The following is a 71,250-nucleotide window of genomic DNA, read 5'->3' on the forward strand; positions in this document are numbered from 1 at the left end:
GCGAGGCGTGAAGAAGTAAATGGCCTTCGCCATGCCAGGGCTGTGAGATTCAGAGTCATTTAATATAAGATTTCACACACACACTTACTGCTTGGGTTTGTTGACTTTTTCTTATATATATATGTTTACCTAATGTAGGGTCTGTTATTTTCTTTATTTTGGTAGGAATGAGTTGTTATCATAGTTTTGGATCTCCTCTGAGTCGACTCCAAACTCGCCCACCACAATTCAATTCGATTTTATGGTGACTTGGGCCACAAATTTGATGGAACCAACTACCAAGTCAAATAGGAAAATCGACAAAGTCATCGATTTTCAAAATCAGCCAAGTTAGCTCAACGTTGGGTCAGAACTTGACCGGGTTATTTAGTTATATATAATATTTTAAGGATGATTTGTTTTTTAAATATTTTATTTATTTTAAAATATTTATAAAATTAATATAGTTTTTTGACTCGAACAAATCTACTCATTAGTTTTCAAGTGGACTAGATTCAATGGACGTTTATCATACATGATAGTATTTATGTAAAATGATAAGAGAACTTGGAAATTCGATCATGCCCAATGTGAAATAATAATTGAAGAGATCAAATATGTTTGTTATAGAAAATAATATTTGCTTTAATTGGTCAAATCCTAACTTAATTACCTGTTTTGGTAACATTTAAGTGAGACCAACTTTAGTATAGAACTTAGTATCAAAAGTTTGATACGAGCCCTTAAATTTTCTATTTGATAGAGAACCTACGAACCAAAATTCATCCAAAATCAACCTGATGGATGATTTCTAGCCGTTAGTTGGACTCGAGCATTTCTCATTATAATTTTTTTTATTATTATATAAAATTGCTGGTAAAAGCTTTAAGCCCATGAATTGAATTGTTGAAATCCAAAGGCTAGAAATCATTCAAGCAATGGGATAAATTTTTTGTGGGGTCAGTGGTCCTAAAAGAATTCAGTAGGCGGTGTTTTAGGGTTCAAAGTCTTTTATTCTTTTGTTAAGTACTCGTTACTAATAAATACATTGGATATGGAACCATAATTAATTGGTACAGCCATTTTCCTCTCTGTATGAATTGTAATTTTTCTATTTTAAGCTGTATTTTCATGTGTAGAATTTGACTAAATGCACTAGAAGATTCAATAATTTGTCTAGCCTAATGAGGTTATGATATTTGATTTGAGTATCTTGAGGTGATACTTCACCGTGGAATGTGGATATGTGGCATTATAAAAAATTGTGATAATTTACATTCAAATATATTTTACAAAGAGAAAGTTGACTTAGAAAGTGTGGATATGCTCAATGAAGATTAATTATAGTCTTAATTAGAAGAAATATTCAAGTTACAGATTTAAAAAAAAAAACTAAAGAAAGATCCAGAAGAACACAAATTGAAATAACGAAAGTGAATATGAACATGAGTTTAATAACATAAAACATGTTTCTAGACAAATTAAAATGGATCGAGGAGAGGGATTCGTTCATCCCACTCCAAATCTTTGGCAAAAAAGGATAAGACATTCATGATGATGATAATAATAATGATTGTATAGCTTGCCTGCTAGCAAAAATAATCCATTAATCTATAGGTGAATTGTATTGTTGAATCACAACATGAAAAAAGATCATATTTTATGGCCCAAAACCATCAAATTTTATAAAATTCAATGGAGCAAGGCGTCAAAATTTTCATTGTCGTTTTTTTTTTCGATGGGTTGAAACTATCAAATTAATAGAAGATGGGGGAAATTCGATGGTTCTAAGCTGTCGAAACAAGATCTAAAAATGAATGGAGAAACAAGATTCACTCAACCAATCCCAAATTTTAGAGACAATTCTTTCATGAGGATGATGATGATGATACTTACGTCTAGCCAACCGTTCAAAATATCCCATTAATTAATCAATGATTACATATAATCATTAATCAATGGGCGAACAGTAAGGCTGATCATAATTCATGTGATTTTGTAATGATTTTCTCACCCCGACAAACTTGGGACTAATTTCACATATTGCCAACGATACAAATTTGTTAGGTATAACACACTGATACAAATTTGCTTTTGTTCGAGTAAAAGCAAATACAGAAGAACATGGCTTTGATAGAAAGGATGGAAGAAGAAAGATTCATTTAATTGACCCCAAAATTTTGAGATAAGGCTTTCGTGATGATGATTAGTAGTTATTACATTAGAGCATTTTATCTTGGGCTTCCTGATCAGACCTGTTATCATCTTCCAAGCCCAACGAAAATAAAAGATGTTCAAATGACAGACAAAATCATCAATCAACCTGATTTTTCATCCACTAGGAAGGTGGACCCAACGATCATTAATCAATTGGTCCGAAAAAGTGTGCCAAGTGGAGTTGTGGGGATGTCTGTTTCAATCAATATATTTATCTTAGGGCACCGTTTGAAAAAAGGATAATACAAAATTACAATTACAATTACAATTACAAATAAATAAAAGAAAAAAAATCGTAAGGGATTTAATTAAAGAGTATGATGGAAAATAAAAGGAAAATTCTAGCCTGTAACGATGTTTGACGTATTGTATCAAACGTATGGCTCAGATGGGAATTTCTTCCTAGTTATTCCCTGGAGAGTGTATCTCTAGAAAAATTGAATAGATCTCTAGGGAAATTGTGAAGTTTGGTAGCAGTCGTTGGTTTCACCATTAGGTTCTCTCTCTCTCCTCTCTCTCTACATAAATGCCATTGCACCATCTATACGCTCTGCAATTACTCCTTGCTGCCACATCTTCTCCATCTGTTCCCCTTTCTCCTTCTCTCTTCTTCTTCTTCTTCTTCTTTCTTCTTTCTTTTCTCTTTCATCACCATCTTTCTTTTGAAGGTTTTTTCATAGCTTCTTTCTCTCTCTCTCTCTCTCTTTCTCTCACAAACCCACTCAACCAGAAATGGTATTTTCCACGGATCCAGTAGTCTAAAAAATCAGATCTAAGCCATTTCTCGTCTGGTTTTTTCTAAACAGATTTGAAGGGTTGTCTTGCTTTTGATCAAAACAGCCTTACAAGTAAGGATAATACCAAGACATCATCTCTCTCTCTCTTTCTCTCTCTTTCACAGTAGTTTGAGAAGATAGGTAGTTTTGCAAAACTACAGTCTCAGATATCTCTCAGTATAAGATGCTATTCTATTTTATTTCATATGAGCATGTCTCTCATGTCTTCCATTTTCATTATATTTATTGATATATTCCCCCCCCCCCCCCCCCTCTCTCTCTCTCTCTTTTATTTTTTACTTTTTTTTTTTTACAGAAAAAACAGGTGGGAGAAAGAGAGGAAGAAGAGGTGAAGTGTTTGATTCTCCGAAATATTCATAGGTGTTGCCCTTTTTTTTTTTTTTTTTAAGGTTCAGAAAAAAATGATTTCAAATCGTCAACACTTACCCTACTATTTCTCTCTGTATCCTTCTCGTGCGTTGGCACGTGAGAACAGATAGGTTTCAAACAAACCCCCTTTGAGATTAGTCATCTCTGACTGTTTATTACTTTTGATAATCACTCTTAGGAATTTTGCTCTGACAACAGCTCAGAATCTATTAAACACAACCCCTCAGTCAGAGGCCTATATTAGAGGCCAAAGTGAAGTCCTTGAGAAAAATATAGAACATAGAGACAGAAAAATACTTTGTTGTTGAGTGAGACAGAGAGAAAGAGAGCTTTTAGGGTTTGTGTGGAGTGAACTATGCCTGCTGGAATAGCGATCCCAGCAAGAAGAGAGCCACTGATGATGGGAAAGATTGCTGGATTTGGATCATCTTCTGCTCTAACGATTGGTCAGGTCAGCGCTTCATAATCCCTCTCTCTCTCTCTCTCTCTCTCATTCTTCCTTGTTTCCTTTGCAGTTTCTAAGTTTCTATTTCTCACTTGTGTGAATTTTTTTTTTTTTTTGGTTTATTTGATCTCTCACCTTTGTTTTTTTCGTTTCTCCCATTTGTTCTTCAGTTAGAATCATTTTAATGGATCGGATTTTTAAAGACTTTATTGTTTTATTATTTTTACAGGTTTATGGTTTGTTTGTCCTCTCTTTTACTCTTTATATGCTTACTTCTACTTAGTATTATTTTTTTTTCCTTCTTTTAAATAATATTGTTAGATATTAGAGGGATTTAAGTGAGATTAGCTCAAACCAAACGAATTAAGCTCTTTCAAGAAAGATCTGTCTCAATATCCGAGAAAAAGGTCTTCTCTTGCAGATGAGAGAGAGAGAGAGAGAGAGATCCCTATAAATATGTGTCTACTGCATGTCACTAACAGATCTTTCAACATTGACCTTCAATGAAATTGAAGGAGGGATCCATTGCCTTGCAAAATCTGGTTTATCGCTTTTCAGTAGATAGATCTAAGCATGGATTTTGATATCTTTTTTGTACTTGTTTTCTCTTCCATATCGTCCTTTTGTTTCTTCCACTCCAAATTTCACTCTTTAAGTTGGTTTTACAGTCTTCTTTCTTTTTTAGTGGTTAACAAGCATTCTGTTGATAGATTGAAAAACAATAGCTTCGGAATCTTAAAGATCTGTAGAATATGTTCCAGCGAAACCACTTTGAAGGTCATCACAACCCGCTCGATATGACCCAAAACACCTCCGAAGGCGAAATGGGGAAGATCAGAGATGATGAGTTCGAAAGTAAATCAGGCAGCGAAAACCTAGAAGGTGCTTCAGGCGACGATCAAGACCTCAACCAGCGTCCCCGAAAGAAGCGCTTTCATCGCCACACCCAACATCAAATTCAAGAAATGGAAGCGTAAGTCCTCATAAATCTTATACTGAAGATGATAATAATAATAAAGGATCTGATATGATGCTTTTTAATAAAGTGTACTTCCATACAAAAGATCATCATCTTCATGAAATTAGAAGAACAATGACAGCCATTTTGAGTGCCCTTCTAACATCTTTGATTCTAAGAGCCCTTGAGATTGTTTTTTTAATTTATTTCTGTTTGTTTTGTTTTTGTTACTCAGTTTCTTCAAGGAGTGCCCTCACCCGGATGACAAGCAAAGGAAGGAGCTGAGCCGTGAATTAGGGTTGGAGCCTTTGCAAGTAAAGTTTTGGTTCCAAAACAAGCGTACGCAAATGAAGGTAAATGGCTTCTTCATAGACTCGATTACAGGCGCTGACTACGTTCTCTTACATAACTGATATTGGATTTGATCAATATATTATCTTAGACAACTTCTATGGCCACACAGACGTTTACTTAAGATACACAAATCTTCCAAATCAAATAGTCTACCGAGATATAGATAACTATTTATTTTTGACAATGGCATTCTCATGTTTCCTTCAGAAAATAAAAATTGAACCTCAATGCTTCTTCTTCTCTCAGAAATCCCTTCTTCTCCAAAGAGCTTGTCATTGAGAAGTTTTCCCTAAAAAAATAAAATCCTAGGAAAAAGATATTTTGTGTAGAAGAGTTCTCTTATTTTGCGTAGGGTTGTCAAGAACCTAAATAAAATTTCGGTTTAGGTTCTTATCGGTTTCAATTCTGGGTATGAGATCCTTGGAATCAAAACCGCCTTACAAATAACCGACACATATCGGGATCTGTTGGGTACCTATTAAGATAGATAATGTTTTTTTTAATGAGAAAAAAAGTTAAGTATCGGATAAAATTGACAATTATTTATAAATGTAATAATTTAACTCGTAACTACTCCATCGAAAGTTAAGATCGTAAAAAGTTATGGTACATACCATTTATTTGTGGTTGAAATTGTATTATATGTGAAAAATGAATGAAGTTTCAAATTCTCTTTATATTTTAGTTTTAGTTCAAGTACATTTACTTCAAGATATCTCTTTGTAGGGCTTAGACCCATAGCTTCATTGGTTTGACACTTTGCAAAGCAACTTTGAGGTCGTGGGTTCCAGTCCAACTTAACCATCTAAAAAATAAAAAAGAAGAATAATGCTAAAGTGACCTCAAGATTGTACCTCACATAGCACATCATGACGTGAAAGTGTATAAGAACCATAAATGCTTTTCATTGAGATACGAGTGAAAAAGCATCTATGGTACATATACACTTTCACGTCAAGATGTGTGATATGAGGTACAATCTTGAGGTCACTCCAGCACGACTCAAAAAAGAAAGATATCTCTTTGTAAGTATATAATTAGACTACTAATTTTATTATAAATAAAATAAATTTACTAATTTGGTACTAATCGAATACCCAAATGAGACCCAATTTTTATCGATTCTTTAAGATAGCTACCCGACCAAAAATGATCATATCCATGATGGTAAATCCAAAATTGACTAATCTGTTTCAACTACACCAGGTAATTGGGTATCCATTGACATCCCTAATCTTGTGTTTGTCATTTCATTTAGTCTTCTTGTTGAAAAATTATGGTTTCAAGGTTTGCTAATTTTAGTTGTTCTTCTCCATAGACCCAACACGAGCGCCATGAGAACTCACAACTAAGGACCGAGAACGAAAAGCTCAGAGCAGAGAACATGAGGTATAAAGAAGCTCTTAGCAACACCTCATGTCCCAACTGTGGAGGTCCAACTTCCATTGGTGAGATGTCCTTCGACGAGCAACATTTGAGGATCGAGAATGCTAGGCTAAGAGAAGAGGTAGTAGCGGAAGAAAGAATTCTCTTGCTTAATTTCTTTTTGAGAGGTTTTGGATGATGATTTTAATTAAACTGTTTTGTTTGGTCACAGATTGATAGGATTTCGGCTATAGCTGCAAAGTATGTTGGGAAGCCTATGCTCTCATACCCTCTTCTTTCCCCTCCGATTCCTCCTCGCTCACTCGATCTTGGAGTCGGGAACTACGGTGTGTCACCAGTGATTGGAGGGGAATTGTATGGACCAGGTGACCTCCTGAGATCACTCTCCGGGCCTACTGAGGCAGACAAACCATTGATCATCGAGCTTGCAGTTTCAGCAATGGAAGAGCTGATCCGAATGGCCCAACTTGGAGAACCTTTATGGATGCGTGGCCTTGACGATACTTATGAGATTCTAAATGAAGAAGAGTACATGGGAACTTTTCCTAGGGGAATTGGGCTGAAACCTTTTGGATTGAAAACGGAAGCTTCACGAGAAAGTGCTATTGTAATCATGAATCATATTAACCTTGTTGAGATCCTTATGGATGTGGTAGGTTAATTTATTCACAAACAATTTGAGGTCTTATTGACGTTCATATTAAGTTCGTTATACTAAATATTTTCCTTTTTTAACGATCAGAATCAGTGGTCTACTGTGTTTTCTAGCATTGTTTCAAGAGCAATGACTCTCGAGGTCTTATCAACAGGCGTAGCAGGAAACTACAATGGAGCCCTTCAAGTGGTATTGTACAATTATTCATACCTTTAATGTTTTAAGAAGAGAGTTCATAATTTGGTTGGGCAAAAAATTATAGTTAGGCAAAAACAACTTCCAAAATATGTATTTTAATCTCAACCAATCTTTGCTTCTTATAAATGACCCAATTTATGATTTTGTTAGATGACAGCAGAATTTCAAGTCCCTTCACCTCTTGTTCCGACTCGAGAGAGTTTCTTTGTAAGGTATTGTAAACAACACTCCGAGGGAATTTGGGTGGTTGTTGATGTGTCCTTGGACCATTTACGTCCCAGTCCGATATTGAGATGTCGAAGAAGGCCATCTGGATGTGTAATCCAAGAAATGCCGAATGGTTATTCCAAGGTGATTATGCATTTGCAATTAAATAAAAATCCCAACCAATTACATTCAATTTATTTGACTAAGAACATATATTTTTTCCTACCTAATTGGTGTGATGGTTGTAAACTTTTTCAGGTTGTATGGATTGAACATGTTGAAGTAGATGATAAAGCAGTTCACACTATATATAAATTGTTGGTTAACTCTGGCCTTGGATTTGGAGCAAAACGTTGGGTTGCTACCTTAGATCGACAGTGCGAACGCCTTGCAAGTGTTATGGCTAGTAACATGCCGGCTGGAGATATCGGTGGTAATGATTTATTTCTTAACATAGTAGACCCTAAGTATAAAAAAAAATTGTTCATTGAAAATCTTATATCTCATCACCAACATTGTTCAATACTTTCATTATCTGAACTATCATTAATTGGCTGATGTTTATTAATTATATTGTTCACAGTGATAACAAATCAAGAAGGGCGAAAGAGTATGTTGAAGCTAGCTGAGAGAATGGTGATGAGTTTTTGTTCTGGTGTGAGTGCTTCTACCGCTCACACATGGACCACATTATCAGGAAGTGGAGCTGAAGATGTGAGGGTCATGACCAGAAAGAGCATAGACGACCCAGGCCGACCTCCTGGTATTGTGCTAAGTGCAGCCACTTCCTTCTGGCTTCCTGTTCCACCAAAGAGAGTCTTTGATTTACTCCGAAATGAGAATTCTCGTGATGAGGTAGAGTATTTGTTAAACAATTAGTCACTCTTTCAATACAAGATTATTGGGAAAAATGAATCAAGCTAACAATATCTCAATTTCAAATGAAAATGTTAATGTGCTATCAGTGAAAATCTAACTTTAAATATTATCTAGTAGTGAGTAAATATTGATAAGATATACTAAAATTTGGGTAAATTTTTTGGCATTCATCTATTTAATCACCTTAACTAATATTCAACTTGTACCCAATATTCATGTCATATAGTTATTGTCCTTAGTCAAAATACACTTATATTCTTAATAATTAGGCATTTGATCTTTATATTCATGAGCTAACAAATGCACCTGTGCACATCAACGTACTTGGTTGGTATATATATATATATAGGCAACAGAGCATTCATGGACTTGCATTGAAGTACATATAGGCACTTAATGTTCAACTTTGGAGTCCAACAAAAGCATATGCTTGTTTTGCATTCAGACATACACATGGATGTGAGCATACAAAATATAGATGTATACATAATATCTGACTTCAACAACTTAAACTTCTCTTTCTTTAAGTTAACCATGAGTGAGGCTTGTTGATTAATCACACTTTTCAATTCTCACCTTAGATTCTTTGAATGATTACTAATTTAAAAAAATCTTTACGTAGTTTAAATTCATCGAATTTCATATATATTTTTGACAAAAAGTTGGTTCTTTATGTGTTTTTCCATCGTTATACAGTGGGATATCCTTTCTAATGGTGGTGTTGTTCAAGAAATGACACATATTGCCAATGGCCAAGATCCTGGTAACTGCGTATCTCTATTGCGAGTAAATGTAAGTTATGTTTATATTCTTTGTTTATCAAATTATATAACCAAACCTAACCAATTAACCAACCAACTTGATTATCAATAAAATGCAGACTCCAAATTCCAATCAGAACAATATGTTGATATTGCAAGAGAGTAGCACCGATACAACAGGCTCCTTCGTAGTTTATGCTCCTGTTGATGTTGTTGCGATGAATGTGGTTCTAAATGGGGGTGACCCAGACTATGTAGCCCTCCTACCTTCAGGTTTCGCTATACTTCCTGATGGGCCAACAATTCAGAGAGGTGGAATTACTGAGGTTGGGTCTGGGGGATCTCTCCTAACTGTTGCATTTCAGATCTTAGTTGATTCAACTCCAACAGCAAAACTCTCTCTTGGATCTGTGGCAACTGTTAACAACCTTATCGCTTGCACTGTTGAAAGGATCAAAGGAGCCATTACAAGGGACAATGTATGAATTAGGAGGATTAACTTATGGGTGAGTGAAGGTTACAAGTTTGTGTAGTTGGGTTTTAAGGTTTGACTTTTGAATTTGTTTTAATTTCGATAATTGCAATCTTCTATTTAAGATTCTTTTTGAGTGGGAATTGAGAGCTATTTATATTTTCTATTGGATTATGAATTTAGAGTTTAGGATTTGATTATGCTTCTTGGAGGCTACAAGTTTATACTTTATATAGGATTGGGTTTTAAAGGTCATGTTATTAGGATTAGTGGAGGTTTAGGTTTTATGGGGAATGCACGATTGGGGTTTAAAGAATATTTATTGCACTTCTATTTTAGTTTTTTTTTTCTTCTGATATAAGTTTGTGAGTTCATGGCTTGGGTTTTAACACATCTTATAATTCTGCCAAAGGGGTTAGAGGCTCGAGGTTTACGTACATCAGTTTCCTTTTTTAGTTTAGGGTTTTCCCTAGGTTTAGAAGTTCATTGTTGGGATTGAGTCTTTAGGGTTTAGATTTTCATTAGGTTTCGTAAACGAATCTTAAGTTTTTCTTTTTATATGGGTATGTTTGAGCTTCTTCAGATTTTAGGTTTTCATGATTAAAGAGAATCGATTCATAGAAACAACTCCTTAATTGATTTATTAATTAAATTCCTTGTTAGTGTTCTTGCTTTGGTATAAAATTTTAAGTGGTTCTCATGACTATTCTTTGTTTATTATGGATGCAGTAAAAATAAAGTAATATCAACAAAAGAAGATAGTGAAGAGTGAATTTTATGTTGGAAAAGAAGAAAGAAAAGAAGTCAAGAACGCACCTTACATCATCCTTGCCTTGTGGTGTTTTTTGTCTGAGAAAAGACGGCTTGGGGAGCATTTCACTACCTTGCAAGGGTATTGGTTCGGGTATTGACTTCCAAAGATATGTTAAGGAAACTATGAGTTGACACCATCTCTCTATTAATTAGGGCTTTTGCATGTGTGTTTGGTTATTCTCTCTCTAGGATTTATACTTTTTGTTTTAGTGGTTGGTTATTTCGTATGGGTTTGGTTGAAAAAGGAAACCCTCTTCTAGGGTAAGGGATTTTGCATGACTCATGTCTGTGCGTGGTTTTGAAGTTTTAGTGGTTGGAACTCACACCTGCCTACTCACAACTATTGGTTTTTTTTATTCCCCCTAAACATTTTAAGAACGTTTGAAAGGATTAGCTATTTTTTCCCTTTTATTTTGGCTTTCTCTTATAATTTAATTTTATGTGTGTTTTTATCCCCACTTAAGATGTTTATTTATTGTAGAAGCTAATCTTATCATTATCAGTGTATGTTATTGGTTGGTTATGTGGTGCCTATCAAATGTTGGGTCTTGTTTGTAGGGCTGTCGATGGGTGGGTTTACTGCAAGGTTTGGTTGAGTCCTAATTTATACCAGATTACGCCTATACTTAGGTCATGCCTAATTTGGTTATGCCCAAACTTGGCCCCTAAAAGGCTCAAGTTGAGCTTGGGTTCTATCAAGAATTAAAATCATGCATATTTTGAAATTATTTGGAGTCATTAGATATTTTTTCATTAGTATTCAAACTATATTCTCATTAAAAAAAATGATTAAAAATGAGAGAAAACTTTTTATTTATAATATATTTTATAATAAAATTATACTAGTGGGCCAAGCTGAGTTGGGCATTGTTAGGTGATGGCCCAACTTGGATTTCAGGGGTAAAAAACATTTTGAACCCAACCCTATCTTTGCACTCTCAAGATAAAGAAACATTTTGCTCACAATAAAGTCAATATAGGATTTCACAAAATCCTGGACTGTCCAATCACATAAACCCATATGTATTGAGGGTATCCTCAATTTACAAAACTTCCCCTCTTTCAATTCGGTGCCATTGGTCATTCGGGATTCTGTGAAAACTCATAGACTTTTTTGTATGAAAAAACTCTTAGACACTAACCCAATTGAATAATTGTGATCAACCATTGAGTAATTATAAGCTATTACACTAAAAATTGACTTGATTGAACGTGCCGCCTTTGTCGTATAATTGGTTTATGATAGTACCATGGACATGGGATCAGAACCCCATCTTCACGCTAAATTGTAAATGGCTCGAGGCTACGGGTATTTGAAAATCCAAAGCTAAGCTTAACCTGTCAAATGGAAAGGATGGGCCGGGGCAAGGCTCACAAATATTATGGCATATTTCGGGCTAGGAATGGGCCCATTTTAATTCATAATTTATTATATTTAATATTTAATTATATAAATATAGTTACATATATTTTTTAAATAAAATTATAATATAAGGTATCGGGATAGGCCACCTGAATGGCTTAGCTCCCAAGTCAGAGCTTGTCCTTAACTTAAATTCAGCCTAATCGGCTAGACCTGACTATCAAATGTGCCTAATAACACAACCCAACCCAACCCAACCCAGCCCATGGTGGGCTGGCCTAGACCAAAGCCTGGCCCATTTTGACAGTCACTACAAGAAATAAGGTGTTTTCGGGTGTTTAAAGACCGCTGGAAATACTACATAAAATAAAATGCTGATAAATGTAATTGCGACGTTCTCTGTAAACGCCAGTAACTCCTGTGTCGCTAATTCCTACATTGGCGTTTCAAAAATCACCGCTATTTTCATCATTTATCAGCGTTTTATAGCGAGTTAGAGGCGTCAAAAAATCGCTGCTAATTGTATTATAAATTCATTAATAATATATGAATACTATTACCAGCATTTATAGAAACGCCGCTAAATGATGAACATTTTTTTAAAAAAAATTGTAGTTTTAATAGCGTTTCTAAAACCGTCGGTAATTATGTTTAATTTAAAAAAAAAAAATAGAATCAGATCTACTCCAATATTTGCAATCAGATTGGCACTAATATTTATTTAATTTAAAATGACATTGAATATTGTTGAACACTAACAAGGGTTAGTTCTTATAATAACAAACCAAGTACTAATTGAAACATTAATATTGTAAATAAAGAAAATAAAATTAAGAAATAAAAAATCAACTATTCAAATGTGGTCCTTTGACATTGTTGTACTCCCATACTTAATTATAAACATCATAATGCACTACCTGCAATTAGTAAAAATTTATAGGAACATAATTAACATTTAAACAAATACTATAAAAATCATGTAAGAGATCTGATATGTGAGCATAAAGTTATAATGCAAATCGATTCCTACTAGAGTATTAATTTTCAATAGAGAAACATATATACAAATCAAATAAAGAGTTAGGGTAGACTCATTAAGTCATGAGTACACATTTATCCAAAATGCATCTGAAATTTTTGTAAGATAAAATAGACAAAAAAAAAAAAAAAAGTGAAAGCACATACACAGAGAAAAGAAAGAGATCCAAACACATTAAGGAAATCAAGATATTCTCAATTAAAATAAGAAAATTGTCTTCTTTTGATTCATAAACAGAATTGAAGATTAAATATAACCACTGAACTCAATCAATCAAACTCCGTTATGATGGTATCGTATTGTGTAGATTTGAGTTCCACGTACACACATACAAAACTTGATTAGTTTCTACTTGTAAGGCAAGTGATAATCCTAATAGACCTAACAAGTTAACTTAATTGTGCTTGTGTGAGTCATAAAATTGGAAAAGGATAAATAAAAAACCTACATCAATCAATGGCATTAGTACCAATTTGTGTTCTCAAACAGTATCAGAGGTATCAAGATGTTTGGAATTCAAGTTGCATTAATTACGGATAAGAAATAGAGGTCGTAGAAAGTGAACAATAGGAAATAATGGAAACTAAATCCGATAATCGAGCAGAAGCGCATTAATTTGAAATATTAAAATTTACAATTTACAAACTTTTATTGTGTTTCGATACCCATAATACATACCAAAATTCGATTCAAAACATGCATATCATAGGTACATATTGATAGATTATATTCAATGATTCTATTTTTTTTTTTTAATGCTTAGAAACTTAGAGACTCAAATAGACCTGTTTTGATCTTCCTCAAATCCTTATTTAGGGACATTCTTTTCTTTCTCATACCATGGAGAATACTGTTTTGATGGATTCCCGAGCCTATCCCTGACGACATGAGAAAAATACAAATAAATATCTATTACAATACTAATTTCAAAAAGTGAGTAACCACTTGCATAAGCATTTCTTTGATTCTTACTATGATAAAATGGAAGAACTGTAAGGACGAAATAAACCTTTTACATACCCAATAGACAAAAATATATTGGTGTGATTTGAACTACATACAAGGTGGGCATGCCAATCCAAGGTTCTATTTAGTATAACAAGATGCCTAAAAGGTTACTTTGAAGGAGTTCTACTCACAGGCAATCATGTCTATATTGTTAAGCACAAATGCACAAACACATAAGTCTCCTCATCTTCTCTATTCCTTGCCATCATCCCAGCTGTATATATAACACTCATCCTCCCTAGTGCATCTTCATGGTACCCAATTGGTGCATCAACCATGATCAAATCCCACTTTGTCTCATGCACCTCATTAGGTACACTCTCTTCAATGCAAGTGAACACTAGAAAAATCTAGGATCACTCACAACCCTACCATCCTCTCTCTTGCCAATCTTCATCAGATCTTTTGCCTGGTTTACCTTGCTATCATACACCACATGGTAAGATAATAACGTGGGGAACCTCTCATTGATTTGATCTATCCATGATTTGTCTTCCTCTAGAAAAATTGTAAGGCCACCATGATTTAGAGTACTCCATGAGGCTATCATGACCAAGTCCAAAGACTAGGAAGTTGCATGGGTACTTGTTTTCTAGGACTCGGGTTGTTACTGAGATTTCTTTGAGTGTTTGTTGTGGTGTGATATCTGAAGTTGTGTAGTGGATGGTGGCTTGTGTGATGGAAGGTGGGACCTTGGTGCAAGTTGGTGTGGAGAGGGGAAGAGGTGGGCACCATTACCACATCTTCAATTACCTCTAACATGATTCAACTCCATCATTTGCCTCTAAGAAAAGCATGTGCACTTGTTGCAGCTCCATCTTTGTCAACTATCAAAGTTACCACTGAATCAAGCAATTTCCCTTCCAAAGTTGAGTTGACTGCATACGAATCACCCTTTAAATCTAAGATAACCATCACATTACAATGTATCCGTAACAAGTTAAACTTGTACAATCCACAACCTACAAATCAAATAGAAGTCTATCTTTGGTTCGTGAAATAGCCTTTGCAAATAGTCCATCTTAGTTTTGAATAAAATAAACTTGTGATCACTCCTTCTTTATCATTTTGTAAACTTAATACAACCACACAACGGAATAAAATACTCTAATGATAAGGAATCTTATAATGTGCACACTAATATTATCTTGAGCTTCTAGACTAGGGGATACGGACGCTCCTCAAGAATTTGTTTATGATGTTGTGGGGAAGCAGTCGAGAGCATCATGTCGCCCCATGCCTTCTCTTAGGAGTTGAGCCAGATGATCCTTCGCCACCATCATGCAGTGCGAACTACCTTGACTCGAGTCCGACTTTGAATCGGCCGGCCGGCTTCAAATTTCGAAGGAACCCTCTTTTAGTACAACACAAATGTCATTTTTATCTGTTTCATGACCCTACATTTCCACCAAAATTTTAAATACCTGACATGTGGAATCCAATGAAGAGGGCTCCTCCAAACTTTTGAAGCGGGCTGCCCGCTTCAAAGTTTTTTTCCCTCGACTCTGTGATGGATCCATCTACATAGATTATGAGTGTTAGAACCAAATAAATGACATTAAAAATTAATTTACATATTAAAAATATGACTATAAAATATATAGTTAAGAACGATTTTTTTTTTTTATCTTTTTCAAATTTCAATAAGTAAATTTATATTAATATTCATAATTTTACCTTAATATATATATATATATATATATATATATATATATATATTATTTAGGCATATTCCAAGGTTTTTAGATAATTATAACTTCAGTAATGGTTTCCATGAGAATTCATCCATTCTTCTACTTCATCCACAAACTTCAAAAATAGAAAAAAAGAAAATTAACAATAGTAATCGAAGAAAATCTATACACTAAACCAAACTAAGAAATTTGATGAATGATGCATCACTTGTGTATCTTTACATAAACATGTATCATATCATTTTAAACAAAAATCTGTTATGAAAGCCTAAATAGTTCATCAAGAAATAAAATTCCCCACCCAAAAATATTTATTCTTTTTACTCAATAAAACCCTAGAAACATATCATTTTTAGTACAAATGGAGACTCATAGATGCTCTAAAAGAATATCTGATGAAGTTAATGGATAGAACCAATCAGATCTAATTTGCAAAATGGAGAAATCAACCAATGTTCAAGATGTCAGTAAATTTGGACAGAAAGAGATCCATCAAAACATTTTGGAGGTTAGGTGGTGTTGATGAGGACTCTTGCATGGCCTCAATAATTGGTGCCCCTCTATCAAAATCAAACTTAATATGGTCTTATGCTTCGAGACCATCTCGTGAGGCCAAGATGGTCTGCCTAAACCTATTTTTTTTTTAACATAGCTTGTTGCGGTCTGCTATCTGCCTAAACCTAATCTTTTCCCTCAAAGAAAAAAAAAAGGCAAAACAGATGATCAACAAAAAATTAAAATTAAAAGGGATAACAAGCAACCCATTACAACTATTGGCATAATGGAATGAAACAAACAAATGAATCCAGATGGATAGTCATAAATTATGAACAAGAAATTGTTAAAGTAACCTGACTAATAATGAGTCAATTAAGCTAGATTGGTTTAAAGTATGAAATTTAAAATACCAACAAGGAAAGAAGAGAAACCCAACAACTCCATGCATGGGCCCACTTCAAGGGGTCAAGATTTAAAAATCAAAATAATGGATTCTAACTAAAACAAAGATTGGGTTGATCCAAAAATCAAAGTAGTGAATTCTAACTAAAGTCAAGGTTTGGTTTTTTCTTTTAACAATAGCTACAACATTACCATTTCCAATCAAATCAGGCTCATAATATAGGATAACCCAATGCGAAATTAAAACAGAAATCAAGAATAGAAATAGAAGGAAGAAACAAAATTCAATAACCTCCTCAATTGTTCCACAATCTTAAAAAAGATCAAGTATATGAATTAGGGATATTATATTGTGTTGATTGATTTTGTTTCCATATTCATGGATACTTTGAATGTATATAAATCCTATGAGATATATAATCACCATCTAAGAATTCTCAATAAAATTTATATTTCTCCACTCCAATGCTCAATTTAGATTCTATCTCTTCCCTCCAAATCTTGCATTTTGTATATAAAGTTAAAGATAGACACTATGGTTTGTTTTCGTTTCTCCTTTCTTCTCACTTATTGACTTTCGTCATGGTCTTTGATCATTGATTATTAGATTGTCTTCGGATCTCCACTTTTATTTGACAAATTTTAAATGACATCAGGTCATTGGAGCTGTCAATAGATTGGGTTTGGATCAGATCGAGGTTGATTTGGGACCAATGAAATAAGAATCACTTGAGAACTGAAACATATTTGATACGAATCAATTCATTCCCTTATCGGATCTCAAAATTAGGATCCAAATCCCATTTGATAACAAAATGACGGAATCAAATTCGATTTGATATAAAAATATAGAAAACGTTCATATCTTTAAACAAAATGTATAATATGATTAATGAACCGTCTCACATTTTGTTGAATTGGGATATGGTAGATCCAGAACCAATCTGATAGGTAACTAAATCAGATATTCATCTGATGTCCATGAATGGTTTAACACAAGGTATTCCAATTTTCTGGGGTTATAACCTATCAGATTTGGTCAGCATTCATATGATATGTATGCAAATCAGATTTGGTCCAAATTTATGATCCAGATTAAAAATCCAATCTAATAAAAGACCCAATCCAATAAATATTGAATCGGTCCAAGATCCTATCCGATTATTTTTGGACACCCAATTCATTGACAGTGATACCCAACACGGCGTGTAAGCGGTAGGACAAATGTTCATGTGATCAGTGGGCCCAAAGTAATTGCTACCAAACATTTTCTTCCTGTGAAATTTAGGCTTATGATCACGTACGTTTGTATTGATAGCGTCCAGATTATACGGTCCAGGCAACATAAAATACCTGTCACCCCATCTTTTGGTAGGACAACACAAAGGGGTGGTGCTAGGATTTTCTGTCAGTGGAGACTAAATGCTACCGATAGTTAATCGATAATCTTGGATTCCTTTTATGTCAATTTTAGATTTGTCATCGTCTAGTCACAAAATAATGGATTTTTAATAAGTTGAACCTTAAAATATAAGAAACAATAGTCGTTCGAAGACCATTCAATAGTGAGGTATATTGGCTAAAAACATGAGTATTTAATACTAATTGTTGTAGTTTATTTTCTATTTATTTTTTTAAATATTATTTTTATATCTCCGTCTCTATAGAATTTATGATTTTTTCTAATAGTTAAGGTATATGGTGGCGGTAATATTCCCCTCCATAATCCTATTTTGATTTTCAAATAAAAAAATTAATATCGAATAAACCGCATCAGTTTGTGATGCCTGAAAACATGATTTGATGCCACTGGTTTCTAGGGGAAAAAATTCTAGGAACTTTGAAAAAAAAATCAAAAATAAAATAAAAATTGATTGTTAGGATTGCCATCTATTTTTAACACCATGGGATCAAACTCAAAAGAGATTTTTTCTTGAATTTTGTTTCCTAGAATCTCAATTTTTTCATGAAATCCAAGGCTGTGGTGTTGGATTGTCAATGTGGTAATCCATGTGGGCTCAAAGAGTCAAAGTATAAAAAAATTTTAGCTAGTCAGGCCATGGTTTTTAAACTCGTCCGAGACCGAGACGTTTCGCCCGAGTTAACTTGGTACCAGAGTTGAATGAGATCAACTCACAAAGTCAGTTTTTATCGAGATTTACGAGTCACAATTCAATTTATTGATTTGTTTCACGAGACGTCTGAAACGTATAGGAAAACTCGTCCGAGATGAGTCGATATCAGAGGTGAACGATACGAGATGAAATACCAAGTTTAAAAACCATGAGTTAGACTACTATGATTCAAGAAGAAAGGTTCCTTAAGTAAGAAACTTGAAAAAGCAAAGAAGTTTTTGTAATAACAGTACAATAGGATCAATAAAAAAATAATAACAGTACAACAGGTATGTCTGCTCGGTAAATCCCTCTTTAAAGAAATAAGGGTATTATATTTATTTATATTTTAATGATGTAGGCTCTATTATAAGGCTTGCTGGGTATCAAATTGGATAAATTAAGGGTTTCCTTGGAATTATAAAATCTCTAAGGGAGTTTATTTTAATAAAAATGCAACAATGGGCCTGCTAGTTAAATGCTATTCATTTTTCCAACTTGAGTACGTGGGGCCTAAAGCGCCCACTGTGAAAGAGCATTAGTTAGAGAGAGAAAATTGAGAAATATTCACCAAAACTTAAAAGAGTTGAAAAGAGTTTGAAGCACTTGATCTTCAATAAGTTGAAGAGGAATTTCGGTACATCTGCCAAATTTGGCAATGCCCACTTTCTCATAATTTACCAAAATTAGTCTTGAAAATTTAAAAAAAAACAAAACATCAATATTTTTTCAAGAATCAGGTCGCACTCACTCGGCTAATTACGCCAACATTACACGTTTAAACTTTAAAGTAATGTTGTTGGGTTTATTCACCAAACAAGCGCACGATTTCAATGCCAAAACGAGTACACGCCACCGTCAATAGTTTAATTATGATTCCCATCCACTTTCACGTGGTTTGTGCGATGTGAGGTCCACCTTGAGTCACACCAGCGTGACTCTTTAATTAAAGTAGTTACGTATCCGTCCACGTTACGTTGATGGATATTTGGGGAGTCTGATTTTGAAGCAGCCAGTCCACTTGAAATTTGAAGGAACCCTCTTCATCGTAAAAACGTTACATTTTCTATTTATTTCACGCCCCTATATTTTTGTTAAAATTTTAAGATTAATTTATTAAAATGGTACAGTTTTCAAAATTAATTATCAAAATGATAAACTATAGTAATTAATTCTGAAAAGATAATTTTACCATTTTTGAAATTAATATTTTTTACCAAAACAATAAAAACAGTAAAATATAAAAAAAAATTTACTGAAAATATCCTTTTTTGTTTTACATATGCATTTATCATTTTAACCTTAGAAATAAATTAAAATCCAACTAAATCTTTCTCTTCTTTTTAATCTTCCCAACACTAAATAGAAATATGAAAGAAAAGAGGATTTTTTTCGTAATTTTAGTAAAAAAAATAAAGAAGGGTATTTTCGATAAAAAAAATTTACATTTTACTTTTTTTACCATTTTGATAAAAAATATTAATTCCGAAAATGATAAAATTACCGTTTTCTTAATTAATTACTACAGTTTACCGTTTTGGTGAATAGTCGAAATGTGGTGCATGTTTTGATAAATTTGCCAAATTTTAAATACCTCCTTCCGAAATGCCATGTGGAATCTAATGAGAGGGTTCCTTCAAAATTTTGAAGCGGATTGATTGCTTCAAAGATTTTTTCACGTTTGGGACACTCCTTTGTGACCTCAGTCTATTATGCTGGACTAAAGACTTAAATTACCTCATCTTAAATCCTTATTCAACTAACTCTTGATTTTTCTATAAAAATTTCATATCTTTTAAGTTACTAAATTTCTATAGTTTTGATCTAAAGTTGATATGAACTCCCACATGTTAATACAATAAAAAGTACTGAGATGTTAATGATGTGAAAGGTTAACTCATATTTTTTTTTGGGATTGTAACATACCACCACATTCCATAGTTGATGTATTTGATAAGGCACCATGTCACTTTGACACACTCTAATCAGAACAGAGATTTGCTGTTAAGAAATTTATGTGCTGTACTGATGAACCAATAGGATGTTGTCATGTATATCAAGAAAACAAGTAAGATCCAAACTCTTTACTACTAGAAATTTTCTTCTTAAATATTTTCTCCACCAACCAATTTCTTTCAATACATGTGGCCTTATTCCATTAGTTCATCAGCTTAGCACATAAATTCCTTAACAGCAAATATTTGTTCCTCTTTACATATCTCTTGGATGTCCCTTTCACAAATGAGCCAGTGCCCACTTTGTGGTGACTTTCACACCTTAATACCCTCATTTTGAAATGAGTTGTGAAGAATGCACGTGGTCTTATTACGTGGTTGGATACACAGATGACATGGCAAAGGCATATAATCATAGATCATTTTCATCGAGATACACAGGAAAAAGATATACAATTCTATGCCCTTGCCACATCAGCTAAATACCAATCATGTACTAAGACCACGTGCATTCATCATTATTCTTTAGAAATACCCCCAAGCAAATTTTCCCAACTCGTTCCATTTGAGGCTTGAATCCCAAACACGTTGCTGGCTTTGATATTAAATGAAGTTAGCCTAACCACTAAACCAAAATATGTAAGTGTTAAGGGTAGGAAGAATCAACTCACCCCTCGTTAGTCATGGAGATAGAAGTTGAAGGTTGACGGGGGTTTTAAAGAGAGCTCAATTTTTATGTTTTGTGTGCGTGCGTATTAAAGATGATGGTAAGGGCTATCTTGAATTAGTCTTTTGAGAAGATAACACTCACACCTGTCACTTCCCCTACTAATAAGTAACACTCCCAATTTTTATTGACAACATGAGAAAAATATTTTCCTTAAAAAGGAGAGAGAGAGAGAGAGTTTTTTTTTCTAACCGAGTTTCCAGGCTAGCTTGCGTGCACCACGACTTCCTTTCATGTACATGCATGTGAAGTGTTTGTAAGAAGTTATCATGGTTATTAGTTTGAGACGTTCCTTGTGAGGGTAGAGGTCGTGTTATTGATTTAATTTGGGAGTGTTACTTATTAGAATGGGATGTGATAGGTGTTATGTGTATTTAACATGTCTTTTGTTTGATCCAAAATAAAATGTTTTTTTCCTTTTGTTTAATCTAAAATAATAATATTTTTCGTCGGACGATCTATTGGAGAAGGGGAGAACTGTAAATATAAGAGGGTCACAAGGTATAATTGGTGTATGACTTACTTGAGAGTGGAGAAAAATATACACTCAACACTCTCCCTCACCCATAAGGGTGGAAAGATTCAAACCCGTGACCTATATGAACTAACGCTCTAATACCATGTTAACCAATCAACTACTCCAAAATATCAATTTATTGAAAAAGGGGAGAACTATAACTATAAGTATAAGAGAGGGTCATGAGGCTTAACTAGGGTATGACTCTCCCGAGAGTGGAGGGAAATGTACACTCAATAATTAATTCTTTCAAAATTACAAAATGAACGATATCATGTAATATTTGTTAACTAACCAACTACTCCAAAAGATTGATTTATTGGAGAGGGGGAGAACTATGAATATAAGAGGGTCACAGGGCTTAATTGGAGTATGATTCACTAGAGTGGAGGAAAATATACACTCAACACTCTCCCTTACTCATAAGGATGTAAAGAATCGATCATGTGACCTATACGAACCTATTGCTTTGATACCATGTTAACCAACCAACTGCTCCGAGAGATCGATTTGTTGGAGAGGGAGAGAACTATGAATATAAGAGAGTCATGAGACTTGATGAGGTTATGACTTATCCGACAATGGAGGAAAATATACACTCAAAAATATTGCTATTAGAGTTGATGGTCTTACAATTGCTAATGCGATTAAACCCCAAACTTGATGAAATGACAGGATTACAAAAGAAAATGCTTAAAACAGTACTAACAAAAATTTGAACATCTCTATTCTAGCAAATGATTTACACGTAAAACATACGTAACGTTGATTATGTTATAACTGTTATAGATACGTGAGATTCAAATGGGTTTGACCTCATCTATGTGGATTTATAAGTTGCCACCATTCAAATAGTTAAGGTGTGAAATGAATACTATAAAAAAGAGTTTTGAAATTTTATTTTTCAAAAAAATAATGTCTCAAATTTGGTTTTCACCTAGAGGTAAAGGGTAAGGATGATCAGTAATCTCTTCGAAGATTGCATTATTTCTAGTAATCCAATCATGTTTTTGATGTATGCAAATTGGGAAGAGTTGGATCTCGGCTCCAATGAGTCACAACATTTCGATTTATGCACACAAGTTAGGGCCTTAGGGCCATTTGCACTGAGTTTTGGACTATTTTCAAAATTGATTGTTGATTTTTTTTTTCTTTATAATAATTCATTCTTGATTTGTGGTTGGTCAGAGTGTTCCCACTCAATTCAATGTCTGATTTACGATGAAACAGGCAGACTTTAGGTCATATTTATTTTTATATATTCTTTTACAATCATTTATGAGAGAGTAATAAAATATTGCTTTGGTCCTATGTGCTATTAGTTAAGATAATGTTATCTTTACAAAAATAAGTTCTGTTTTTTGGTTATTCTCCAGTCATTATTATCTATTAGGGGTTCGTGATGTGTCAGTTTTGGTTTAATTCTTGAGGTATATACCTAGAATCAGAATTAGAATCATCATATTATTTCTACCCCGAGCACGTGAAGTGTGGGTTAGGCGCACGTCACGGGTTCGATTCCCCTCTTGGGTTTTTTCTCATGATTTAACTGGGGGACCATGGCGGTGGGTTGCTGTGGTAGTCCTCCCCGAGATCAGTTGTGGTGCGCGCAAGCTGGCCCGGACACTCGGTTAACAAAAAAAAAAAAAAAAGTTCTGTTTTTTGGTTATTCTCCAGTCATTATTATCTATTAGGGGTTCGTGATGCGTCAGTTTTGGTTTAATTCTTAAGGTATATACCTAGAATTAGAATTAGAATTAGAATTAGAATCATCATATTATTTCTACCCCGACTCTTATTGGTTTCGAATAAAGTTCTAAAATAAGTTAAAATGAAACACGAACGATCCAGAAGCATGTGTACTTGTCAATTCTGATTTTTCAGAATTAGATGAGATAAAAAAATATATATATATATATATATATCTATATATATATATATAGGGAAATGTTCAGCAACAAACATTTTTCAAAACATGGGTTGGAGGTTTTGGAATGGGCTGATTTTTGGTGATGATGATCTCTACGGTGAGGAGATCATCATCACCAAAAATCAGCCTATTCCAAAACTTTTAACCCCATCAAAAATGATTTACAAAAAATGGATGGTCTACGATTTTTCAACATGTAAACTGGGGCTAGAAGTTTTGGAATTGGCTGATTTTTGGTGAGGATGATCTCCTCACCGTAAAGATCATCCTCACCAAAAATCAGTAGAGATCATCCTCACCAAAAATCAGCCCATTCCAAAACCTCTAACCCATGTTTTGAAAAATGTTTTGCCAAAATGTTTGTTACTGAATGGGACCCATATATATATGAGCCAGTTCAAGGGTCATATGTAAAACATATGAAAAAACAATGATTTTTCAAAATATGGGTTAGAGGTTTTGGATTGAGTTGATTTTTTGCAAGGATGGTCACTATGATGAGAAGATCATCCTCACAAAAAATCAGCTCAATCAGAAACTTCAAAATTCATCAAAAGTAATTTACAATTTATTGATAAAAATTAACAAAAAGTCGACGGTTCACATTCTAAATCACTTTTAATGGGGTTAGAAGTTTTAGATTGGACTAATTTTTTTTTTTCGGATGATCTTCCCATCATAAAGATCATCCTCACGAAAAATTAACTCAATCCAAAATTTCTAACCCTTATTTTGAAAATTTATTAATGTTACATTGTTTTTACATATGTTTTCTCATATGGCCCTTGAACCTGACCCTATATATCTATATATATATATATATATAGGGAAATGTTCAGCACCCTAAGTTTTACCACACACTTTAACAAACGTTTTTTGTCCTACATGGGTTAGAAGTTTTGGAATGAGCTGATTTTTGGTGAGGATGATCTCTATGATTAGAAGATCATCCTCCCCAAAAATCAGCCCATTCCGAAATGTTTAGCCCCATGTTTACACGTTGAAAAATCGTGGACCGTCCATTTTTTGTAAATCAATTTTGATGGGGTTAGAAGTTTTGGAATGAGCTGATTTTTGGTGAGGATGATCTCCTCACCATAGAGATCATCCTCACCAAAAATCAGCTCATTCCGAAACTTCTAACCCATGTAAGACAAAACGCATTTGTTAAAGTGTGTGGTAAAACTTAGGGTGCCGAACGGGACCCATATATATATATATATAGATAGATATCAAGTTCAAGGGCCATATGAGAAAACATATGTAAAAACTTTTATTTTTAATAAAATTTTAAAATATGGGTTATAAATTTTGGATTGAGCTGATTTTTTGTGAGGATGATCTCTATGATGGGAAGATCATCCAAAAATAAAATCAGCCCAATCTGAAACTTCTAACCCCATTAAAAGTGATTTAGAATGTGGACCGTCGATTTTTTATCAATTTTTAGCACTAATTTGTAAATCACTTTTGATGGATTTAGAAGTTTCTGATTGAGCTGATTTTTTGTGAGGATGATCTTTTCATCATAGTGACCATCCTTGTAAAAAATCAGCTCAATCCAAAACCTCTAACTCTTATTTTGAAAAACGAAAGTTTTTTCATATGTTTTCTCATATGGCCCTTGAACCGCTGTATGGGGGCGGTTCAAGGGCCATATGAGAAAACATATGAAAAAACAATGTAACATTAATAAAATTTTAAAATATGGGTTAGAAATTTTGGATTGAGCTGATTTTTTGTGAAGGTGATCTCTATTATGTGAAGATCATCCCCAAAAAAAATCAGTCCAATCTGAAACTTCTAACCCCATTAAAAGTGATTTAGAATGTAGACCGTCGATTTTTTGTCAATTTTTGTCACTAATTTGTAAATCACTTTTGATGGATTTAGAAGTTTCTGATTGAGCTGATTTTTTGTGAGGATGATCTTTTCATCATAGTGACCATCCTTGCAAAAAATCAGCTCAATCCAAAACCTCTAACCCTTATTTTGAAAAACCATTGTTTTTTCATATGTTTTTACATATGACCCTTGAACCGCCGCCATATATATATTTATTTGCATGCAAGTCTTTTTTCATCACAAAATATGAGAAGAATTTTTTTCTTATCTACAACAGTATCAACATAATTACAATTTAATAGATATGAGATATTAATGTGTTTTTCTAAAATTAAATTCATCTTCTCAAATAATAAACATTTAAGAGAAATGACCTGTCATAAGCTCAAATACATGGTTTATATGAAAACTTTAAGAACTTTACATACAATCTATAAATTGATGGCTATCGGATAGAACCAAATTGTTGGGGGAGAAAGCTAACCGAGATTTTTACTCCTAATACGAGTATAATTCTTTTGTTATATATATTTTTCACTAGAATGAACCCAGTTCATATGGCCTGGCAGTTCGCTTAAGTGTGCGAGTTACAAGTACAATTGTAATGGCCAACATCCCACTTTTGCTGTTCGTGTAAAGTAAGGGTTACGTGGCTGATATACTTGTAAAATTTGCCCTTTTAATCTAAATATGTGCTTGTTTAGGAAACTGATTTTTTTTATTTGTTATATATATATATATATAGAAAATAATGACATACTAATATATACACGAAGATAGTTGAAGAAGAGGAATAATTGAATCTCATAAAAAAATAAAGGGTCTTGTTAACAGGTGCCTTAAGGGCACACGTTAAACTGCAATAAACACACCTTGGGATTAGCATCTGAGGGTACTTTGATAATAATAAAAAATTAAAGGTATATTCGATACAAAATTCAGCTTTCAAAGTGTATTTATTGCACTTTAACATGTGCCCATTAACAAATCCAAAAATAAATTGAATCATCATTATTTGGAAAGCCTAACCCAATGAAAAATCCAATGAATCAGAATAGTTTGCTGGGCTCGCAATTTAGCTTGGACAACTGGTTTGATTGTATATATTCCTTAAACCCAAAGCAAGAGTACTGGTTTGGCGCAATTGCATAGCACATGTGAAACAGTTAAGAGTAGGCCATCCACACACACCTAAGAATTCCAAGAAGAGTCATTGTCCTCTCTTTGGTGTGAAAGTACTATGGAAAATTCCAGCCTCTCCGTCAACATGACCATTGGGATGGTAGGGATTACCAAGAATAATGTATCTCTAGGAAATTGTGTGTTAATACCTGAAAGATCAGTAATACTAATCTCTAGAAAATCTGCATTTTTTCTCAAATCTTAACGGTCGTGTTGATAGGGAGGATTGAGGCTGTACATCAACATAATTATTAGGATTTGAGAAAAACACAGGTTTTCTAGAGATCAATTCAAATCATCGAGAGATTAATACACTTTTTTTTTTTTTTCTACGGATGCTTTATTTGGGATTTTTTCCTGGGAATCCCAAACATCCCAATGGTCGTGTTAGTATTTCAAAATATTTCAGAAAATAATAACATCAATGGAGGGATTCCCAAGAGCTGTATCCCTGAGAAAGGATCTCTAGAAAATTTGCCTTTTTCCTCAAATCTCGATGGTCATGTCGATGGAAAGCGTCAATTATATATGAACGGTTGACACTAGAAAAGTCCTCATGTGTCTTTCCTCAATTGTAGATGGTTGAAGCTAGAAAAAGAAGTTGAGGCTAGACAATGTTTCCTCAACTATGGATGGTTGAGGGTAGAAAAGTCCTTGTCTATCCAGAAAAAAAAAAATCTTTGGTTACATCATGTTCCGTGTTAGTGGAGCATATTTGAGGGGTCGTGATCAAGGGCCAATTTTTTAGCCAACGCGTTTTGTTTGACAGAATTAAAAGTTTCCAAATGAGTTGAATTTTAGTGAGGATGGTCTTTCTAGCTCAACCCAAAAGAATAACTCAAGAACTCATTGACGTGGCATGTGCAAGAACCACAGATTTTTTTCCCTTGGCATACACAACTGTGCATCCCTATAAATCATATGCAGTTGTGTATCCCGAAGATAAAATTTACGATTCTTGCACATGCCACGTGAGTGAGCTTTTGAGTTAGTAGTCAGAGATGAGTTAGAAAATCATTATACTTGTGTGTTTGTGTGCGAGTGGTCGTAGAATGACGTTCGAATTGACATTGATTCAAAACGTTAATGTCACTCCAGCATTTTAGCGCTTGTGATGGGGGCGTATAATGAAAAAGAGCGTCCGGTTATCATTAGCATCTTCAAAAGCAATAAACATATTTATCACAAAAAAAAAAAACAATAAACACGTTTTAGGCATTTTCACATAGTCACCTTTTCTTCGCCTATATAACACCCTTTCTACTCCACGATCCAAGGTATCAAACTCTATCTCTCTCTCTCTACGATCCAAGGTATCAATCTCTCTCTCTCTCTCTCTGCCCCCACACGAACGCAAGCAAAAACATGGGTATGACTTACAGGTTACCACACGTTCATGTATCTTATCTGAAATGTCCAGCAACACTGAAAGCGAAACAAACTATTCCTCTTCAATTCAGGTGGGACGGTAGTAATGGGTCTGTCATTTCTGCTCGAATTAGCCATAATGCTTCAACAACCCATATTTCTCAACCTGATTCGTTCCTCAAGATTCCTTCGACAAAGAACGTCGAAACACAAATTAGTTTGGGGAGGTTCGGAAAGTATGGAGGAAAGTATGTGCCAGAAACTCTCATAAGTTGTTTGAGCAAGCTTGAAGCCGAGTTTAATTCAGTTATGGACGATATCGAGTTTCAGGTTTGTTGCTAATTAATTTTTATCAAACTTTTTGTAGATCTAAAAGAACGGATAAAAGTATTTTTCTTGAAATCAAATATGATTTTTACAGATTCACGTAAAAGTAAAATTTATCCATTTTCCTTTACATAATAAAAAAGTGGAGTGAGTTTTTACTCACAAATACTAATAAGGGTATTTTTGTAAATTAAGCATGTCATTCAATACACGATGGTTCATGGGATTGGTGGATCCCGTATTTTTGTGAGCAATTTTTTTTTTTCAAAAAAAGTATTGTAAATAATTTGTAAGTATCTTACTGATTTGGGTGCAGGCCATAAAAGGATACATTGCACTAGTAGATCTAAAAAGATGCATAAAAGTACTCATATTTTCATTAGTGAGAGTGTAATAAGATTTTGAGCCTTACTGGGATCGTTTTGCTCAAATGGATTACCACATCAGAAATCCAACACCACGGTCCTCTAAATTTCATTGGAAAACTCAGATCTCAAAAAAAGTGAAAAATAAATAAAAAATAAAAAATCTTTTGAACTAGATCCAAGGTTTTGAAAATGGACAGCTACTGAACTTCTACGTAACTTTCAAAATTAAAAATGAAATTCAACGTTGAAAAATAACTTCTTTTTCAAAATTCATAGAATTTCATTCTTTACAACCTTGAAGCATCGGATCATATTTTTGGATTTTAATGTGAGGTGAGACATACTAACCCAAAAATGGTGGATTTATCAAGTCATATAAACTATTGTTTAGTGAATTGAAAAATCCAATTTTGATTGGAAACTTGGGTAAATTATTCGAGAATTTCTTTCTCCTCTTCTTTTTTGCTTTTTTTTGGATAAATTATTCTAAGAAACCAATATATGGACTTTAATGAAAAATGTGATAGCGATTTTAATACTAAAATGACATGTAGACGGAACTGGCGACGACCCTAAGGGACTACGTGGGACGAGAGACTCCTCTCTACTTTGCCGAACGGCTCACAGATTACTACAAGAATAATAATGGAGGACCGGAGATATATCTGAAGAGAGAGGATCTGAACCATGGCGGAGCACATAAGATCAATAATTGTGTAGCACAGGCGATGCTTGCGAAACGTATGGGCAGGAGGAGTGTGGTGGCAGCCACAGGTGCGGGGCAGCACGGAGTTGCAACTGCAGCTGCATGTGCCAGGCTCTCTCTAGAGTGCACTATTCACATGGGCACATTGGACATGGAGAAGCAATCCTCCAATGTACTCCAAATGAAGTTACTTGGGGCTCAGGTACTTTTTTTATTTATTTATATTTTAAATAAAATAAAAATTATAAAATTTGGGTTGGGACCATCAAATGATCAAATGTCAGTAATGTATCGAGACAATCTCATTACGTTAATCATGGGCTAGGAATAAATTAATATTGACTTTGTCTTAGTCAACTTTTATAAGCAGTCGAGATTTGACTCCATTGAACTAAAGTCTCAAACAGTTTGACTTTAAAGTCATAATCAAGTTAGACTTCAATCAGTCAGAGAATCGAATTTTGACCCCATGAGCTTATATCGTTTTTGAAACTTGGGTGATATTGATTAAAAAAGGGTAATTTAGACATAGCACTACCACCTCTACGGATTTACCATATTGCCGGACCATGGTCTTCTATAAGACACTAGTAGAAAATGACCAAAATGACCTTGTCTCCAACCTCTCGTCTAAAACCCTTGATTTTGCCCCATGTATACTTCTTAAATCTTATATATGGATCCAATTTTTTTTTTTTTTTTTTTAAATCTTTTCCCTAATGCCATCTTCTTCAATTCTTCAAATCACAATTATAATTTGTTTTATTATGTGTAGGTTAAAGCAGTGGAAGGAAATTTTAAAGATGCAACTTCAGAAGCAATACGAGACTGGGTTGGGAACTTAGAAACCAGTTATTACTTATCGGGTACCGCAGTTGGGCCTCACCCATGCCCAAGCATGGTAAGAGAATTTCAATCAGTGATAGGAAAGGAAACAAGAAAACAAGCAATGGAGAAATGGGGTGGGAAACCAGATGTGCTAGTTGCTTGTATAGGGACTGGTTCCAATGCAATGGGAATGTTCCATGAATTCTTGGGCGATGAAGATGTGAGATTAATTGGTGTTGAGGCAGCTGGGTTTGGTCTAGAAACTGGGAGACACTCTGCAACATTGGCTAGAGGAGATGTGGGTGTGTATCATGGATCCATGAGTTACTTGTTGCAAGATGAAGATGGTCAAATACTTGGGGCCCATTCCATTGGTGTAGGGTAAGTAGATGAACCATTGTTTTTTTTTTTTTTTTAATAACATATCTTGTCCTTTAGTGTTTTGAAAATCGAACCAATGATTGAATCAAAAATTTATTAAATTGGTCAGACTGTGGTTGAACTCTAGTTAAGCTTCGTCAGGCCATTTTACATTTGTTAAATTTTTTAAAAAGAGTCCTTATAATATGACTCGCCATGTGGCATACTCAATCGACTCCCGGATGTGGATAAGTTCAGGAAACATATATTTGTACGCCTCGGGATACATGATTCCCTTGGGATACACTTTTTTATGGGGAACTGCAATCATATATCCCAAGGCATACAGATCTATGGTTCCCAAACTTGTCCACGTTAGAGAACCTAACGGTTCCTGTTCCAATTCCTATCAGGTTGCTTCTAGTTTTGACCCGACTCTAATAAAAAGGGAATCAGAATCATAGATTTCCTTTCATTGGGATACACAGCTGAAATCTATGGTTCTGGCACACCCCATGTCAGGGGAGTCGATTGAGTATGCCACTTGGGGGAGTCATATTATCACCACTCTTAAAATATCTTCGTTTCAAAACTTCCTTGGATTGTGGATTACGTGGCATGTAATGAGGTGTGCAAGGAGAGTTTCATTCCTCCACCGAGGGTGCACACGATCTGACTTCATTAAAAAAAAAAAAAAAAGGTACCTAAGCTGAAGTGGGAGTCCTGAGTGGGGATGGTCGTGTGTTTAACATTGAGATTCATGTTGATTGATCTCGAGATACATAACTTCCAACCCTTTGCACATGTTCAAGTATGAATTATTTTGATTTGTTTACATTTCAGGATGGAGTACCCAGGGGTTGGCCCAGAGCTCAGCTTTCTCAAGGACACAGGGCGTGGCGAGTTCTACAGTGTCACAGACAAAGAAGCAATAGATGGTAACAAGAAGACACATTTGAATAGCTAATCTTTTTTTCTTTTTCTTTTTTGAAATTTTGAATTCCATTCAAACAAAACTAACCGTTGCTTTGCATTTGTCCCTTTTGCAGCATATCAAAGGCTATGTAGATTAGAAGGCATTGTCCCAGCTTTGGAGTCCTCTCATGCATTGGCATTTCTAGAGAAACTTTGCCCAACTTTGCCCAATGGAACAAAGGTGGTAGTTAATTGTAGTGGGCGTGGAGACAAGGATCTTGCAACGGTTTTTAAACACAAACTTGACTCAATGATGTAACATTGGACCTATAGATGTTGGTAAATAATACTTATTTGAACAAACAACTATGTTAAAAAACAAGAACACAAAGAAATAAAATTCTCTGAAGCTGTTTGTCTTTGTCGTTCCTGTCATGTCCAATACTATTTTGCATTATTGTATCCATCAGCCTAACTATGAACAATATTGTAAGATGCCTTCAAGGATATACTTCTTTATGGTAACTACTGTTCTATGTATTTCCCCTAAAGAAAATTACAAGGAATTACTATCAAAATTTATAAGAAAAATTGTCTCCAAGTAATGATTCGTTAAAATTTGCACAATTCATATGAGATTTTATAAAGAATGCTTTTATTGCCACATCATTAAATTGTAGGTTGTATGCCCCAAGCATAGCTAGCAATTTACGGTGTAGGAAAAAAAGTTACAAGATTAATTTGAGTATGATTCAAAATTCATATTCAATAGTTCGTTTAAAATGCTTTTCTAATTACACGACGTATAAGGATTTGTTCTTTACAAAATTCAGCTCCAGTTCCAGAAGTTGACTTTTAGAAGAAGTAGAAGCTCAGAGCCTGAAAAGTCACATCCAGTAAAAATTTGTTCATTACAGAAGCACATAAACCAGAAATTGATATTCGTTTGACAGCTTTTTATTGTTGGATTCTGGTAAAATGATCAGAATACTCTTAATGTTGATAATGCACCAAAAATGAACATAATACCTTAATAAATATATAGTTACACTAAATATATATAAATATAATATATTATAAAAATATTTATTTTCAATTTAAATAGATTTATAAATTTTATAATTCTATCAAAATTTCGGCAGCATCTCCTCCTAAAAATGAACATATGAAATTTTCTTGATAAAGAAAATACTTGCATAATACACAATCCAACATCCACATAAAGATGAAGGGTATTTTGGTAATAAAGTAATAGTGATGAATTACTTTTAGTTTGATAGTAAAGATGAAGGGTATTTCGCTAGTAATCCCTTTTTAGAAGATGAAGGGTATTTTAGTAAAGATGAATGGTATTTTGGAAGATGAAAAGTATTTTAGAAAAGATGAAGGGTATTTTGATAATTTTCTTTTATTTTTTAAGATTAAATTTGGTTGAAAATTTGATTAAAGATGAAGGGTATTTTAGTAAAGATGAAAAGTATTTTGGAAGATGAAGGGTATTTTGGTTATTGGTAAAGATGAAAGGTATTTTAATAATCTCCTTTTATTTTTTAAGGTTAAGTTTAGTTGAAAATTTGATTAAAGATGAAGGTTATTTTGATAAAAATGAAGGGTATTTTGGAAAATGAAGGGTATTTTTGTAAAGATGAATGATATTTTAATATTCTCATTTCATTTTTTTTTAAGTTAAGTTTGATTGAAAATTTAATTAAAATTTAAGGGTATTTTGATAATTACACTTGAGCTACTTTACATTTTTGACTTCTCGCAAAAGTCATTTGAAGAAGTCCTTTTTGGACGACTTCTTTTAAGAGCTACTTTTGGATTTCAATTAAAATTTGCGGGAGCCAAAAAAGCCCAAACAAACATCATTTATCTTACTTTTTTGGCTTAAAAGCAAAAAAAAAAAAAAAAAACTGGCTCCTGAAACTCAAAAGAACAAGGCCTAAATGTCTCAATCTCAAAGCTTTTTTGACTTTGCTTTTCCAGCACATGTTCATTGACTACCTAAATCCCTTTATAAGCTGAATTAGCTAGGCATCTCATGATTCATGATTTTATCTTCAATATTCAACTTGGTTTTGTGGGCTCACAAACTGATTGTTCCTTATTCATCAAAAAACACAAGGAACTCATTTTTTATGTTCTCCCATCTATGTGGATGGCATGATAATTGCTAGAAATGAACCACATGAATTGAATTCTACTCTTACATGGCCTTGGCACGAAATTTTCCATTAAAACTTGTGATTACTAAGTAGGCGTTTGGATAGGACTCCTTGGCTACTTTTAACTCTTGCGGGGAGTTAGAAGTCGTTTGGATGCGTTTTGATGAACAACTCCTTCAAAGAGTTACTCTGCGCAAGAGTAAGAAATTATTCTTTGTGAAGAAGTTGAGAAAACCTATTTCTCAAAACTCATCTTGCGGGGAGTCAAAATCTAACAGTTCGTTTTACCAAAATACCCTTAACTTTATTAATTTTCTATGAAAATATTCCTAATTCATTTGCCCTTAAATCAAATGAAAGAAATATTTATTAATATTAAATTTTTTTTTAAATTTTGAGTATAATGGATTTAAACACATAATATTAATATTTAATATTTAAAATATTATATTATATTATATTAATATTTATTACATTATATTATATTATATTATATTTATAGTTAAACACATTATATTAATATTTAATATTTTAAATATATATTATATTATATTATATTAATATTTATAGTTAAAATGTCAAAAACAATATAGTTTGAAGGCATATTATGACACTAAAAGACAGTCATTCAATTTTTTTTTAAATTTTGAGTATAATGGATTTAAACACATTATATTAATATTTAATATTTATAATATTATATTATATTATATTATTATTATATTTTATTATATTATATTATATTATATTTATAGTTAAACACATTATATTAATATTTAATATTTTAAATATTATATTATATTATATTATATTAATATTTATAGTTAAAATGTCAAAAACAATATAGTTTGAAGGCATATTATGACACTAAAAGACAGTCATTCAATTTTTTTTTAAATTTTGAGTATAATGGATTTAAACACATTATATTAATATTTAATATTTATAATATTATATTATATTATATTATTATTATATTTTATTATATTATATTATATTAATATTTATAGTTAAAATGTCAAAAATAGTATAGTTTGAAGGCATATTATGACACTAAAAGACAGTCTGTCAAATTTTTTTTTAAATTTTGAGTATAATGGATTTGAACATATTATATTAATATTTAATATTTAAAATATTATATTATATTATATTATATTAATATTTATTATATTATATTAATATTTATAATTAAAATGTCAAAAATAGTATAGTTTGAAGGCATATTATGACACTAAAAGATAAAAAACAGTAACTGGTATAATATAAGGGTATTCTGGTCTTTTTTCTAGAAGTCATGAGAAGTCAGTATGGTTCCCAAACAGACTTCCAGCACAAAAGTACTTCTGTCAGTACTTCACAGAGTTGATTGCCAAACGCCCTTTCTGCACAAAATTACTTTTCCAACTCCTCCATAGAGTACTTCAGCTCCTGTTCTTTGGAATAGTAGTTCTGCTCCTAATATCCAAACAGGCCCTAAATTTCTTCCTAGGCATTTTCCATGGGCGGATGAAGCTATCTTATTGTAAATAAAATTTATCCTTGAGGTTTTTTAGTGACCTAAAATGGATGGAATTAAACCCATCTATAAACCTTTAACGATCAATTCTAAACTACTTGCACAGTCCAGAATTTCATCTATCGATGTCACTGATGTCTAGCAAAGCATTGTAGTAGACCTCCAATAATTAATGATCATTTCCCAACTAGATGTTGGTTTTTGCGGCCAATTGCGACCAACAAAGTATACCAATTTATGCATCAACCCACGGATGACCATTGGACAGGGTTCAACTATGTTTAGCACTAGTTTATTTTTATCTTCATCACTAATTTCTCTAAAGTTACAATGACGAATCGTTATGCAACTCTCATTCAATTTTCTAAACAAAAAACCCATGCTAGATTTATCTAAATGAAATATTGTCATTTAATAGTAATATTTCTCATTCAAGAAATATTGTCGAATTACGAACAAGGGACTTGGTATACATCAACATTAATTATAATAACACCCATTAGAACTCAAGCAAAACTTGCCCTAGATTTGTTTTCTTGAAATGAAATTACTACGTACATTGGCATGCCCCAAGTCCATTAGAAACTTACCAATTAATCTCAATATTAAAATTTTTTTTTTTAATATACTGAAGTGATCTCAGGTTAGAACCTTATATTGCACTTCTTGATGAGAAAGTGTATGGGAACCATAGATGCTTTTCATCGAGATGCAAGTGAAAAAACATGTATGATTCCTATCCGCTTTCACATCAAAAAGTGCAATATGAGATTGTGAGGTCATTCCAAGACACAAACTCTTATCTGTTATTTTTTTTTTGAAAAGTACAAACTCTTATCTGTTATTGTGGTCCATTTTGGGGGGTTTTGTTTCACGAGGATGAGGTAGCTTAACCGTGGCTGATTTGAGTACGTTTGAAGAGGAGTTATTAACGTTTGCAATATAATTCACGTTCTAATTTGACCATACACGCCTGGGTAAGCTGATGCATGGGGACCTCACTTTCCATTGACCTTCACATCATGTGTAATGTGAAGGGGCGGTGCCCGAGTTCAATGCCACTAGTTATTTGAGACCCTCCCCTTGTAAGGATGCATTTGACCGTCACTTAAAACAGTTTTTAAATTGAATTGTGATAATCTGACTTACACACGTGGCATATTCAATCAACACCCTGACGTGACATGCCTGAGAATCATAAAAAGTGCAATTCCTTAAATTGCGTTTCCCCATAAAAAAGTGCAATTCTGTTTTTCGGGGAATACATATTTACGATTCCCCAAACATGTCACATCAAAAGTGTGTCACATGAGTAAGTGAGATTATCACGACTCAAATTGAATTTTGCATTGGCCTCGTTGTCCTCTCACAACAACAACAACAAACTTGATTTTTGTAGACCATGCATTCCTCAGTCCGCGTGTATTGGCATACTCAAGTTCATCCAACGGACTAAATGTAATACTGGAGGCAGAGCCTGATCTGACTGACCCACAAGGCTAGCGCCTCCTGAGTTGAATTTTTGAAGGCCAGGCTCATTTTAAGCCCCATCTATGTTAGGGATTTTTAACCCTAATTTTGATGTTATGTTCGTTATTGTCCCCTTGAGCATAGTGACAAAGTTCGGATTCGATAATTATTCAATGAGGGTTCAATTATTTCAATAATTAGTTATGATGCATTGTAATAAGGTGTACAATAATATATCACATCATTTCTAGTTCTAACATCAACTTGGTTAATTCAGGAAAAAAAAAATCAATAAAATTCCAGAGATTATACAAAATATATTATTGGATTTCTTACCAAAACCTATTATCATCAACCTCTCTCTCTCTAAATCCTAACTTCTTTGATGTTTGAATGTTGAAAAAATTAAAATTTTGAAGGTGGGATAAAAATATTTCCATATTACATGATTAATTGAGGGATCGTTGATTGATTCGTCAATTCACCGAATTAATTGGTTAATCCCTAATTCGGAGAATTTTACGAATTTTTGGACAAAATTGGAGAATTTTGGGACTATGCTCTTAAGAGCGGGAGACGGTTTGAAAGAGTAGAGAACTCTTGTATCATGGCGATTCTCATCTTTCATATAGTGGAATTGGTGTGCATCCATGGATGTCCTTTAATCTAGAGGGAATCACATAAATCTTTGTGTTCTTTATGTGATATTTTTTCTGTGCTCTCTATGTAATTTGTGTTTTTTTTTTTTTCCTGTTTCTCGGTTCAATTGCCCCTGCTTTCTTAACATGTGAGACTAGAGAAACTGAAGTCCACAGTCTGCAATACCAGTATCATTATGTGAGTCACCAACATTCATGGATAGTGTCCCTAGATAAGGAGAGAGACTCAAAAATCAAGTTACATCGAATAAAAATCTTCTCTCCAATATAGCATTATATGATCAAGGGAGGTCACTCACCATTGAATTCCACAAACAGAACAATTTCAGCTCAATCCTCTATAGACCTAGAGACCATAACTCAGAGTCTGATTGGTAACACTAGTCTGTGCCTTATAATTTCAGTATAAGCCGGGTTCAGTGTAAAAATCAAGCTCATATAAGACATGGTGAATCAAATAGTTAGGAATCACCAATCAAGCAAATTTTAAGTGTAGGTCCATCAAGGGGAAGACTAGAAATTGAAAGGGTCTCTAATCCCAAGAGTACGCCATGTGGCACTATTGGCATGTTGGGTACTTGGGTGATCATACACTCCACAATAGCAGTTATCCCATAAGAAACAAGGAAATGGGCAATAGCTCACACAACAACTGAGGTACAACAACAACAACAAAAGCCTTGTCACGTAGAGATTTTGGGGTTTGTTGAACGGATCATGTTCATCCATCGCACACTGTTGAAAGACAATGTTTGCTACCTCAATGTATTATGAAAAACAATAGAAAACATGCACATAAATTGGAGTTTCTCCATGCATTAAGCTCTCCAAAGTCCAAACCAGCAATACGAGAAAGAACGACGCATAAGATACAAACAAAAATATATAGAAACATGATCAGTGGAATGCATCAAGCCCTCTTTTTCGTGGCCATTGCAGATCTTGTGACATTGGTTGAAATAGTTTTGCTGGAGCATGGAACAAGCCCACGCAAAACTGCCAGAAAAGCAATTCCCATGGAAGGGCAATATATCATAAATAGCTGATTAGACGCCTTCTTGGATCCCAACATTTCTGATAGAATAGCAACCTGAGAGAGAGAGAGAGGAGTATTTGGTTTCACCAAGACAAAATTCAGTTGGTCCTACATAGTAGATCAAGGGGTATTGACTTGCAACTAGAACTGAAACCTGTTACTATATACATTTTTAAGGTGAGAAACTTGCTAAATTGATTAAGTTGCAAGAATTAATCCCACTAATTACCGACCACTATCCCACTTGTGTAGCTAAAAAACTAACTTGCAAAGTGAAAGCTATGACATTTAAAACTTATCATTTAAGAGTGAGTATAAGAGAGATACAAGGTAGATATGGTCGGTTGCATCTAAGTAGCATGGCATTTTGTCGATTCAGTTCACTTAAGGGATGGTTTATGCACAACGTGAAAAAATCCTATATCTGACGAACGAAGCCTCTTTTTTTTCTTGTCAATTTCTTTTTTTTTTCGACGGGCCGAAACCATCAAATTAATGTAGGATTGGAGAAATTTGATGGCTCTAAGCTGTTGAATCTGGGGAACATAAAAAAATTTCGATGGCCTAGGCCATCGAAATTCGGTTTCTAAAATTCGTGGGCCTTGGCCCATCGAATTTTCCAGTTTTCACGTAGTGATGTTGTCATTTAAAAAAAAAAAAAAAACCAAAAAGATTTATATTAGAGTCCATAAAATTCAAAAGAGAAGGCCTCCTCTATCCAAGTGGATGGAGAGCTATAAGAAGTGGCTCATTGAATAAAAGATGAATCACTCATTTACACTCCCTTTATGCATGCACAACCATGACATTAGTAAAATAAAGAGTAAGGCAGGGGCAGAGCCAAAAAAGCGCATTTAAGTCATTTCTCATTAGTCTATGAGAGAAGGCACAAGTCAAGGGGCAATTCATCAGTTAAAAAACATAGATTATCCACAATATCCAACAAAACACTTACGTGCCTCCTTGAACTCAGTCTTATCCAATAGACAAATGTCAATGACTTTGTTACCTTCTTCAACTTGAAACAAAAAACCTTTCAAATTAGATCTCTTCCCGAAGTACTATCTTCAACCTCTTGGGTAAAAATTTTACTTTAGTTTTCAACCTTCAAATCTAAAGAACTAAGATTTTTGAAGTAGAAGATTATGAGGTTTTTGATAGAAAATTCTAAGGTTTTATATAAGGGATTAAGAAAATGTTCAAAACAATGGACTTAAGATGAAGTTAAATGGATTAAAACTAATTTTCTATAAAGGTTGAAGTACTTGAAAACAAAGGTGTGGGTATCTCAAATATTCCACAAAGTGTAAAGGGGTGTCAAATCACCCAAAAAAATTTGGGGGGGGAGGGAGAGAGCAAGAAGGCCAAAGGGAGCATGTCATCAATTGAAAACGCGGGTATCTCAAATTAAAAACAAAAAGTATGGAAATCTAAGATCAACCAAAAAATTGAGCGTGGAGTAAGACTAGTCTTACTAACTTGGTAAGATTTCGAATCTTACTAGGACCCCATTTGGATACAAAATAGATAGTAGAAAGTAATTGTGGAAAAAAGTAGTTTTCGGTTAAAGTACTTTTTATAAAATAGAAAATAGTGTGTTATTACAAAAAAAACGAAAACAAAACAAAAAAACAAAGATTTTTACTTTTTTGTAGGGTATAAATGTCACATCCAACTACATGGAGTGGGGTCCACATTACAATTGTCTTTCATCTTCTCCCCTTCAACTCTATTGTTTTTTCTCTCCTCCGCTCTTTTTTCAATAATAGCCGGAGATTTTACCATCTTTCCTTTTTCACCCTTGTTTCTTAATAATACCTTTCCAACTTTATTATTTTTAATAAAAATAAAATAAATATTTTTCATTTTTACCCCCCTTAACCCCAAGGAGGATGCACGTGCCTATGCCATGGGCGAGCGAACTCTAGTGTATTCGATCACGTCTTTCGATGCCACATGGATAAGCGGCCAACAGGTGTGGCACCAAGAAGGGATCAAGGGGGAATCCCCCCCCCCCCCCAAAAAAAAAAATTCTTTTGCCATTTAAGATACCCTTTTATTAAATTGGTAAATATTTAAGATACCACTATGTTTTCAAATTGATGGCAAGCCCCTTTTGATATTGTTTTTCTTTACTAAAGTAATACAAAACGACCTAAATTCCCTCATTTTCAACCTATAACAAAAAAATCCTTAATTTTTATATAATAATAATAATAATAAATAAAAAAAGCCTAAAATCAATCATCTCCAAGGCTCTTCAACACTATAATAAATTAGTTTTAATTTATTAATTTCATGTTCAATCCATCATTTTGAACATTATCTTAATCCCTTGTAGAAAAGTTTGGAATTTTTTGTTAAAAATCTCATACTCTTCTAATATAAAAATCCTATCTGATTCTTTAGATTTGAAGGTTAAAAATTAGGGTAAATTTTTTTATCCAAGAGGTTGAATATGACTTGTTTTGACAAGAGAAATCAAAGGTTTTTTGGTTTCAGGTTGAAGATGGGGCTAATGAGATTTTTTTTTGGCTACTAAGCAAGCAAGGGATTAGTGGTTAATGGACGTGAACATGGGTTCAAAGGATTTGAACCTAGATCATGCGATCAACACTCCTTAAGACTCTGCCACTTAGCTAAGTTGCACCTTCGGCTGACACTACCCCTTGACTTGGGTCTTCTCTCATAGACTAATGAGAAATGACCTAATTGCACTTTTCTTCAACTTCTAGAATTTACCCCCCAAGCATCGATTTGCCTGCTTTTGTTGGAATTTGTTAGGAATTCATTCTCAATAAAAATAGATTTTCTCCCATAGGATGGGAAAATTTGAAGTAGATTCTATTACGTTGACCGCGTTCCAATTCCCGCAAGAACCAAATTCTCCATGGAAAACGATATTTCCAAGAATTGAATCCCCAACATCCAAACACGCCCTAACTTAAGATACTTTGATAGATAATAACTATCAAAAACAAATTGGGGAAAAAATTTTGTAGAAAAGAAAAGGGTTTACAGTAGAAAGTAGTACATACCATGCCGGTGCAAGCAGAAATACCATAGATCAAGAAAGTGGTTTATTGGAGAGGATGCCGTAGATATTGGCGATAGAGAGGGGCCACTGGAGGAGGATTTCAGTCCATATGAGACCCACAAAGAAATGTGGCTTCTCGGCAACTAAATAATCGCCGTAATCGCAAGTAAAGGAGTCGCTGAGATCAATGAGAAAATCGTGGAAGAAGCGAGAAGGCAGACAAATCTGAGAATCGATGAGAAGAGTGGCTACGACCATGAAAAGGAAGTAGACCAAGAGAATGGCGTCCACGAGCTTGCAGAGTCCCATCTCTCTTTCTCTCTCTCTCTCTGAATGGTCTTCGTTTTCTTCGGTTGCCTTTTGGGAGATAAACAAATGGGAAAATTAACTAATGGTCCCTGACGCTAATTTTTTTCCTTATTAGTCCTTGATATTTTTAGGGGTAAGCTAAATAGTTCATTAGTAAATCCATATTTTCTAATCACTCTATCAACCTCATCTCAGGTTATATAATATTTTTTAAATACTAAAACTATCCATTTTTTCTAGTTTTTCTTCACATACTTAGATTTTCTAACGGTGATTCCAATCATTTTTTATATATATATATTTTTATCGTGAATGACAAACGAAAATAATATACCTTTTATTTTGAACTTTTAAATGTATATTTCTTATCAATGGTTTATAATAAAAAATAAAATTAGAAATTTTCATTTCCTTTATTTATTTATTTATTTTTTGATTCTTTTGCTTTAAAATTATTTACACAAGTTGCCATGTCAAGTTTTAAGTCAATTTTTTCAAGAATCTTATAATACACGATTTTCAAGAACGTTTAGTTTTTGATCATCACATAACATCGTTCTATTCAAGTAGAGTCAATGATTCTGGAAGAGAGAGGGAGAGAGTGAAAAAGATGAGAAAATACTAATAGAGTAAATGTCACCCTAGGTGCGTGCATACGATCCGGACTATTAATGTAAATAAAAGAGTCGTGCTGAAGTAACATTGAATATATATTGTGGGGGGCATTTCTGATGTGAATGTGTGTTATAACTATATATATATATATTATATATATATATATTATATATATATATATATATATATATATATATATATATATATATTTCATCAAGATACAATTACATTTTAATGTTACTTCAGCATTATCCTAAATGTAATGATCCCTATTTATAAGATTTCTCATATCTGAACTAGATCAAATGACGGAGTCTAGAGACAATTCCACTTTCTACCATGATTTTAAAATTATTCAATAGAGACCAAGATTGGTATCCCTAGTTAAAGAGTGCGAATTTTCATTGTGAATCTTTAGTAGTCTGATATGATTTATGGATGACTTAAAATATCAATTTATTTTTATTTTTTAAATATCTATTTTCATATTCTAAATAATTATTATCTAAACAAAATCTGATGTTAAGCATGGGGGACGTGGAATCTTGGGTGAATAAGCACGGACCGCCTTACAAAGCTAAATACTCAATGGTATTTTTGTACTTCTACTTCTCTACCGGTGAAAAAGTGTAATTTGTAATTATGAGTTTTCTCTTTATGGTGAAACCATTGTGATTTGTGAGCATACCTCAATCTCAAAGGAATCACATAAATCTTTGTATTTTTCTATGTGATTAGTGTTTGTTTCAATTTATTTATTGGTTCGATTGCCCCTGTTTTCTTAACACTAGGCTCCTCAAACTAATAATTCACTGGAAATGGTTGGGGATCACTTCTTGCACTGGGTTTGTTGTCTCACCTCAAGAGAGTTGAAATTAGAACTGGAAAAATTTTGCTAAACAATGCAAGAGTCTTGAAGAACATGAAAAGCGAATGTTGGTTGATTCAAAGAAGCATATGGAGTTCAGTAGGGACATACCATTGTGATTCCATGGAAGATAGCTTTGAATGAAGATGTGCAGCAAAGAATTTTCATGCTTTGAGTCCAGTGTTGAAACAAATGTACAAAGGCTAATTTATGTGATCTAGGAAAACCAAAAAGGGAGTGGTATTTTGGACTGTGTTTACTATATTGTCAAGCACATTAAATGCATTACTGGAAAATATATACCATGATTTTGATTAGCTGAAATGACCGAATTTGGTGTGGTGCAGTGCCCCCAGGAAAATGGCACCCAGCAACAAGGGAAAAAACTTTCAAGTGGGCAACCCGCTTCAAAACTTTGAAGGAACCCTCTTCGAACTATGACACGTGGCGTCTTCAAGGAGGTATCCCCAATATTGATGAAAAAGTAGGGATGTGAATTAAGTACAAAAAACTACATGTCATAGTGCTTCACCAATGTGATCTAGGGAATTCATGTTCCAAATTCGACCATGTATTGATCCTTTTGAGTAATTTCTCATCACAAACTCTAGCGTGTGTGGTGTCAAGCCTAACGAGGGTAATTTTGTAATTTGGGGATACCATTCAATACATGCATGCACGTGTTATTGGTGGATCCTGAATTCTGCGAGCAATTTCTTTTTTTCAATTTGACAAAAACCTCATCAACACAGTATAATATGATCGAGGTCATTCCTTGATGGACCAGAAATAGCAAATTCAGGTCTGTTCTCATCACAATATTTCAGGTCATTCCTTGATGGACCTAAAGACCATAAATCAGGTTAGTCTTTTCTAAGCCTTTTTTTATATTATTATTAATAAGCAGGGTAATGTGTAAGAACAAGCCCATAAACGAAATGGGTGAATCGATCAGTTTTAAATCACCAATCAAGTAGATTTAAATGTAGGCCCAATAAGAACACTTGAAATTGAAAAGGTCTCTAAGCAGAAGAGTATGACATTTGGCACTTTTGGCATGTTGGGTAATCATACACACCTACTGGGACAATGGCACACACAACCACCACAACAGCAACAACAAAAGCCTTACTCTGCAGATTTTGGGTTCAGCGAGAGACAAAATAGCTCATTGTATTATGAAAACAATAGAGAACAAGCACATAAATTGGGGTTTCTCCATACATTCAGCTCTCCAAATCCAAACCAGCAATATTATGAAGAAAGAGCCTCAAAAGATACAAATTACAAAAATATATAGAAACATGATTAGTGGGATGCATCAAGCCCTCTTTTTCGTGGCCATTGCAGATCTTGTGGCATTGGTTGAAGTAGACTTGCTGGAGCATGGAACAAGCCCACGCAAAACTGCCAGAAAAGCAATTCCCAAGAAAGGGCAATATATCATGAACAGCTTATTAGACGCCTTCTGGGATCCCCACATTTCCGATAGAATAGCAACCTGAGAGATAGAGAGAGGAGCAATTGATTTCACGAAGATAAAATTCAATTAGTCCTACCTTGTAGATCTAGGGGTACTGACTTTTTTTGTAAAGTCTTTTTTGTACTGGTGTTTCCGCAAGAACTAGATTCCAATTTTTCAAACAACCAATTGCCCAATGTCTAAACACACCCTAACTAATGATCTAGAGTATGAATCATTTAATTGGTTGTCCAAAAACTAATAAAGTTGAGAGAGGTTTACCGGACATACCTATCTATTGCATTTATATAACAAAAACTCTCTTTCGTCAACTTTCTTACTCAACAAATCCTACATAAGATCTACATCATTTTAAATGATTAAATATCTATAATACTTTCAATTCATACCTACTATGCCAACAGAATGATAAGTATTTAGTTAAAAACATGTGGATCCAACTTCAAAGATTTATTAAAAAAAAAAAAAAAAAAGCACTTTCCTTCTTAAGTAAGGAAAGTTTCATGCATCAATTGTTGGCATCCCAAAACATTTTCTAATGCCACAAGGATTGTAGAGGACAAAAGTCTATGAATTTAAAAAAAAGAAATTAAAGTTAATTTTGTTCGTTTGATTTAAATTTATATCTAAAAGTTCGGTAGACGTCCATTTTCAACGTAATGGATCAAGCTCAAAATTTATTTTTTCCTTCTGTATGTTGAATCTGAGTTTTATCATCAAATAGTGAAGTTTGTAGTGTTGATTGCCAAGTTGATAATCTATGTGGGCCCAACAACGACCCTTTCTGAGATTTCCAATCTAACAACGTAAGTCAGGTTACTCTGTTTTCTATTTAAATTATTAAGAAAGGTTTGTTGAGTAAGAGAGTTTTTGTAATAGAATTCAACGGATATATATAATAACCATCAGATGGTGATCAGATCCACGACTAAAGCTTTCGTGTCTCAAAAAAAAAAAAATAAAAAAATAAACGATCCATAGAAAAGAAAAAGAGAAGGGAAATGGGGTGGGTTTAGTAGAAAGAAGAAGTACATACCATGCCAGTGCAAGAAGAGACACCATAGATCAAGCAAGTGGTTTTGAACCACGATTTATTGGAGAGGATGCCGTATAGATTGGCGATGGAGAGAGGCAACTGGACGAGGATTTCGCTCCATACGAGACCCACAAAGAAATACGGCTTCTCGGCAACCAAATAATCGCCAGAATCGCGAGTAAACGAGGAGCTGAGTTCAATGAGGAAATCGGGGAAGAAGCAAGAAGGCAGAACTATCTGAGAATCGATGAGAATAGCAGCTACGGCCACCATAAGAAAGTACATGAACAGAATGGCGTCCACGAGCCTGCATATCAAACCCATCTCTCTCTCTCTCTCTCTCTCTTCTCTCAATGGTCTCCGTCTTCTTCGATGGCTCTTTGGAAGATAAATAAATAATAGCACAACAGATCATCACCGTTCATGGTGTATTAAATATTATATATTATTTAATCCAGACCGTTTATTATATGAGTTGGTACATTTGTTGGTCGATCTAGATTGCACGTGATCACTGTCAACTCTGGAAATTAATTCTAATGTTTATTTTTATTTTATTTTTTCGGTCATCGCTGGCCCCCCATTCAATGCAATGAGAGTCAATGAGAGAGAGAGAGAGAGGAGAAGATTTTCATTAATAATTTCATACAGTGTTTTTATATATTTATAATAAATAATTTTTATTTAGGATAACTAATTGATTTAACAATTAGAATTCTAATTATAAAAAATAAAAATAAAAATAAAGAGTTTGTGAGATATAAATTCGAGTGTAGAACCACTTCTACTGTGCCTTCTCACATTATAATAGTAAAGAGGATTATATAATTAACTAAATAATACATATGATGGGAAAAAAAATTTAGTAGTAGATAAATAAATGGAAAAAAAGATAGGAGAAAATCAGTTTTGTAAAACAGTCATGATTGCCACTAATGGACAATATTTTAATAAGTAAAATAGATTATTAGCAGAAGCTCAGGCCATGCAAATAATTTTTATTTCTGCTGGCGTGACATTTGGGGTAACTGCTATTCTCACATTTTTTATGAAGAGGTGTGCACATAATCGTAGATTCTTTTTACTCATATCTTGATAAAGATTATTTATAACTATCACATCAACGAGTGAAAAAAAAAGTCCCTTTAGAAAGTGAAGAAGTGTGTTACTAGAGGCGGTCAACGTTGCCGCTTGTAACATAACCTTTTATGGCGATCAACATCTCATAACCTACCTACCAAAATAAAATAATCTCATAACCCTAGTTAAAAGATGTATTACTTTGAATTCATAGTGTATTTTTTTTATTTTTTAAGATTAAAAGAGGGTTAGGCATACTCCAATCAGAAGAAATAAGATTACATTTTGTTCTAGACATACTCATTCACATCCTTACTTACAATACTTTGTAGCTCTCTAGGTAAGTTCATAGGATCCAAAATAATCACCCCTAACATGTTAAGAAAATAAGCTAGGAAGTTAGCCACTTGATTACTCTCCCTATAGTAGAAGGAGAACTCTATCTTTCATAAATGTGTTGATCTTGTCTTGATCACTTGGACGGTTCTTTCTTCTCTCCAAGGAGTGTTAGCTCTCCCATTAATACAGTCTATAGTAACTTTGAAATCAGCTCTAACCTTCAGGGATCTAACATTAAGGGAAGCAGCCATGTTCATTCCTTTTAGGATAGTTTGAAGTTCGTGAAAAATGACTGATCTTTCTTGAGTGTTTTCTGCAAGAGAACCGATCATCAGACCTCTACTATCCCTTATAATGGCACCTTCCCCTCCAACATTTTCTTTTAAAGAACCATCTGAGTTTAACACATGGAAGTCCTTCAGAGGCTTGACCCATTTGCAACTGAGAGGCGTTCTCATCTCTAACCTAGGCTGCAAGATTTTCCTGACACATTGACTGCCACTATTAAGTTATGTAAAGATGTGTCACTAATTTAATTAACAACTAAGGGACCTTAAATTAAATTCTATAATTTGAAGCATCGTTTGATTCAGATTATCAATTTATTTTTTTTCAAAATCAGATATCAAAGTCTTGAAGAATCAGGAATAATTTTTAGACTCTTTCTTTAAATTCTCACATATTATACACTTATGACAATCTAAAAATACATCTTGCAGGAATAATAATTATTAATAATAACAATAATAATACCAATGAGAAAAATTAACAACACGACGATGACAATGACGACGACAACAACAACAATAATAATAATAATACCAATACACAATTAACTATAATTATAACTAATTACAATAATAGTAGTAATAATAATAACAATAATCATAAAAAAAATAGTAATAATAATAATAATTTTTTATATTAAATTATCAAATTGTCTTAATTTTTTAGATAATCTTAACATGCTCCTTATCCAATAATTAACTTGAAAACTAATAGAAAATGACCTAAAAGCCTTCTTCAATTTCTTTCCAATCATCTTTGATTTCTCTTAAAAAAAAAAAAAAAAACCATTGTTTTTCAGTCTTTGGAACAAGTATTGAATTTTTTACTCTCATGTTCAATCCCAAACTGTGTAATTGATTAATTTTTTTCACAAGATTGGTTTCTAGAAACAAATGAGATTTTGATTTTTGAAAATCAGTTTCTATAATCTGATTTTGACAACCATAATCAAAATCAAGAATCAGGTTCTACAATATGAACCAAACACCCCCAAGTCATTGTAGCGTTGTTGACCGCCGCCGCTTATAGAATTTATGGCAGATACGATAAATATAACAATGGTTTCAAATAGACCCTCCAAGGTATCCAGTTTCCCTGTATTCATGTGAAAGCAGACATTTTTCCAACTTTATAAATCAATGAAAATTTTTGTACTTAAATAAAATATTTTAATTCTGAAAACGGTAATTTATCATTTTTCGAATTAGAATGAATGGTCTGCCATTTTCAGAATTTTTCAACATTTTTCTTCACCGGTTTGGTAATTTCCCCCTTTTTTTTTTAAATTCATTTTCTTCTGACTTATGTTTTAAGAAGAATATCTGATGAACAAGGCCCCTTTACATAAACATCCAAAGCTATTGCAATTTTGGAAAAGAAAGAAGGGAGGTTGACATAACAAGATGACTCCCGAGGAACGTTCTTCCATCAGCTGTTCATTTGATGCAAAACACTTAAAAGACCTGTTGGAGCATTCAAATTTTGCATGAAACTAGCATTTTCAGAAGGCCATCATACAATAAAGACTTGGATAACCCATATTTAATCTCTTTCAACGTACCATACACCATGATAGACTCTAATGAGGACTTCATTTATGGAATTTTAAATTTCAATCAAACTTTTCTTTTGAAGAGCGCCAGTCCCTAACAACTGAAAATATGAGGGGCCAGGAACCTAAGGACCTCCAAGTTGCACATTGTACTCCCATATGCTATCACCTCAAGAAAATTGCTTGAATGAAGATGTGCAGCGAAGAATTTTCATGATTTAGTAGCAATGCTGAAACAATGGCGCAAGGCTTATTTCCATGAAATGGTTGTCTGACTCTGACCCACTGGGGTAAAGCACATGGGATGTGGTATTTGGCCATGTTTTCTATGATTTTGATTGGCTTGAATGACCGAATTTAGTATGGTGCAGTACCCCAGGAAGATGGCACCTCAGCATTAAGTACTAAAAACAATGCAATATAGGGAAATTAAAGTACCATACTTGACCATGTATTGATCACTTGGACAAAAATCCTTCGCTAATACAAAATTATGTGCTTGATGGAGGGGTCACCCGCCATCCACATAGAGTTGTGCTGGGGTGACACAGGATTTACTGTGATTCTCACAATTCTGGCGTGGAGATGTGTACATAACCGTAGATGGTTTTTACTCGTATCGTGAGGAAACACATCTATGGTTATGTGCACATCCCACGTCAGAATTGTGAGAATTGCAGTAAATTCCTTGTGTCACCTCAGCATTAGTGTTCCACATATGGAACAAATGTAGGTTCATCCTCCCCACAATGTCTCAGCCCACTCTTCAATGGACCTAAACACCATAAATTAGTCTGATTTGTAACTCATCCGAGCTTTTCTCACTATAAGATGGATTACATGTAAAAACCAAGCCCATGAAAGAAATGGACAAATCTAATAGCTAGAAATCCCCCATACGAGGCATGTTTTTAGTGTAGGTCCATCAAGCAGAAGACTGGAAATTGAAAGGGTCTCTAAGTAGAAAAAGTATGCCACATGGCAGTTTAGGCATGTAGGATTATCCTATATTCTACCATAGCAGTTATCCCATAAGATTGCATCATAAACAAGAACGCATGGAAGTAATGCAGACATAGATTATGGCTCACACCACCACAACAACAATAACAACAGGTTTCTCCATACATTCAGCTCTCACAAGTCAAAACTAGCAATATGAGAAAGAAAGGGCCTCATAAAATACAAACAAAAATAGAAACATGAGCAGGATACCTCAAGCCCTCTTCTTCCTGGCCATTGAAGACCTTGTAGCATTGGTCGAAGTAGTCTTGCCGGAGCATGGAACAAGTCCACGCAAAATTGTCAGCAGAGCAAACCCCAAGAAAGGGCAATATAACATGAACAGCTTATCAGATGCCTTGTGGGACCCCACCATTTCTGACAAAATAGCAACCTGAGAGATAAAGAGAAAATATCATTTTATTTCCATCCGTAATGTTGAAAATGAAGACAATATTCAATAGATTCTACCTAGATCTAGAGGTGTCGTCGACTCACAACCAGAATTGAAAGCTAGTATTATATATAGTTATACACTCATGGGGAAGGAGGGGTGGGTCTTGTGCACAAGTTGGTCATTATATGCATTTTGTAGGTGCCAGCTTGCTAAGTTGGTCAAAATCTATGAGTGTTGATATTACGACATGGGTTCAAAAACCGCCTTCACCTACCAATTTCTAACCACTGATCTCCCTTGCCCAGCAAAAATATAAAAAACAATTTTTACAAATATATATTTTTTCTTGATAAAATAATAGAATTTTTTTTTAAATGGTAAGTGGCTAAGTGGAATTGTGAAAAAATCACAATAGTAAAGATAACACAATCGCAGAAAACACAATGATTTACGTGATTCGCAGTATGCCCCACATCCACGGAACAAAACAAGAACAATCACTATTTTCTCTCTTAAGTTTTACAGCCCTAAAGATCTCTATTTATATATAAATAAGAGTTACCAAAACAAGTAAAACTCCCCAAAACAGAAATCCCCAAAAATAGAAAACCCCTTATGAAAATATTACACAATTGCTCTTTTCATACTCCTTAAAAAAATTCGGAACAGGGGCTCCTTAGCTCTGTGTAGTGCAACAAAAATATAAGATATTTACACAACAGGAATAAAAATGCTACTTTAGGCACGTCATTGTCAGTTGTAAAAAATCAAGCTTCAAAGGCAATATAGAAATTATTAATATAATTTAGATCATCATCATCATCATCAATCACTTCTGGAGTCATGGGTACTATGCCTAAACCATTCCCTTTCTCATTCAAGGGTCCATCAAACTACATCATTGGGTCCGAATCAGGGCACTCAATGTCCGCGTAGAATACCTCTTAATCGGGAAAATCTCAAAGTCTTATCTCAAAATTTTGATCAGATTTAACAAATATTGTTCCTCCGTTCAATTGGTCTAATACTAAACATTTATAAGTGTAAATAATATTTTCTATAGTTAAATAACAAATTTACTTATTAGTGTCGTTTTAAATATCTCAGATATTTCTAATGGTATTATTTTTGTCGAAAACTAACTTGCAGATTGAAAGTTTTATTCTTTAAGAATGAGAATAAGAGAGATGCATGGTACCATAAGATGAGTCACTTAATTACACTCCCTTAATACATGCAAAATCATAGCTGAGATAATCGAGATACCAATTCCATTAACACGCACTACTGTGTTAGAAATTTAACATGAAAAATACTCCAAACTGAGATAATTGTTCGTTAGCAGGCAAAATCCGTGGAAAATCAAATTTTCAGGAAAATACGGATATCCCAAGAATTGATTTTCACATGATCCAGGAAAACATTTCCCCGAAATTTGAACAATCCTCTCGTACATTGACCACGTTCCAATTTTACGCCAGAACAAGATTCTCCAAGGAAAATGATTTTTTTTTTTCAACAATTGTTTCCCAAGCAACCAAATAAGACAAAAAATAATGCTTCTTCTGCCTACCCAACTAAATATCTGAGTCGCAGATGATCATAACCATCCGATCCCCAGCTAAAGCTTTCGTGTCCAGAAAATTGGGGGTAAAAAAAGAGGGTCCACTGATCTGATGGTTGAGAAGCCAAGATCGCCTCATCAGTGGGCCATATTTAAATTATGAAACACATTACACAAGGCACAACCATCGGAGCACCAATGGACCCTCGGCGCAGATTAGCAGCAACCCCATAAAAGAAAATATATTGGACAAAATCAAAAAGGGGGTTTTGTTAGACAAGTAGATCTACATACCATGCTTGTGAAAGTAGAGACACCATGGATCAAACAGGTGGTTTTGAACCACGATTTATTGGAGAGAATTCCGTACAGATTGGCGATGGAGAGAGGCCATTGGACGAAGAGTTCAACCCATATGAGACCGACAAGGAAATCGGGTTTCTCTGCAACCAAATAATCGCCGAAATCGCGAGCATACGAGGAGCTGAGATCAATGAGGAAATCGGGGAAGAAGTGAGAAGGCAAACATATTTGAGCATCGAAGAGAATAGCTACTACGGCCATGAAAAGGAAGTAGAGGAAGAGAATGGTATCCACGAACTTGCAGATCAGACCCATTTGTCTGCAATTTTTCTCTCTCTCTCTCTTTGAATGGTTGATTGATCTTGTTCGTTTGCTATTCGAAAGATTAACGGGGATTTTGACTTGTTTTAATAATAAAAAATATTGACTTCAACAGAGACGAATACGAAATATTAGTGGTATAGAGTATGGAGGAGATAACTAAAAATATTGACCGTTGGATATTGGGTTACACGATCCGGGTATATGAAATTTTACAATCGAACAGTTAAGATAAACTCTAGTCAACAAATTACACGTTCTCCGGCAATTTGATTTAGTAATTATTGATTATTTTTCTTATAACACACCAAAAGGGTGATTTGGGAGAAAAATTTGCTCACTAAGCAGCTCAGAGCTCTACATGTGGCTTCAACGGTTGATTTGAAAATTATGAAATATACTTTCCTTACTAATTTAATAAGATTTGGAATCTTACTAAGGGTTTTCGAACTCAAATGGATTATCACATTGGCAATCCAACACACAATCCTCTAGATCTTATGGAAAAACTCAGATTAAAAGCAAATATTTTTTAGGCTTGATCATGGTTTTGAAAATAGACACCTACTGAATTTATAAATTTAATGGTGAAAATGATCTTTTTTCAAAGTTCATAGAACTTTTCCCCCACATTGGATCATGTTTTTGAATACCACAAAATGAGTTCAACGATTTTCGACAAGATTTTTTTTTGATAATATAAATTTTATAAATAAGGAAAAGGAGTAAAGGAGGTTGAGATAGCCCCCAAACAGCAAAACACCGACGTCAACAAAGATAGAAAAAAAAAAATACCAACACAAAAACAAACATGACCAGCGGATAGCTAAGAGTTACAAATGATTCTCCAATTAAATACAAAATCTTGAAAGCACACTCCCTCAAAGTCCTTACTCATCTTCGACCAAAGGAAAAGAAATCTCAAAATCTCTACGATCACTTGTTAAGATGAGTTCTCCTTACTGTGGAATATCCTGTTGTCGCGTTCTCTCCAGAGACCCCAAGCGATGGCGGAAAAGGAGGATAGCCCATAGATACCTCTTTCTAGCAGAGAAGATATTGGAACTCCAACCCTTTAAAATGTCAAAAAACGATAAAGAAACAACCCAATCTACTTGAAACCGAGATAAGAAGAACATCCAAATAACACGAGAAAAAGAACAGTGAATGAGAATGTGATTGACAGATTCCCCATCCCTCGAACACAAATAGCAATAATTTGGGATAACCCACCCCCGACGAATCAAATTATCCAAAGTAAGGATTCTACCTAAAGATGCAAGCCATATAAAGAAAGATACCTTATAAGGAACGAGAGCGGACCAAATAACAAAAGGAGAGAAGGATACCTCACCCACAGGAAGCAAGCAATGATAGAAGGACTTGACAGAGAACTTTTTATCCTTAGCCTTGAACCATTCCTTTCTATCTTGTTCGTTCACTCTGAATTGGATTTGATTAAGAAGATCTAGAAGAGATGTAACCTCCATCAATTCCCAATCATTGAAATTCTCGATAAGATTTAAAATCTTATTAAGCAAGACTAACCTTATTCAAGATTATTGGATGATTTAGGGTTGAAAGAGATTTGGAATAAGGAAAATTATGTACCAAGCTTATTATCCACTAGTATTATGGCAGGTGTATTGAAAAAGCAAGTAAAATGAAAGCTTTTAAACTATTAGGAAATTGCGAAATTTTCTTCGCAATTTTTTTTTTTTTTTTGGAGTAAGGATCCAATGTCATGTTCCCATAATAAAAGTAAGGTGTCTACATGGCATGTTTTTGTTGGAGTTTAAAACACTCATGGCTCTTAACCAAGTCGTGAACTCAGCTCGATGTGTTTGATTTCCAATAAAAATGTGCTACCTTAATAAGGAAAATATTTCTTTTTTTGAAAATTACAAAATATCCCTGGAATATTCAAAAGCCTCTTTTATTTCTTTTTTAAATTATTTTTTTTTTCATTTTTCAAAACACACATAAATATTGCAATTGCACATCCCTGAAATGTTGGTTTATTAAAAAATGGTATAAAATAAATTAAATTAAAAATTAAAAAAATTACATTAAACACCACTTGAAGTGGCATCTTTTTTTGCAAGAGTATTTTTGGGCTTTAGATTTACAAAAATAAAAATGGCAAATAACACCACTTGAAACGGCGTTTTAGGTTCCTATTGAAAATTTCAACAAAATAATTATTTTTTTGCTAAATATTTATTACCACAAGATTCTTATATATATATAATTTCCCCTAACTTTTTCTTCGAGATACACAAGGAAATTTTTTATGGTACTGTGCGCATTCTACGTCAATTGAATTTTTATTTTTATTTTTTCAGCCAATTTAGAATTAGTCATAAATGGTTCATTTATTTTTATTGTGAGAAAGCTCTGAACATGTCGAACATGTACATTCAACAAACACGGACAATGTATTTGGTTCACCGTGTTGGAAGCTGAATGTCGACTCCATTCGATCAATTTTCAATCGATCCAGTCAATTATGACTTGGTGAACGAAGCTTGGCTAAACAACCTCTCTTTTAATTACTTTCTTATCCCTTTCAACTTTATTATCTTTACTCTCCTCATCTAATTCCCCGAGCTATTCTCTCTTATCTTTTTTAATAATGCTACTCCAATTTTATTAAAAGAGACGTACTTGAGTTAAAGAGAAGTATTGACCACTACACCTAATTATTATTGGTTAATGAAAAATAATTTGTAAAATAATATATCATTCGGATTTTGACGGATTTAGGAATAAATTCGTATTTGACCTGACTCGAATTAAGGGACATCAATCCATATTCGAACCATATTTTAATTGAAATATATTTGATAGGATCAAACCTACCAAATTTAGATTCATTGTACTCGGATTTCGGAAAAAATCCGTTCCATTTTAAGCCCTGTACTTAGTATAAAGTCTGGATTAGTCGAGAAGCCTATATAGCCTGGCCAGGTACGTGTGTGCGTGTCACAAAGAAAGTCCAAGTCCAGAGAAGAGATTTCCAAGGCCCATCCAGAAAATTTTCTCCATAATTTCAAGAGCCCTAAAAGTCCGTCTCCCTCGTATCCATCGATAAGAGAAGAGAGAAAAGAGATGAGTTCATCACCTAGTCCAAGGCCAGTACCAAGAAGGGATAGTCCATGGGGAATGCCTGAAGGTGACGATCGACAACCTAAGCCACATCGCTGCAACGACAGAGCAGAGGATGTTGTCCAGGTTCCCTCTTCTTCTTCTTCCTTTTTTTCGATTTTATTAGAAACCAAACTTGTTTGATTTATCTTCGAAATAAAGGAAATAAATTTCTGAATCCGTTAATTAATGTGTAAAATGGGGAGTAGGCTTGTTTCGAAGGAAATCCGTTTAAAACAGTTCCAGGACCTTTCAAGCTTTTTTGGCGATGCATGCGTTCTAAACCTGGGTAATCTTCCTTCCATCACCCACATTTAAGGTTTTTAAAGCTCAATTTCAAAATAAAATTATGGGTAACCTTTGTTTATGTTGTATTGTTTATTTTCTTTTACAATGTTGTAAATTGTGATTCCTGCATCTACATGAATCCTATTTCTCCATTCAACTCTACTCTAGCAATGGCATCATCATCTCTAATGCTTTGTGGAAAGTCTCCTTTTAAAGATTTACATATTTATGTGGAAAAGGATCAATTTAATTACGTGTGGGTGGGTGGGTGCTGTGGTGGGCAATGATGCAGTGCGTTCTAGTGAGGCTAGTTTATGGGTTTTTGCAACTGTAGATACTTGAATTGGAGGTGGTGGGATCCTTCCCCATGTGTCAAACCTCGTCAAATATACCAAAACCTATCAAGTTTACACAGAGATGTGAAGCCTATAGGCTTTGTTGTTGTTCTCGTAACAGGTAAGAAATACAACTTTAAAATAAGTATGGAAAAAAAATGATCAATTTCATAAGGTGTAAGAAATGTCTTTGTCATGGTTTTAAATCTCGTCCGAGACTGAGACGACTCATCCAATATGTCTCGGTATTCGTCCACCAACTAGACGGATAGACAAGTCAAATGTTCAGGCGAGATTTTAAATTATGGTTCATTTTTTCTCAATGTTGAACGTGATGACTCATATGTATCGGAAAACTTGTCTGAAATGACTCGGTCTCGTTCATGGACTAGACGAGATGTCAAAACGAGTTTTAAAACCATGGTCTTTGTTGATTATATTTAGCTTGTAATAGCTTACTATTATTCTGACAAAAGTTGAGGGTGTTAAAATCATTTCAAAAAATGTGGAAAATTACTTTGTTGGGGACTATTTTTATCAAGGAGGGACGGAAAATGAAAAATAATATTGAACTTATTAAACTATTGGATACTACCACTAGCAATATACACACAAAAGGTGCACATCTTTGACATGAGGCATAAAAAATGGTATAAAAGGCAGAAGGAATCTACTATATTTCTGAGTCTCAATGGACGAATTGTAAGGCATAGGGCGTAGGACTTTTACGCCTCTTTAGTAAGACGGGTTTCTTGGGAAGGTCCCCTCCAAGACGGGCTTTGAGGTGCAAGCCTCATTTGTCTTTTAAAACACTGGTACTGAGGACTCCAATAATAGATGCCTGAAACCTGAAATTTAAAGCTATATATTGAGATCACTTAATAATAAAAAAAACTATATATTGATGTCTACACATGTTTATAATTCAAAGTATGTTACTTATTTAAAGGGATAAGGCCCTGCATGGTTTGGAATGGTGGAATAGGATTCATGTAGTGACCTCAAACGATTGAGTTGGACAATGTTGTTTGTGATTGTCTAAATTGGCAAGGGCCTTTATTATTGAGTGACAAGTAGTGGGTTTGGAACCCATTTGCTTATTTGAATTACTGCTTGTGGTGATTTATGGTGATTTGCAATTATGTCTGATAACCATGTATCATTTGCATAATAAAATTCTTTATTGTTGCACAATGATTTATCGTTTGGTATGCAGGGAGGAACCTACAGAACCTTTTACCTATTTAGAGAATGATCCCCCAAAGACAGAAGAAATCAAACTTGAGTAAAGCGATTGCACCGTAGGCTGTTGAATTTGAAGAATGTTTTTTTTTTAATCTAATAATATATTAGGAATAAGTTTTTTAGTGAGTGTTCTCACCAGCATTCTACTACTTGTATTTTGTTCCCCTTATTCTATAATGGTATCTTCGATTCTTACTTCTTGGCTGTTTATTTACTTTAAGAATAATTTTAAGGTTGCCTTGGCTAATAACTTGTGCACGTGCCTGTGGGGTGGGGGAGAGTGACGTAAACATGTATTTGGGTCATTCGACTTCCTTCTGATAATATGCCCGTCTGATAAAAATTAGAAGCGCTTTGGTTGGAGTAATGGAGGTCTGGAGACTGGACTGAACTGCATCTCCCTTAATTAGGTGCATGTTTTTCTCTGATTTTTTTTTTCCATAAATGAAAACAGATTTATTAGAGGATGATAGCGTCTCCAAGAAAAAAGATGGGACTAGCTGCAACAATTACAAAATCCCATCTAAAGAGGAGATCAAAGTTCCTCAAATGGGAACTGTTTGGCTCCATGTAGGTTTTGCTGAATGATCTTCCTAACAATTGCAGAAAGTCCTACATTAAGTATAGGATGGTCCAGGATTCTAGGTCATTGAATTGTGATAATATTTGACCCAACTAATGATCATTGATCTGACTGACGGTCACGATTGATGAGATTGTACAGCATTCGCAAGCTTTATGAGGCCGAAGTCTATCCTTAAGTTGATCCATCAAAAAGTTCTTAGTGAGATCTAAATTCCGATGAAAATCGATTATATGCTGAAAACACAGATGGTGTTGTGTTGTGTCTGACATATCATCTCATCTCAAGGTACTGCAGATGGTCTTCAGGTTCACAGCATACTATTCTTTTCGACCATCCACGATCTGGATCAACTTTCAATTTTCATGTCTTGTGGTCGAATGTGGATGAAGATGATATTGGTTGATCCATCATCCAACTGCACCACGAGTAGTACACATGGGGGCATCCTCACAAAATTCAATCCATTCAACCATTTTTGAAACCTAATAGAGGTTTCTTTAATGAGTTTCAATCATGTTCCAACTTCTCTTGCAACCCTAACTTTTGAATTAATTTACATTTAGTGCAATTGACCACAACATTCCTCTCTATTCCTTAATAACTTTCGAATCAATTTTTTTATTTTTATTGCTACTGCTACTGCTAATTCATTTGCTTGCAAATGGAAGGAGAGAAGTTATAAAATACAAAATCTGGACTCAACAAGTGAGTAATAAATGAAGTATAACTCTAGCGATTGGGGAAGAACACATTATTTTCCCGATCCTCCCATCACTTTGTTGCGCAAACAACACTTTTAATGCGACTTCTCTTCATCAGTGATCTAAAAACCATTTATGTCACCTCCACCATGGGCATCCAGCTTCATAAAAATGTTCCCCATCGTCCCATGAGATCTGACACGCTTGGAGACCAATCGCTACACTTGGTTCCTTACCATGTTGTGCAATCCACTCTTCAACAGCTTTTGTTCTATCATCTTCGCTTTCGTATTGTTTCCTATATTCACTGAATGGGTTAAGCCCAGGACAGGCCGTCTCTGCTATTACAGCAGGAATGTACATTGAGTCACCCACAATCGGTGCACCACAGGCAGCCAATTGCGCTCTTACCTACGTATCATGACAGATTTTGTCAGAATAATATACTAAATCTCTGATTATTGCCAGTGATATAGAAGATGAGGATAATATATACCATTTGAATCAATAAAGTAAAAAAAATAGAAAGAAAAATGAGAAGCAAATCGAAGTACCTGGTGAGTGCGACCTGTTAAAAGGTTGATTTTACATTCATATGCAACATCCTTGGAGGGCCATCCATGGTCATCAATACAATACTTCTCTTCAATGGCAGCATTTGGCCAGGGAACCTCCTTGCATTCCAACACCTCAAGCTGACACAGATGCCATCCTTTCATAAAATCTGCAAGAATGAAGTGTATTATGTTGAATTGATGTTTACCAAAGACCCAACTAATCAGATAAAGATTCTCATATGTTAAGATTGCCACTAAACATCGTGGAATCGTATTAAGATTACAAAACTTGAAATTCATATTGCCGGAAAGATGCAATGAAGTTTACTTGAATTGGCTCAATCTATTTACAAGTTAGATCAAAATATATTGGATAGATTATCATTTTTTTCAGAAATGCGATCAAAGCTTGCACATAGAAAGGTTATGATCCATCTTCAAACATCCTTCAATACAAGACCTACTAAGAGAAAGACGACTCTTTCTCAGGCAAGCTCTATGCAGGATCCCATATGTTATTAAAATAAAGTAGCTCTTTGTTCTTTATTTTTTTTCTTTATGCACAGATAATTGAATGGAGAAAAAGCCGACCCCAGATTTTGGGATGATGCTTTCATGATGATGAGCAATATTTTTCAGAAATACCCGTACGTTTCGAATATATGTATACATTAGGATGACTTAAACTAACAAAGGAGACAAAACAGACACTTAATTAGCAACATGAATGATAATAGCAAACATTACCTTTTGAAACAAGTCTAGGAGCCATATTCACCGGACGCATGTAGTGAGTAATTATTCCAATGGGCACAGGAGCAGCAGCAAGAGCAAGATAAAGCTTTTTGACCTTTTTTGCCTGGTTAAAAATATTATACTTCATAGTCAGAATCAGTGATGGTTCTCTGAAAAAAGTATTCAATTTGTGTTTCCTCTGTATCAAGAAAGTAAGTAATGAGCATACCCTGATCTTTCCATGAAAAATTGAGCAGTAGTCCTTAGTTCTAGCTAACACAACACTGCACGCATATAATTTCAACAAATTACTTATTTTCTATATTCCTAATCAGAGATTAATTCATTTGAGATACAACACCAGCCTTCAGTGCAATTATCAATCTGATGGGTAGTCTTCAATGGAGTTGCTAAACCCAAGGCACGAGTAGCGAAAGTTGCACAACTCTCTTCGATGTTGTCTGTTGTTCCTCCAACCTGTGCAAAGTTAATATATATGCAATGAGGAATCAACATATATAAGATCGAAAATATCTTAACAATGCAATGGGCTTGGACCCATCACTCAGTAAGTTGACATATTGCAACCAACTTTAGCATCATGGGTTCAAGTCCAGCTTTGCCACCAAAATTCCTAGCAAAGCATCTTGACTCATCAGTGAAAACATTTATGCAAATATAGGATCATAATTGAATGCACAGGTCTGGCATGAAAAGGGAAAACATATTATTGGTACTCTTGAACTCTTTTGTGGTGCGTAGCATCCAAAGGATCCCATTTAGTACATTACATAATACACATAATTAAATCAAATCATATAAGAAACAAAAATAAATATGATATAGGTATTCATTATTGATTCATTGTGTTCATCTATGCCTTATCCAAACCATTTGGCATCCACAACATGCCTCCTATTTCCCTGTCAACTCTATCTAGAGTTACATCTTTTGTCAATGCATGCATAATCATCATTATTCTCTACGCCTTATGCCAACTATTTGGGGTTGGCAACATAAATCATGTTTCTCCATTCAAGTCTACCTAAAACTATATATATATATATATATATATATATATATTTCCCTTTAGAACTCCCAACTTGCACCGAAGCACTCCTCGCAGCTATTATCACCGGTCTTTGTTGTACATGCCCAAAACCATCTCAATCAACTTTCCTTCTATTTTACCTCAGGTTGGAGTTATTCCCAGATTTCCCAATACTTGCTCATTTCTGATTTAGTGTTTCTTTCCACTCATCCACCAATATATATGAATATATGAATATATGTGTGTGTGTGTGTGTGTGTTTGGTATGGAAAAAGGATTTCATCATCATCATTTTGAGGGGTTAGGCAGAAATAAGTGGTAAAGGTGGTCAAAGATCAGACAAAATTACAAAAAATACAGAGGTTGACTTAGGTTAATCCATCAATGTCATCCATCCACTAACATAAAACACCATTATCACATTTATTCCACAAAAAATATATATCCCCTAATATCACATGATTGTTTTTTCTACAACACTGGTAATGAAACAAGGGATCATTTACACACCGATGTACCAGCAGGTTTATCTAGAACCACATAGGACTCGGCCACAGCTATAATCCTTGACTTCCAATCAATTTCATAGCACCTGATCAAACTTCCCAGATCAATTAGCACAATACAAGTTGCATAATATCAGTATGCAATAAAAAACAAAATGAATCGATCAATTACCTAGGGGAGCGTTTTGGGTGTACATGCACACGTAAGTATGTTCCAGCCTCAACAAACTCATTAACATGGGTTATCCGAAACGTCTTTTGTGCTTCTCTCACAGTCTTCCCTTTAATCGACTGTCTCTTTCGCAAAACTGATGGTGCTGTCACTTCTTTAAATACTCGAATTTGCTCAGGAGTTGCAGTTGGAGGAGGGTCAGGACACACCAGTGCATAATACACGGCTCCAAAATGGATAAGATCTGCAACAAACCTTCACGGATAAAACTTTCTATTCATCAATTTGGTCTTGGCCACTTTTAATAGAAGAAACAAAATTCAAGAATCTTGCCTAGGACATCAAATGAAGGCCAAAAGAGAAAGTGCTACACTTACAGAGGTGGAAGGTTCAAAGCATTACTAATATATTCGAGAACAGGCCCCCCTGATGATACAACTAGGTGTTCAATTCGTGGCGGTCTATTTTGTAATGGGCATGGAAGCAAACGACTGTATTCAGAGTAGCTGCAAAGTGAACAAGTTCTAAGGGTTCACATACTCAAAGATTGAGAATGTCAAAATGAAAATATAGTAAAATAAGTAATATATTTCTTCATGTCAAACTAGGCTTAAAAATGTCAGTTATGGGATACTTTTCCCACATGTCTAGAATTGTGACGGCATACTAGGAAGGCCTTCATGGACACTCCTCAAACATGCGAGTGAGGTAATGGGCACATCGAGAATAAAACCTATTTGTGTCCAAAGTGAATAAAGTAATGCTCATTAACTCAAGCTAAACCTTAACAGACCTGATTGAGCAAACTGAATTAACCCACTACCAAATTTTAAATAAAAAAACATAATGCCATAATAAATTTGACATGGATTAGGTGCAACTTAAAATTTTCCCAAACATGAGTTCCATCTAGACAAGTTCAGCACCCAAACAGAACCCAACAGAAAGTAATTTCCAAATACATAATTTCATAACCAAAAACTAACTCAAAACATATAAATTTTATCCCAAAACAAGAGCCAATCTTGGATAATTCCTGAGCTGAAAATCCATAATTCCCAGAAGAACAAAACAAGTAAACTCAAACTCAAATTCCCCAGATTTCCCAAACCCAACTTATAAGAATTAAAATTCGCAAAATTCCAATATACCCAGATTCAAAAACGTGAAGAATGTAACTTAAAAACAGAATATAAACACAACCCAAGATAATAATAATAAAAAAAGGTATAAATTTCCAAAAATTAAAGTACCCATCAAATGAAGAGTTGCTGATAGTGGCACCAACATCAGCTTTCAGGGTGCCACAGCTAAATGTTCTGTTGCTAGAACCCCAAGAACAGAAAGCCAAGTTCCTATCATGGTTCTTGAGAACATAAGTAGTAGCTAACGTGCGCACAAGAGCCATGGGAAACGCGAAACTCCTGCAGTTTGATGTCCGTAGCGAAGAAACCAAGCTGTTGGCGAACATTGATGAGATACTAGCGGAACCACTCATCCGCACAGATTGGAAAACGAAATCAGCAAGTTAAAGAAATAGCGCTCATGGTTTATATATTGAGCCCGTTGGACTGTTAAACTGGCCCGGTCCGCCTGAAAAAGAAGGGTTAGGGCTTCATTGTGACTTGTGAGTCTGGAAAGTAGGGTCCAGTTCAAATTATTCAACCCATTAGATCTGGGCCGGGCTTTAGTCTAACAAATGCCCAACCCAATGATAGATGCATACTAATCAAATTAAAATAAAATAATTCTATAAAATGATAGTAAGACCAACTATGTTATATGAAATTGAATGTTGGATGCTCAAGAAGCAACATACTAATAAATTTAACGTACGTAGATGAGAATGTTGAGATTGTGATTTTAAAAAACATTTGAGTGCAAGATGACTCATCCAAGTCATCTCAATAAAGTTTGTGAACAAGATCACAAAATGCCAAAATCGGGATTTTTTTTTTTTTTTTATTGGTACCAAAATCGGGGTTTAATTTCTTCTTCTTTCTTCAATTTTAACTTTCAGTTCTTTATCCTTGGAGCAATATTGATTCAAGTAACCACCAAATGTATCCAAACCCAAATGAAATATCCATCTTTTTTCTACACTATCTTCATTACCCAGGCCTGTTGCCTGAGACCGGCCCAATTAAAATTTGATTGGGTCTGGCCCACCATTGGAAAAAGAATACTTCACAACCAAATGGGCTGGTCAGGGCTAACTCACTAGTGAGGCTTCACTCAGAAGCCTGAAGTGTTGTTCACAATGACGAGTCTGGCGTGTTTATCAAGCCAAACATTGTCGTGTGGCATACACTTTGGTCCATTAACTCAAAATGAGTAGCTTAGCCCACCTTTTGGTCAACCTGATTAATTGGATTTTAGAATATTTTTTTCCCAATCTTGAACCTCAAAAGTAGGCCATTGAAAATGACTCAAATCCAATGGTTAGGAATCATAAATGAGACTATTTTGGTGGCAGGCTGACCAAAAGGCGGTGAACTGGATTAAAATTCAATAAATCGGTGGCTGAGAGAGTATGTCACACGGAATTATGTTAGTCAAGTATACAGGAAATTTTTTTCCGTGGACCTTAAATATGATCCACAACTCCACGTATAAAACTAACAACTATTTCCTTTATCAAGAAAGTTAAAAGAATCAGGTGTCTGATTCCTATAGAATATGTTGTCTATGTGCTTTGTTTTGATTGGAATTTAAAACGCGGACTCCTTTTAAGCTGTTCTCCATATTTCATGTATGTAGCTTGATGTATTTAATCTTCAATTAAAATGTACCACATAGACACCATATGTTATTGTAGGAATGGAACACTGATTCAAGCAGGGGCAGAGTTAGTAAGGAAAAGGTGAGGGCAGTTGCCCCCCAACTTTGAGACACTCCCATAATTTCAACTAATTTCATGCCCATTTTACTTCACTCCCTCACCTCTCTCCCCATTTGCCCCCACACCCTCCGCGCCCCCTAATTCCCCCCACCCTTAATGACATTACGAACCGGCCATCTCATATACTAATTGGAAATGACCTAAATATCATTTTCTTCAATTTTTAACTAAAAACTTCTGAATTTCTCCTTAAAATCATTCATCTTCAAGTTCTTCAACTATACAATTAATTTCAATTTGCCCCTACTACAAGAAAATCCTAGCTTCACTCCTGGATTCAAGTTACATGGCTGCACCTCTATATGCGTTTTCTAAAACATTTTCGATTGCCACATGAAAGTAAAATACTACATAATTTTCTTGAAATTTCTTTTCAAAATCAAATCTGGGCATGAAGTCTAGAGGGCTGATGCGTGTGGGCACAAAAAGTGTTAGTAAGGGTGGAAGCGTGACAAGAAGGTTGTGCATAAGAAATTAAAACTTGCCTAATGTGCCACTCTTGTTAAGTGACACGTTAACGTGTCCTAAAACACATAATGCACCCTCTTGAGATTCATTCAACAAAAAAATCGAGTAGTTTGTGTTATCTTTGATCAATTCTTCCTGTTTGGGGTCAAAAACGTGTGGTGTGGTGTGGACATGTAGCACATTTTGGTCTTCAGACATTGAGAAAAGGAGACTATGACAGCTGTCTCTTTCTCTTCCTCCATCAAAATTCAAGAAACCAAAAGAAAAATTAAAAACCCAAAGGAAGAGCAGTCTATGTCTCACTGGGTTTTATATGTACAAAATAGGCTAGAGTGTAAGGGAGATCCACGGCATAGGACTAAAAGTCGATGATGGGTTCTCCAATGGTCAGATTTCGCTCTAGGGTCCATGGCAAGTTAAAGAGCTTGGCTGTGATGAACTTGAATATCTTATTCACGTTTATGTTGTGTCTCGCACTTGAAAAGAACAGTGTTGCTTTCATGGCCCTTGCATATGCCCTTGCCTGTTTAAATCACATACCGACATACGCAATAAGTATCATTGTTTGAGACACAGAGATTTTGAATAAATTTATCACGAAATCTAGAAAGTTGATGCCTTGTAGACTGCCAATTTGGCCCTGTGAGTTAGACTAGTCTAACTAACTTAGAAATATTTCAAATCTTAATAAGGGTCATTGGACCCACATAGACTATCACATTGGCAATCCAAAACCACAGTGCCTTCTAGATTTCATGAAAATTTTTATATTTTTAAAAATAAAAAAGAAAATTTGAATTTAATTCAAGGTGTTGAAAATTAATAACTATAAAATTCTCAAATTTAAAATTAAAATTAAACAATGAAAATTACTTTTTTTCTTTGAATGTTTTTTTTCAAAGATACTTCAAAAAATTTCCTTTGCAAGTCTTTGGCCTCATATCATGATTTTGGATGTCACAATGTGATGCGGTCCTGAAAGTATTTTTCCTGATTATTTTGGGGAGGTGTAATTAATGGAATTCATGACTCAACCAGACAGGGTGAATAAAAAATACAACTACCATGTACCCTGCAAGAATTGTACACATCTTGTGTCTCGTGAGGGTAAAAATCTACGATTCTTGCACCTGTCATGTCAGTGAATTTTTGAATTACCTTCTCAGGTTGAATTACAAAATCAGCTCTCTTTTGAGGAGAGACTAGAGAGATCTGATGTCACATAGATAGGCGGTCAGGAAATTATACTTTACTGTTTGTTTTTTTTTTTTTTTTAATTATCGTCCATATTAATTGACCATACAACTTTCATTCAAACTCAGGGGAAAAGGGAGAGAGCTTTTCAATCAAAATCAGTGGTGCGCGGGCTTTTCATTCAAAGTAACTGTAGAGAGAAATGTTTTCATCCATTAAAACAGGGGACACTCATTATTATCTAAAATTGACGCCAAGACCGAAAGTTACGATGGGCTTTTACATATAAAATCAATGGGAACCGACCATATTTTGTCACTATATTCTCTAAAGTCTTACAAACCCTTTCCCATGTGGAAAGGGTATGAACGATCGATCCATCAAAATTTCGTTCCAGTCCAAACTTACCCAAAACCTTTCTATTGATGGGCCTCACCCAATGATATAAGGTGGATTAAGGTCTTAAATTTATAATTATTTAATTACTCTGCTAGGCACACTGATTTATTAAATCCTAAAATCAAATTAGGAGAAGTAAAGATAGATAATTTTTACCTGGCTTACAATGGTCCATTGCATGGCGAAAGGAAGTTGAACGAAATCATCGAACTTGGTTCCGACTAATATAGGAAGTGCCGTCTACATTGAACAAAAAATAATTAATTATAATGAGATATCTAAATAAAATGAGGTGTATGCAAGCATAGATTGGTTACCATCCAATTTGAAGGAATATACAAGTTAGAGGTTCTATAAATGAGGGAAAGAATCTTGATAATCTGATGGCCCCCTCTGATCTAATCCTCCGTCATTGAACCGTTGATCATTTGCCTTAGGATACAGAAGAAAAAGATTTATTTTTTTATGTATCCCAAGCCAAATGATCTACGGTTCTATGATAACGACGTGGGGAAGGCTTCAGGAGCTAAAAGATGAATTGATGCACTGAGAAGCTTGTGATTTTTTTCTTCCTTTTAAATCAATGAAGATGAGTATAATTAACAAAATATATGACTTTAAATAGAACTGAATGGAAGGTACATATTCCTTCAATGCACCCCAAATTTTAGAAATAAGACTGATAATGACTCAGGTTATGTTGATTCACGAAAAAAGACTCGAAAAAGACCCATGATCCAAAACATGTAAGTGTGAAATCCACGGTCGGTTTTATTTTTTAAATAAGCATTAATGGAGGTATGTATCATTGAGATAACTAATTATAAATCCTGACCATTGGATTGCACGCTAAAATTACCGAGATTGTGTGATTTATTTCCTGACTCAATGGAAACTGCCCCAAACAATTATGCAATAGAAAAAAGGAATTTGATTAGTACCTTATTCCATCTCCTTGCTTGTTGGTACCAGCCAATAACACTGCATTAATACCCAAAAATCAAACTTTAGCGAAATCTTCTCTTCAATTTGGGAGAATTAAACGAAATTTAATGACCATATTTTTGATAGTTCAATTATAATTTTCATCATGAAAACCGTCTTTTTATTAATTAATCGAAAATCAACCATATAATGCCCCTAATCCATGAATGTCTCTTATTATTATTATTATCGCTTATTTGTTGTCATCAAATAATTAGTCTCAACATCAAATTAATAAATCAAGAACACACCTGTTTAGTGTAGACCGGCTAGTGAGATCAAACATGATCAATATCGCTGCTGAGTCTTTACAAGCAATGGGAACATGATCAAGAGATCGATGATCACCTACATCGACAATTATTTATTTATTTTTTAATAGCTGAACTCCCATTAATAAATAAATAAATTAAAAAACAAAAATTCATCAATAAATTGAGATTTGAGAAACATAATCAACAAACCAACCTCCTACATCCCAGATACTAAAAGCAATCCTAGCACCAGGAACAAAAAATATTTTATCCACCAAATTTAATCCTGTCATCTCCAAACATCTCTTTTCCTGCCCATCCCCTACACACTTAACCTACAAATGAACAACAAATAAATAAATAATTAATTTAGATAAGATAAATAATGGTGCTACATTCATTAAATTAAACCAAAAACGATTATATAATTATGAACATTTCAATGATTTAGAGACAACAAAACAGAAAAATATCATTGAAAATTTTATATAATAACTCACCAAAAAACTTGTTTTTCCAATCTGACAATCACCCAAGAGACTGATCTTCAGAGCCACCAAATCTGAATCTGTATCGTAACCACCACACGTCGACATTGGGTCAGCTTTCGGTAACATGCTTTCTGTTCTTGCTCGAGAAGAGGATGATGTGGAATGTGATAACCTGCGGTGTCGATTTGGCTTTCCCACAGTGCATGTAAGAATTCGATCTTTAAGAAATTGAAGAATCCGCCGGAAGGAAACTCGATCGAAATGACGACATTTAACCCCACTACGAACAAGTTTCCGGCGTAGCTGAGTCATGTTTTGATGGCCTCAAGATCTCATTCTTTGGCCATCAAAATACATGCTAGCTTCTTGCTTTCTTCTATTTGTATTTTTTTTTTTTTTTCTTTTTCAACGACCCAAAGCTACGAGGTGACTTCCTTATCGGAGACCGTTGACCGGTATTTGGATACTAACGAAAGAGTCCAAAATAGGGTTACAAGGGTATTTTGGTCATTTGAGTTGATTAATTAGGACTGTCAACGGATCCCACTGATACCAAATTGGTATTCTGATCTGATATGAATTTTCTTAGACCCAATCCTATCCAGTTTCAATCGGATCTGTCATTTTAAGGCCAGACCCAACCCGATACGATATGTATTATTTTGGATCCAACCGACAGATTGATGCTTATCAAATCCAATTTTATTTAATAAAAGTATAAAACTATAATGTAAATATATATTATTTCAAACATATTAGCAGATTTAGATGGAGAGATGGTTGATCCAGAAATTGATCTGATAAGTTATTGTATAAGATTTTTTTCAGATTGGGTCTTTGTGAAAACCTCGATATTATCAAATAAAAAGAGATTGGATTTCAGATTTGATCCGTTTCACTGACAATGGTGGGTAATTTGGTCAATTTATTTAGTGTAATCTTGGAGGGTAGTTCGGTCTTTTGATGATAAAGATAGAAAATTTGGTCGACAGACACAAAGCACTAGCATCTTGTAAGAGCCGTTGTATTAAAAGAAAATTCTTGAAAGAGATTCTCTATTGACCAATATTCTGGACCACTTAATTCCTGAATCGTGACCACCAGTAGACGATTCTAGTCACTAAGTATTTTGTTATTACGATGAATACTATATTGGCAATTATAGAATTGAAAAGTCAACCGATTGTATGGCTGATGTTCGACGATCCATTCATCGGATCATAATAATTAAGTTTGGCTTTGAAAACTATTCGACATGGCTCAATTTGATTAGTTTGGATAAGACAAGTTTCGTGAAAGTTCAAAAATTATATAAATGATGTTTTTTGGATTTCTTCTCAAAATCCATCATTTTCAACCTCCTCCCTAAAAATTTTGTTCTTGAAACTATAAGGTTGAAGAAAATAAAATTTTGAGGATGAAGGGTAAAATGTTTTTCTATTTGTCCATTTAATTGATTAGTTGATAAACATAAAAAAAAGTCAAATAATTTTATGACTATGGATCGAATGGTGGAAATCATGGGGAACAGATCCTCTTTAGCTCATGGGTTGAGGCTGTGTGACATGATCAAGGTGGTTTCATCCAATTGTTTATGTTTTGGAGCTTATTGATCAAGGTTGTGTCATATATAGGATTGTAGAACAAGAGTTATAGAGGATTTGCTCCTGAGATCATGGGCCTATCATTCATGATCAATGACCTCACTGTGTGTCATTTCGCTTTCCTTGGTGCGACCAATAAATGGATATAGAATTTAATGGCTCAATATGATTCATGTTGTAAATTCCAACGTTTGAAAAATCATTAATGATTATCACACCAAAAAGTTTCCTCTTTTTTGCATTAATTTTGATAAATAATGAGGACCCTACATGGTGCACACCCAACTTGATTAGATAATAATACATTTTGAAATGATTGACAGCATGAGTTGAGTGGGATTTGAAAATTTTGGTACCAAACTTAAATTATTAAAAAAACATGTAGTTTCATTGTATTAGGGTTTGTATAAGGTTAGGCAATAAGATTCCATTTTTAAATAATTAAACCTTACATCCCAACAACTAAGGCACTAAGCATGATTTAATTATGATTACTTGTAAATGAATTTTCACATCTGCATGGATATTTGACAAGTGTAAAGACACAAGAATGAAAATGTGTAGATGCACGATGGGTTCTTGCAAAGCTTCTAGTAGGTCGAAGTTTTGATATATGGGCTTTTTAACCATACTGGAGGATCAATCAAGCCATCCAAGAAATTAGGGCATTTTATATAGTTTGAAGGTAGTGGTTTAGCTTTGATCACATATATGATTGACCATAACTAAGGATCAAGTTTATCAACCCATCATGGTATGAAAACATCTAATTTTAGGGAGCGTTCTAATTTAAACATTGATGTTAAAAATCTCTAAAATCATGTTTATTCCAATAAAATTTTAAAAATTATTTTATTTTATCTTTTTGATGACAAAAGACATGGATTTTGTTGCATGTTCCCCAGGACTTATCCTTAGACAAGACCATGATCTCTAGATTGGGCTAAGC

The 71,250-nt window shown here is 34.2% G+C and overlaps 7 protein-coding genes and 1 pseudogene across 8 annotated transcripts; 3 read left to right on the plus strand and 5 right to left on the minus strand.

The window, feature by feature from the left end:
* The first annotated feature begins 2,822 nt into the window (after positions 1-2,822).
* Positions 2,823-9,711, plus strand: LOC147411533 (homeobox-leucine zipper protein ROC2-like). Of its 2 annotated transcripts, none has more exons than XM_086449560.1 (12): positions 2,823-3,044; positions 3,289-3,813; positions 4,557-4,780; positions 5,001-5,118; positions 6,438-6,626; positions 6,717-7,157; positions 7,248-7,349; positions 7,509-7,709; positions 7,824-7,998; positions 8,149-8,420; positions 9,141-9,236; positions 9,325-9,711. In XM_086449560.1, the coding sequence occupies exons 2-12, from the start codon at positions 3,718-3,720 to the stop codon at positions 9,688-9,690; spliced, it is 2,280 nt and encodes a 759-aa protein (XP_086305686.1). In that variant the 5' UTR covers positions 2,823-3,044; positions 3,289-3,717; the 3' UTR covers positions 9,691-9,711. The 2 variants fall into 2 exon arrangements, with proteins under 2 accessions (XP_086305686.1, XP_086305694.1); XM_086449568.1 differs by having other exon boundaries at positions 4,569-4,780.
* Positions 9,712-14,002: 4,291 nt separating this feature from the next.
* Positions 14,003-14,631, minus strand: LOC147411534 (glucuronoxylan 4-O-methyltransferase 3 pseudogene; annotated as a pseudogene).
* Positions 14,632-28,063: 13,432 nt separating this feature from the next.
* LOC147411535 (tryptophan synthase beta chain 1-like) lies at positions 28,064-32,066 on the plus strand. The gene is made up of 5 exons (XM_086449580.1): positions 28,064-28,462; positions 29,382-29,735; positions 30,309-30,742; positions 31,565-31,659; positions 31,771-32,066. The coding sequence occupies exons 1-5, from the start codon at positions 28,130-28,132 to the stop codon at positions 31,953-31,955; spliced, it is 1,401 nt and encodes a 466-aa protein (XP_086305706.1). The 5' UTR covers positions 28,064-28,129; the 3' UTR covers positions 31,956-32,066.
* A 12,407-nt stretch (positions 32,067-44,473) lies between these two features.
* LOC147411536 (uncharacterized) lies at positions 44,474-46,238 on the minus strand. Its single transcript, XM_086449602.1, has 2 exons — positions 45,837-46,238; positions 44,474-44,818 (listed from the first exon to the last, which is right to left on the minus strand). The coding sequence occupies exons 1-2, from the start codon at positions 46,158-46,160 to the stop codon at positions 44,639-44,641; spliced, it is 504 nt and encodes a 167-aa protein (XP_086305728.1). The 5' UTR covers positions 46,161-46,238; the 3' UTR covers positions 44,474-44,638.
* A 3,916-nt stretch (positions 46,239-50,154) lies between these two features.
* LOC147411537 (uncharacterized) lies at positions 50,155-52,724 on the minus strand. The gene is made up of 2 exons (XM_086449589.1): positions 52,353-52,724; positions 50,155-50,491 (listed from the first exon to the last, which is right to left on the minus strand). The coding sequence occupies exons 1-2, from the start codon at positions 52,674-52,676 to the stop codon at positions 50,312-50,314; spliced, it is 504 nt and encodes a 167-aa protein (XP_086305715.1). The 5' UTR covers positions 52,677-52,724; the 3' UTR covers positions 50,155-50,311.
* A 2,957-nt stretch (positions 52,725-55,681) lies between these two features.
* LOC147411538 (hexokinase-1 protein) lies at positions 55,682-57,892 on the plus strand. The gene is made up of 3 exons (XM_086449628.1): positions 55,682-55,916; positions 56,039-56,118; positions 57,669-57,892. Exons 1-3 carry the CDS (start codon positions 55,794-55,796, stop codon positions 57,739-57,741), a joined length of 276 nt encoding a protein of 91 aa, XP_086305754.1. The 5' UTR covers positions 55,682-55,793; the 3' UTR covers positions 57,742-57,892.
* Positions 57,893-58,917: 1,025 nt separating this feature from the next.
* LOC147411539 (Pseudouridine synthase family protein) lies at positions 58,918-63,542 on the minus strand. Its single transcript, XM_086449614.1, has 9 exons — positions 63,259-63,542; positions 62,383-62,511; positions 62,006-62,260; positions 61,838-61,919; positions 60,638-60,753; positions 60,506-60,560; positions 60,289-60,400; positions 59,539-59,708; positions 58,918-59,395 (listed from the first exon to the last, which is right to left on the minus strand). The coding sequence occupies exons 1-9, from the start codon at positions 63,501-63,503 to the stop codon at positions 59,123-59,125; spliced, it is 1,437 nt and encodes a 478-aa protein (XP_086305740.1). The 5' UTR covers positions 63,504-63,542; the 3' UTR covers positions 58,918-59,122.
* Positions 63,543-65,431: 1,889 nt separating this feature from the next.
* Positions 65,432-69,082, minus strand: LOC147411540 (septum-promoting GTP-binding protein 1-like). Its single transcript, XM_086453919.1, has 6 exons — positions 68,707-69,082; positions 68,421-68,541; positions 68,204-68,300; positions 67,910-67,949; positions 67,125-67,208; positions 65,432-65,898 (listed from the first exon to the last, which is right to left on the minus strand). The coding sequence occupies exons 1-6, from the start codon at positions 69,007-69,009 to the stop codon at positions 65,734-65,736; spliced, it is 810 nt and encodes a 269-aa protein (XP_086310045.1). The 5' UTR covers positions 69,010-69,082; the 3' UTR covers positions 65,432-65,733.
* Positions 69,083-71,250: the final 2,168 nt, after the last annotated feature.

Source organism: Akebia trifoliata, chromosome 1 (genome assembly GCF_017979445.1).
Source record: "Akebia trifoliata isolate Shusen 1 chromosome 1, ASM1797944v1, whole genome shotgun sequence".
In the NCBI taxonomy this organism is placed as follows: Eukaryota; Viridiplantae; Streptophyta; class Magnoliopsida; order Ranunculales; family Lardizabalaceae; genus Akebia; species Akebia trifoliata.

What these genes read in the sequence shown, in the direction of transcription:
- LOC147411533 (XM_086449560.1), top strand. Translation starts at nt 3,718, where the DNA reads ATGCCTGCTGGAATAGCGATCCCAGCAAGAAGAGAGCCACTGATGATG. An exon ending in CAAATTCAAGAAATGGAAGC is followed by an intron (nt 4,781 to 5,000) that starts GTAAGTCCTCAT and finishes TTTGTTACTCAG; the next exon opens with TTTCTTCAAGGAGTGCCCTC. An exon ending in ACAATGGAGCCCTTCAAGTG is followed by an intron (nt 7,350 to 7,508) that starts GTATTGTACAAT and finishes TGATTTTGTTAG; the next exon opens with ATGACAGCAGAATTTCAAGT.
- LOC147411535 (XM_086449580.1), top strand. Translation starts at nt 28,130, where the DNA reads ATGGGTATGACTTACAGGTTACCACACGTTCATGTATCTTATCTGAAA. An exon ending in TGGACGATATCGAGTTTCAG is followed by an intron (nt 28,463 to 29,381) that starts GTTTGTTGCTAA and finishes AATGACATGTAG; the next exon opens with ACGGAACTGGCGACGACCCT. An exon ending in GCCCATTCCATTGGTGTAGG is followed by an intron (nt 30,743 to 31,564) that starts GTAAGTAGATGA and finishes TTTACATTTCAG; the next exon opens with GATGGAGTACCCAGGGGTTG.
- LOC147411536 (XM_086449602.1), bottom strand. Translation starts at nt 46,160, where the DNA reads ATGGGTTTGATATGCAGGCTCGTGGACGCCATTCTGTTCATGTACTTT. An exon ending in TCTCTTCTTGCACTGGCATG is followed by an intron (nt 44,819 to 45,836) that starts GTATGTACTTCT and finishes TCTATCTCTCAG; the next exon opens with GTTGCTATTCTATCGGAAAT.
- LOC147411537 (XM_086449589.1), bottom strand. Translation starts at nt 52,676, where the DNA reads ATGGGTCTGATCTGCAAGTTCGTGGATACCATTCTCTTCCTCTACTTC. An exon ending in TCTCTACTTTCACAAGCATG is followed by an intron (nt 50,492 to 52,352) that starts GTATGTAGATCT and finishes TTTATCTCTCAG; the next exon opens with GTTGCTATTTTGTCAGAAAT.
- LOC147411538 (XM_086449628.1), top strand. Translation starts at nt 55,794, where the DNA reads ATGAGTTCATCACCTAGTCCAAGGCCAGTACCAAGAAGGGATAGTCCA. An exon ending in GAGCAGAGGATGTTGTCCAG is followed by an intron (nt 55,917 to 56,038) that starts GTTCCCTCTTCT and finishes AATGGGGAGTAG; the next exon opens with GCTTGTTTCGAAGGAAATCC. An exon ending in TGCATGCGTTCTAAACCTGG is followed by an intron (nt 56,119 to 57,668) that starts GTAATCTTCCTT and finishes TTTGGTATGCAG; the next exon opens with GGAGGAACCTACAGAACCTT.
- LOC147411539 (XM_086449614.1), bottom strand. Translation starts at nt 63,503, where the DNA reads ATGAGTGGTTCCGCTAGTATCTCATCAATGTTCGCCAACAGCTTGGTT. An exon ending in CACCCAAAACGCTCCCCTAG is followed by an intron (nt 61,920 to 62,005) that starts GTAATTGATCGA and finishes AAGTTTGATCAG; the next exon opens with GTGCTATGAAATTGATTGGA. An exon ending in TTTTTCATGGAAAGATCAGG is followed by an intron (nt 60,401 to 60,505) that starts GTATGCTCATTA and finishes ATTTTTAACCAG; the next exon opens with GCAAAAAAGGTCAAAAAGCT.
- LOC147411540 (XM_086453919.1), bottom strand. Translation starts at nt 69,009, where the DNA reads ATGACTCAGCTACGCCGGAAACTTGTTCGTAGTGGGGTTAAATGTCGT. An exon ending in TTGGAAAAACAAGTTTTTTG is followed by an intron (nt 68,542 to 68,706) that starts GTGAGTTATTAT and finishes GTTCATTTGTAG; the next exon opens with GTTAAGTGTGTAGGGGATGG. An exon ending in TAGTATCTGGGATGTAGGAG is followed by an intron (nt 68,301 to 68,420) that starts GTTGGTTTGTTG and finishes TTGTCGATGTAG; the next exon opens with GTGATCATCGATCTCTTGAT.